Raw genomic sequence first — 62,403 nt, 5'->3', positions numbered from 1 at the left:
TAGTCTCAAGCTGACCACACTGACATAGTCCCTCCGGATGCTTGTCCATTTTATTTAAATAAGCAGCAAGCCCACAATTTCCCAGTCTTAAACTGGTTATTTTAACTTGATTTGATCAGCAGCTTGACCACAGGAGTTTACTGCCCTTCACAAGAGGTTGACAATTAAAATAGTGCCTTCCTCTAGTCTCATTCTCTCACTCCCTTTGCCATTGTTGATACATAGTAGTTTGAAAAAACACTCAGCCTTCCCAAAACAGACCATATATTCAGTTTCCGTCTCTAGAAGAGCCTCCTTAGCGAGCATATTAGCAGTTTAATTCCCCACAATACCTGAATGAGATGGGATCCAGGAAAAAACAATAATGGACCCCATCAACTCTATCCGGAGAAGGCAACACAAAATCTCCAGCACAATATCTGCCCTCGCCGCAGAAGGACCGTCAGAAATTGCCTGTAAGGCAGCCATAGCATCAGAACATATATATGACATCTCAGGTTTATTTTTGATCAATCCAATCTAAAGCCCATCAAATGGTTAACAGCTCAGTAGTGAACACAGATACATAATCAGATACTTGCATACTTTCCCCAATTTTATTATCCATAATGTAGACTTCAAAACCAGCTCGGATCCTTAGACCATCTATCTGTAATGCAGGAAAGGTCTCTGTGTGTGTCTGTGGAGCAAATATCTCCCAGACGCAGTGTCTGATTGACCTGAAATGTTGTCAATGGCTTCCAAATACCCAGAGTGTCTGCATCTGTAATTTTCGACTAATTGGTCATTCCAAAACCAATTTGAAATGACCAATCCACACTGTGGGACTCCTGTCAAACATTGTTTTAGTTCCAAGAATGTTCAAACTGATGATGTCATCAACAGTGACTTCATCATCAGTGTTCTAATCTATGCTAATGCTAAGCTAATGCAGTGGGACGCTGTCTGCCTGTACACAATAACTTGAAAAGTTATGGATTTTAATGAAATTTTCAGGAAATGTTGATAATAGGCCAATAACACGACTCTTATCCAGCCCCAGCCAGTCCAATTGGACTTCTGGTTCTGGCAAAAGCCAGAATGGAACAGGGGACCACACTGATGTAGCAACACTCCCATTCTTCAAGCCCACTTACTAGCCAACTGACAGATAGATCTTTAAAAAAATGTGCTTTTCCCTCCCATCTTTACAAACTCCCAATAGTTCTCCAAGAGGCATTTGGACACAGAATTATGCTGAAGTCCTGCTAGTCTGGCCCAATACTGGAGTCCCAGCGTCTGCCTTCTCATTTTTAAAGATGTTTCCCCCATTTCAGCCAATAGTGCAGGTATGGGTGTGGTTCTAAAAGTTCCACTGAAAGGTCTTATGGCTTTTGCTTGAACTCTGTCCAGCTTTTGTAATACAGTTTTAGCCACAGCACCATATACAAAACAACCATAATCCAATGTTGATCTCATCATTGCTCTATAAATCTGCTCCCCAGTCACTGCCAGCCAAACTTCGAAGTACATTAATAACTTTTTCACACTTACTAACAGTCTATTCAATATGCGTGTTCCATGTTAGCCTCCCATCCATCCACATTCCATGGAATTTGAACACTTTTACCTTTTCTAACTGGTTTCCATATAAGCACAAAGTCATTTGGGGGATTTTCTTTTAGATGCTAAATTCCTAAAACCCCACATATTTGCCCAATACTTGATCCAGGGCTACCTGAGTTTGCTTAATTAAATGTTCAATATTTTCACCCCTACGCCAAATAGGGATTTTCCAAAAACTGGACTAACACTGAAAAATACTATTCATCATTACATTAAACAAAATAGATCCTTGAGAAGTACCATTCAAAATACTAGCCGCTTTTGAGAGTTGATTTTCTATTCTTACCTGTATTGTTCTCCTGTTAAGGAAATCTTTAATCCATAGGAACAGTCTTCCCATAATGCCGGCATCAAAAAACTTAAACAGCAAACCTTACCGCCACATACCGTCAAAAGCTTTTTCTATGTCAAGGAAATCTGCCATCACAGCCTTCTTGTTAATCACTGCCCTTCGAAGATTCATGGTATTTCTACCAATCCTAGAACCATTTTGATAATTCACAAAAAAAAACCCCAGTAACTTCCAAAAAAAAAAAAAAAGTCTATTAGTGGCAATCCTCTCCATCACCTTACAACGCACTGAAGTCAATGCAAGAGGTCTGGCAATGACGCTTATTACCAATCTCCAAAATAAATAAACCATTATCATTAGAGCTGGGACAATATGCATTTATCCCGATACTTGGGTGCCAAATAGATTTATGCTGCGACTCTGATTTATTGCGATACTAGAAGTATTTGAATTTAAATTATTTAATCAATTCTAAATATATATCCACATCTCTCATTATTGGCAAAATTGAAAAAACATTTTTTTTTATCTTATTTTGTAATTGATCGAAGTTTATGAAATTTTACTCAGTTATGTTGGGTCTGTTTAATCGTGATTTTTCAATAAAGAAAAAGGGGGAGTTCATACAATTGAACCTACTGTATGGTTATCATTTGGGATATAAATTGCTTTCAAAGTGTAAATGATCAAGGTACCTTGATTAGGATCACGGATTCAGATAAGATTACATGTACATTAAAAAAAAAAAAAAAAAAATGAATTATGAAAATCTTCAATTATTTTTGTCACTCATTTCAGAAAGTCAAACCCATATATTGTATGTTATAGGCTCATGACATAGACTGAAATATTTCAAGCCTTTATTTCTTGAAATTTTGACAATTATATCTCACAGATAATGAAAACCCAAAATTCAGTGTCTTTGAAAATCAGATTACTTAAGATCAGTAAAAAAGGACATTTTAAACAAAAAAAGTAAGGCTTCTGTAAAGTACAATATATTCATTTCTATGCACTCAATACTTGGTTGGGCCTCCTTTTGCATGAATTACTGCATCAATGCGACGTGGCATGGAGGCGATCAAGCTGTGGCACTGCTCAGGTGTAATAGAAGCCCAGGTTGTTTTGATAGCAACCTTCAGGTCATCTGCATTGTTGAGTCTGGTGTCTCTCACCTTCCTCTTGACAATACCCCATAAATTCTCTATGGGGTTCAGGTCAGGCCAGTTTGCTGGTCAAACAAGCACAGTAACACCATCATTGAACCAGCTTTTGGTACCTTTGGCAGTGTGGGCAGGTGGCAAGTCCTGCTGGAAAATGAAATCAGCATCTCCATTAAGCTTGTCAGCAGAAGGAAGAATGAAGTTCTGGTAGTTGACTGTGGACTTCAGAAAATGCCCTCTCTTCTTACATTCTCCCTTTAATGAAGTTTTTCTTACCCTTCCTTTGGCAGGGCTGGTGATGGTCACAATTATGCAATAAAATATATTTATTTGCATTAATAAAACATGCATTGCTGTTGTGAAAAGACAGCACCACGTATAGTGTTGACCTTCGACAGCATGCGCAGACAAGGTGGGTAAAAAAGGCAAAAATCTGACAGAGGAGCCAAAGAAGCTGCTTCAGAAGCTCTTTGTCTAATTTACCAAAACTTTATTTATAAGACAATTGGTACATAATTTCTTTAACATTCAATGACAATGAGGAGTGATGAGTAACATGTTTATTTGATAAATCTCCAACAGTTTTTCAGCTATATTGTTTGCATTTAATTACCTGTAATTACAGACAAAGTTCACATAAACTGAAAGAACCTCAGCTAATTTACATTCAGATAGGATCAACAGGCAACAGATAAAGCGATAACTGAGGAAAGGACACAGAAAAAGGCAGTGGTGCGTTCAGGGTGCCAAGTCAAACAAACATGAACACAGGCACAAAATACAGAGAATGGCTACTTTTTTACAACAAGAGTAAATCCATCTCTAATACATATTCATACATGTTCTGCGGTAATGCAGACATCCACATTTACAACCAAAACATAGTTTGAGTATTTTAAAGCTCACCAAGTAATTGTGGTGGACACGAGGGAGGCAAACGCCCACCGACAGCGTCACATTTGTCCGCTCGTCATCTTCACATTAGGTCCAATGTGTCACAGCATGCACGTTTATATCAGAGGCTCCACAGGCGTCAGCATGGGGCTGAGTAAGAAGAATCGGAGGAAAATGACTGGGGATCCTGTATGAGCACACACCGTTGTGTGTGTGTGTGTGTGTGCTCTCAGAGGAAAGAAAGGAAAGTGCAAACAATGACACAAAAACACAGACCGCAAATGTGTAGTGCAGACAGACGAGAATCACACTGGCTTATACAAAGTTGTTTCTTCTTGATTGGACGGCCATTCATTAACTTTGACCTGATTGATCCAAACATTAAAATATGAGTATATGATAACACTGAATTTTAACTGGATGCAAAACTACTCCATAATGTCTCTGTGCTCCGCTGTCCGTCAAACTCCACCGCCTCCATCTGTGATGTGTAAGTCACGTGTAATCAAGACAAAAAGAAGCAAAAAGCCATACAAACAGTTCATTGTGACCTTCGAGAGTAGCAGAAAGAAATCCACTCGGTCCTGCCCTGTAGATTATTGTGATTCAACCACAGATAAGTGCAATATTTATATGTCAAATACAATCCACTGCCACTTTGTCCAGGGTGTAGCTCCGCCTTGCGCCTGAAGAAAGCTGGATATAGGCACCAGCAGACACGCGCCACACTGAAAAGGCGCAAGCGGGTCAGAAAATGAATGGAAATATGATCCGCCTTGAACACAGAGTATTTTGATTTGAAAATAAACCACGTTTTATTCTGTCTGTGCACTACTTACTGTCCCACACGCGATTATCTTTGTTGAATTTATATGTTGTTGCTCTGGCGTCCGGCAAAAATAGAGGGTCTGCGACTCTGCATAGCTGTTAGGCAAATGCATGCAGTAGAAACTGACTTTAATGAAAATGTATCAGCTCCGTTGCTGTTACGCAGCAGTTAAGCATTTCCGGTGGAAATTGGGGGTCAGAATCACATCATATTTGTATCTACTTGCTTGAAGACGCTTAAGGTGCAATAATTAACACACGTTCCCAGGCTGAGCCCTGAAAATGAAGCCCAACGGACACATGCGAGAATCAACAGTTTTAGAAGAATTTGTTTGTTTTCAGGGTCGTCTGACCTCCTCTATGGACATTGAGATGCTCTGTCTTACTTGGGATGGACAGTGTCTTACAATTAGAAATGATTTGTGGTTACATAACAAAAGTTTTAAGTTGCACTCGCTCATATTTTTGTACAATAATACTAACTGTTCATTGTGTTTTGTGACAGGATGAAAGACAAACAGTGGTTTCAACAAACCAGGAGGACATTAAAACATGGCTTCACCTCATTGGCCACAGTCACATGTTTGAGTCCATGCTTATGCTACTGTATACAGTCCATGACATGGATCTGCAGCGTGTCCATATCTGGAGCCGGGTACTGGCACTTGGGACAGCAGAGGTCCGGCAACTCCTCAGCACCAGCGGCGCCCTGATCCACGGGGACCGAACCCTGAATACGGAATGACGAAGCTGCTGGGACCGTGTTGAACACTCCTAAAGAACAGAGGGAACATCAAACGTATGATTTCACTGCTTTTTATCATCCAAGTTAACAGTGTTTACTTTATCCAACCATTAACATTGATTTGGATCTTTATCATCACCAGAGACATATCAAAACATTTTTAAAAGTGTATATTGTGTCTTTAGGTTTTTTTTTGATCTGACTATTGCTTTGTTTTTTACAGAGGAGTCAAACTCAAGGCCCACAGGCCAAATCAGGCTTGCCAATGCTTTCCATTTGGTCCACAGGAGGATTTGTTTAATATAAAACAAGAATGACAATCATTATCTCTACATAGTTCAGTTCCAAATACATCACTTTGTTTAAATTCCCCAAATTTATATGATATATGCAGAAGCTTGCAATCTTTCTATGCTCATTGTTAAGGATTTCAGTTTTTTTTAAATCACAAATTGCTCAGAATAATATTAATTTTAAAATAAAATAACATTAAATTGCTCAATTGATCCATGGCTTTTTCTCAATATGCTGCTGTAGGTTTAGGCTGCTAGGAGTTTTTTTTCTTGAGCAAACTGCAGTTCTGTCCCTCTCTGTCTTATCTTTCTCTCTCTGTGTCCTGGAGTTGGAGCTGACGGACCCTGATCTGTGATGTTTTCCCTCCTCAGATCTTCTAACTTTTCTACTAACTCCAAATGGTGGAGACACATGGGGCCTCATTTGTTCACCGTTCGTACGTTCAGATCTGAGCGTGCAACGTGCTTTCGACCAAATTACCGAAAGCTCCGGCATTAATCAATTCAGACATTATCGTACACTACGATCAGATCTCATGCCTGGTCTGACCTTATGTACCCAAAGTCACAAACCTGAGTGTATGGATCTGTGCTGCAGCCCAGCCTAATGTGACTGACTCTAAAAATTGAGTCATAAACAAGCCTCTGCCGTCATTTAAGCATTAGCAGACACACATTTAGAAAAGATCAAAATGAAATGAAATGAATTTTAAAAAGGCCACGTTATTACGGATATCTGCACATTTTGTTTTCCCTTAATAAACGCACTGATAAACTCTGCTACTGGGCAGCAGCGCATAGGTTCACGCTGTGCGCTGCTTTGGCTGTGTTAGACCAGCATGGGAACACTGCTGTATGTGTACAGAGGAAGTGTGTGACATTATTTTTACCTGTTTTGCATAACATTTCATTGGTGAATGGAGTAATGTTTGACGTACAAACACCCTAATTTTTCCAGATATTTATTGCAGTTCAAGTCGTGCAAGTCCAACGAATAGCTTGAAATGTTATTTAATTTCAGAGTGCAATGACACAATAAAAATAAACTGAATCATTTTCAGACTCAGACTCAAGTCAGTTCGGAAGAGTTTTTCACTGCCTCCATTATTTTCCTCCACAGAGCGTTTAAAACGAGCTACTTAAATTCCAGTTTTCACACTACCAAAAAGCACATCTTTGTTTTTCTTCACCTCAGCTTTGAGAATGTTGATTTTCATCTCGGAAACGTTTATTTCCTTGCAAATGTTTGTTTTACCTCAGTAGGCGGAGCCTCTGAAACCTGGAATATTTCAGGACGTAACGTGTTAAACTCATTCAGTGCCAGCCATTTTCAGAATTTCTCCCTCCCTCAGTGACAGCCATTTTAGAGCATTTTGACTGATTCTGAAAGACCCACAGAATTACATTGTGAATGATGTGTTAACAATTTTGTACGATGACAATCTGACATCTGACACCGGATTCTGAAAGATACAACTATTTAACTACTTTCATAAAAAAAAGCAGTTAAATAGAGCAAGTTTTACACAAATCGCCAGTTTCAGAGAAAAAAGCCGAGAAAACAGCCTTTTTCTAAAAAAAAACCTGTCAGTGAATTTGAAGCTTTTCTCTGCTTTAAGAACACCTCTACATTGTTTTCCTTCAATAAACTACAAAAACAACACTGAGACCGGGCTTTTGATGGCAAAATTATTATTATTTTGTTATCTGGGTCAGAACTGAATGGTTTTCTTACTGTATTTTGGCCTTTACTCAAGTCTCTCCCTCTGTGAGCCTCCACACACACACACACACAACACTTCCTCCTTGCCCCGGACGCCCTACGTTAACTCATTTGGCCCGTTTTTTAAATTTTTTTTATCGTTGTTCCACATGATCAACACACTCAATAGTCCACAAAAGTCCAGTTAGGTCCAGACATGGTCTGATTGTATGTGCGGTGCTATGAGCTGATGAGAACTTCAATATCAAGTCCTGTAGCACCATTTTCAGCCTCGTCTCTCGCCTTTCCTCTTCCTCTGCTATCAGCGCTAATCTTTCATCCAAAGGTGCGCTGCTGCCACCTACATGTCACCAGTTGGTCAACACTTCATAGTCCAATCTAGATATTCACGGGAGAGCTTCGTCATACTATGTCCTTGCAACAGCAGCCAAAAAACACAATTGACGTAACACAATGTGCACTCGGATCAGAACCCATTTTTACGGAAAGTTGGTCTCCCATGCTGGGTCTGGTTCTGTCGGAAGTTTGTTCTTAAGAGAGAGTTTTCCCTCTCTGTCGTCTCTTATGCTGCTAATGAGGAATTTTTTTTTTCTTTAAAAATTGGCAGCATTTCAATTCAACTGAATTTAATCCTGATCTTCTATCACTTTGACCTGCTGCACATCTCCTTCCATCTCATTGTTCCGTTGTCTGCCTTCTTCTATCCAAACCACCTCACCTGTACCATCTCAGTTATTGGTTATTGTACCTTGTGGAGGGGGAATGTGTGGAGCTCGAGTAGGAAAGTCATCCAGGTGTCTCAGCTTCATCTGCTCCATTCGTGCTCTACAAGAGACATACCGTGAAAGGGATGTTTGGACATCAAGATGAAAGAAATACTGACAGTATACTGATGTGTTAATGTGTCTACTGTGATACTCATAAAAATACCAACAGTTTCAGTATGGAGAAAAACACTGCTTGAACTGGATCTCACCGGGACATGGCTTCCTGTTTGAGCCTTTCGATCTCAGCCATGGCCTGAGTCAGCTGGTCCTGCAGCTCCTCCTTCTTCTGGTTTAGTTTCTCTCTCGCCTCACGCTCGGCCAGGAAATCAGCTTTGTAAATTTCTGCCTAAACAAACACAAAGTGGCTTCAGTTTTGGTAGAATCTTAGACCGTTTCCTAACTTTGTTTTGCTACTTAAACATGATCATAAATATACATTTAATTCATGGGTTTGTTAATCAGCAGCACGCCACAGCAGCTGGGAGATTATTCAGGTAAGATGAATTAGTTAAATGTCTTTATCTTTCAGATCAGACAAAACATCAATCATTGTGTAAATTAAATTACCAACTAAGTCCTTTCAACCACACAAATTCAATGAAACTCCAGAATATTTGAAGGGTCTTCCAGTGCTTATATCACATGATGGCAGCCATTATTAATGACAAATTGTTGAAAGAAATCAAATTCTTTTTCAAAATTCTGCAATTTTACACAAAATTTTGCCAAATTAAATAACGTAAGGAAAAGTGAGTGAATTTAAATTTAAACTCACTTATTGGTTGGATATTGTGGGTGCCTTAAATAATTTACATATCATTTATGTGTGGGAATCCAGGGCACAGGAATGTTGAAAGTGCAAATTTTCCCACCCCAAATATGTGGCCCACTCAAGAACAAACTGGCCCGTATTTAGCCATTTAACTATGAGTTTGATACACTGCGTTCAGCTGTATGCATTAATAAATTTAAAGAGTACCTGTAGTGAAAATGTGCATAACAAAAAAAAATAATAATATTAAAAGGACTTTTTAGAACGACTTTATGCCGTCGGGCAGTGGTGGCCTAGTGATTAAGGAAGTCCTTTTAATGTGTTTTTTTTAAATAAAAAAAGGTGCACATATTTGGTTTAGTGGTAATACATTAAACACATTTTTTTGTTATATACATTTTCATTACAGGTACCCTTTAACAATAGCAGCCTTTAAAAAAATAAGTTACTATGATATTCTATTTCATTTCCTTTTAAAATACCATAGTAAAGCTGTATTGAAAAAACAAAAAAGCATTTAAAGCATCACTAAATGACTTCTTTAAAAATGATGACGTGGTTACATGAGAGTGCGTCTCCAGCTTAAGCCAAGCCTGCTGCTTAAACCTGATCGGGAGAAGGTTTGACCAAAATACTGTGTTACTATAGTAACTAAGGTGTTTTCTCTTTGATAAAACCCCTTTTCCAGTTAGAACCTGGCTTAAGGGAGCCGGACTCTCAGGTTAAACCTGGACTTAACCCTGAGCAGGGTTTGATGAAATACTCCCCTAGTCAGTGTGTTTGGTTACCTGTGCCGTAAGGACAGGAACCGTCTCCAGAGAGCCCTTCTGCTGCTCTACCTCTTCCTTCAATTTATCGATCAGGTCCTGCTTCAGGGCAAGCGCCCGCTCCGCCTCGTCTAGTCGACTGCGCAGGTCTCCTTCCTGGACGAACACACAGTTTTGGCATGCTGAGTAAATAAATATAAAATGTATATTTGTTTTATTTGTACCTCACCTCATTCTTTAGTTTTGAATCATAATCTCTGAACAGGCACGTGTAGGCATGCTGTAGCTGAGTCAGCTTTTTTCTGGGAAAAAAAAAGGTCAGAACACATAACATCAAATGGCTCCCAAATAAGTACAAAATGACCCCATAAAATATACATATTTACACAAAACACAAAAAGACACAAAAAAGACAGAGAACAAACAAAATTATACAAAATGAATCCATAAGAAAAACAGAACTGGAGAAAAATATACAGAATTACTCCAAAAACACACACAATACAACATAAATATACAAAAAATGAGAAAAAACATACAAAAAACAAAAACACTCAAACCCTTAGTTTTTTCTTTGATGACCAATTTCTCCAATTGGTCATTATTCTAAATTATGCTTTACAAGATTTAATGGCACATAACTTATGAGAGAGTACTTCTTTTGACAGAAAACACTTGACAAATCCTACTTTCTTGCAACAGAAGCTGTGTGTGTGTGTGTGAGACCTACTTTTCTTCAGTGACCACATGCCTCTCCGTCTTCAGCGCCTGCTCCAGGCTCTGATTCTGTAGCAGCAGCTTGTCCATGGCCACATGATGCTGTTTCCTCTGCTGCTCCAGCTCACGCTCCACCCCCTGCAGGGCCTTATTCTTACTGCACAACCTGCACACGGGGAGGAAACGTGTCAGCCCGACTCAAAGTGAAAGCATGAGCTGCGGTCACCACATCCACCTACTTCTCTTCGAGGGCCTTGCGTTCAGTCTCACTTTTCTCCAAGCAGCTCTGCCTCTCCGTCAGCTCTCCAAGGAGGGAAGTGGCCTGAGCCTTCAGGGCCTCGCAGTCTTTAGCCAGCTGCAAAAAGCCCCAAAGATTAAAGGAATGTTCTTACTGGTGTTGTGTTGTGTTGTACCTGAGCACAGTTCTTGTCCTTCTGTTTGAGCAGCGCTTCACTTCGGTCCCGCTGAGCTGAACTTTTCTGCAGATAATCAAGCTTCTCCTCCAGCTCCCGATACCTACAGACATTACTCATCAGTAACTGACAAATATTCTAACTCACATTTGACTAATGCCACAACACCTACAACAGCCAATAAAGCTAATGCATGTCTCCGACACCAACCAAACCTTCCGCTAACCTAGAAATGGGAAATCACTACAATTACACAACCTTTCCTCACTTGGATCAGAACAGATCTACAACACACACTAAGGCTGAACGATTAACCTTAATCACATCGATATTAAAGTTTTCACTACTGCGATAACATAACCTCAGATGCTGGAGGTTTTTTCTTCAGTCTCCATCAGTTGAGTGATATATACAGTGGGGCAAAAAAGTATTTAGTCAGCAGCCAATTGTGCAATTATGGTGGAAAATATGTATTTACCAATAAATTCATTAAAAATCCTACAATGTGATTTTCTGGATTTTTTTTCTCATTTTGTCTCTCATAGTTGAGGTATACCTATGATTGAAATTACAGGCCTCTCATCTTTTTAAGTGGGAGTATTTGCACAAATGGCGGCTGACTAAATACTTTTTTGCCCCACTGTATGTTCACCAATCAGAAATTCAGAGAACCGCCTTCCTGGGCTGCGGGCCAATCAGAGATGGTTACAGGACACAAGCGTGTATGCGCTGCAGCAACTCTCTTTTTTTTTTTTTTACTACAGCGAGTCTCTCAGTGCATTACCAACTACACTAGGGCCCTATAAAATCCACGTGAATGGAATCACGAAATCAAACAAAGAAAAAGGAATCTACTGTTGAACGCTGAAATGGACAGAACCAGGTTTAAACGCCGTCACTGTGAGGAAAAGGAAGTTTTCTTTTATGCGGAAATGTCTTTCCCACTCTCATCCTGGCTGCTTCAAACACCACCTAAACATTGTCTAACCTGGCAAAAAACTACGCAAATCACTGACTCCCAAATCAGAGCAGACCAGTGCCTGCTTAACTTCATCGTGTCTGTAAAGCTCTGTCTGTTTCTCATGTAGCGCTGTTGTGCTCCGTGAGAACAGCAGCAGCTTTAATCAGTTTTACCTGCTCAGAGCGTTTAAACAACTCATCAGAGCTACAGAAGATCTGTGGAAAAAGTTGTTCTGGACTAGACCATCAATACCAGGGATTGTAGAGTCTGAAACATCGTAGATTAATGATAACTTCTGATACTTTAAAATATTATAGCCCCTAGTGGTGAAAAAACACTTCTTACACGTGATGTGTCTTGCACATTTATTTTTGTTTAATCATTATGGTTTGAAATGATGTCACCAGGATAATTTAAATTAGGTTAATTTAAATTAAGTTGATCAAAACTTAATGAATAAACCTGATCACATTCAGTAAATCATTGATCCCTGAGGATAAATTAATTAACAACACTGCTCTCATACATCTTTATATGACATGAATAATTAAAAAGGAGCAGTCAGAATAATCCATGTCAGTACAATTTATATCTACCTTTTAATTGTATCTTACTCATTATTTTAAATTACATTTTTTATTTTTGACAAATTTTTGTTTAATTATAGTTTTCTTTTTTATTAGTATTTATTTTGTTTCCTCACAGTGCAACTTATATCTTCCTTTAAATTGTATTTACTTTATTTTTGTTTAATTATGAGTTTTTTTTATTTATTAGTATTTTGTTTCCTCACAGGAGTTAAAAACTAATATTTTCTGAAAAATGATTAATATTTCTAAAAAAAAACTGAATCTTAAAAAATTGATGTGGAAAACACATATGCATTTAAATGTATAAAATATTTTTTTAAAATTGTAAATCGAATCAAAATCGCAATATCTGTCAGAAAAATCGCAATTAGGTTATTTGTCAAAATCGTGCAGCCCTAACACACACACTCAAACACTCCCTCCGGCCCCAATCTAATGACCATTACATTCACATATCACATAAGAAAGTCACTTCTAGTCCATTCAAGGAATCCACAAATGGAGTTAAAATAATGTCAAAACCACACAAACATGATCTACTTTCACCCAACGATTCACAAACAAACATCAGTCACAAAGTAATGTGTTTTTGTTTTGCAAATAAGAAATGTACCGATCAAACAAATCTTGCATGTTTTACACACACAAAAAACATATCTTCAAATACCTAAACTATCACTCAAGCAAAAAACAGGACAGTTTTTGAAGGAGCATAGGGCAGGATCAAGAAATAAGATTCCATCGTGACACAACGACCGTTAGGGTAACTGCAATAATCAACAGGAAATTTGTGCCCGGAATTGCAGAACAAAATGCCTCACACAGTCTGTTCAAGGCAATAAGGAGATGGGCTCATTCTTTTTGGTTTTGAACGCTTCATCACCCATTAGCATTAAAAGGCTCAAAACAAATGTTTATTTTTTCACAAATACTGCCCAATGCTCCTTTAAGTACAAAAACGACAACAAAATGTTTTCTACATGAAGGATTGAAGACATAATTAACACAACTAAAGACTTTTGTCCAACGGTTTTTAATGTTACACTTGATGATTGTTTAGGAAGTACATGATTATTGTTGTGATTACCGGTAATATTATTTTTTCTTATTCTTATATTCTTATATCAATAGGAAAAAAACATTTATAAAAATTATCCTCACCAAGTGAAGTAGGAGGTGGCTGTAGTCTTAAAAAACATGACACTGTCATGCTTTAAAGGAATATGACAACTAAACAAGTGGCAAAACAATGACACTGCCGGAACTCATCCAACGATGAAAGTGGAAACACTTTTGGTTTTGGAAGAGACTGTGGTAAAAGTTGAAGGCAAAACCAGTAAGAGCAAACTGTGCACGGTACTACATTAATAAAAATAATGGCTTGGATTTAAATAGCACTTTCTTCAAGGAGACTCAAAGCGCATTACAGAAACCATTATTCATTCACACCAGTCACTCACACAGTCATGCCAGTGGTGGTAAGCTACAATGTAGCCACAGCTGCCCTGGGGCAGACTGACAGAGGCGTGGCTGCCATTTCGCGCCAACATACATGCACAATTCATACTCACTTATACAAGGCAATTTGGGTAAAGTGCCTTGCCAAATGACACAACAACCAAGACTTGGTTAGAGCGGGATTTGAACCCCCAACCCTTCAGTCACTGGACAATCCACTGAGCCACGGTCGCCCCAATTAGCACTGTCCAACACTGAGCTGGACACACCTGCAGGGAATTTATCTTTGAACTCCTCACGCACAATTCGGTAAAACAAGAAGGAAAATGAACCAAAAGTGTTTACAGTAGCTCCAATAAAATGATTTCAAAGGCAAATCAAAAAGAATCAATTCTTAGATTAATTCAATTTGAGCAAATATGAACAACTGGCAGCCCTCACAACAAAACAACAAAAATACATAAAACTTTGGAACAACATACAAAATCACCAGTAAATACAAAAAGGACAATAATAAACAAATTTACACAAAATTACTCCATAAACACACAAGACTACAAATAAATAACACACAAAATGAGAAAATATACAAAATTACACAAAATTATAGAAAAACACACAATTACATACAAAAATGGTCAACAATAATAAACAAAAAGGAAAACAAAAATACGCAAAATGAAAACAAATATAAACACGCTAGACGACTACCAATAATAAATGAAAACTACGCACAACACGACAACAGAAATATACAAAAATGACAACAAAAATACACAAAGCCTTTGTCGTTTCCTGTGTTGATGCTCAGATTGATCATTATTCTAATGCTGACATGAATGTTGATAATCACATTTTTGTGGCCCCCGCTGTGACAAAAGTTGCCCAACTCTGAAATGGAGTCTAATGACAGACAGATGGATGAATAGATGTTGTTGACAGCTGACATGCAGACTAATGGAGAAAGAAAGCCACACAGAGCTGTGGGCTCACCTTCCCTGTGTGGCCTGAAGCTGCTCTGTGAGTTTAGCCAGGCTAGAGCTGCAGAAAGGAGCAGAAGGCAAAGAAAGCAGGTGGGAAAAAAAGAAGACATCTTAAACATTAGGCTCTTGTTAGGAAGAGGTGAAAGTCCAGAGGAACACCTGGTGCTTGTATGACACAGTTTAGATTAGTAGGCAGTCCACAGTCAGAACTTTAGTGCTGTTAGTCTGAAAGTCTTAAATAAACATGGATTACCAGTCAGAGGAGTGCTGCGCCTCAGACCGATGTGGAAGTGCCTCTTCAGAGGAAGTGTTTGCCTGGAAAACATCAACACAGAACAGATTAGGAAGCACATAGTTTGTGTCATCACTGGCCTTTCTGTCCACTCAGACTAAAACTTCACTGACTCTTCCATTGGTCTGACGACACACTGTAGAGCTGAAACAACACCACAACACAAACTGTGGAGGGCACACACTAATATACTGGTTTCACTAAATGCTTCATGAGTACTGAGCTACTGGGGATCACACTGCAAATAATCTTTAAAGTGTAACTAACCCCCCAGTTTTTTGCTGACCTGCCACTAGGGAGAAATTGAAAAAATGCCTCGATTAAGGGCGGTGCTTCTAGTGTAGCTAAGACACGCCCAGCAACAGTAGCAGGGGTGTCAATCTGGCACACTGGAGCCTCCCCCCGGCCCGCAGTAAAATTTTTATACATTATGTTTTTAAAAATGATTCATAATGTAAATAAATCACCATGAGGTTTAGTCCCAGATTTCTGTCTTTTCCAAATTACAATCTCTCTCTATCTTTCTGTCATTTTAAATCACTAATGATTCGCCACAACTTTATTATATATTTTTTAAACCCTGCAATTTCTCCTAAATATTTCCTTGAATTACAATTTTTTTTATTTATACGTGTCCAAGTTCTAGGACTTTTGATATACGAGATCCTGGAATTACCAACATCTGTGACTTCATGTTTTACACCAAGGGTATACAAAGTTTATTATAGACACCAAAATATAAACTGGAGTACAAAGATGGAGCAAAATTGCTCTTTTACACCCCAAAAACCCTGTATTTTTCTAGGTCATAAAATTCAACAGTCCAGGTTTTGAACCAACTGAACGCATCAAACTCTGCGGTCATCCTGCATTCTGAGCTCTTATTGTGAAAGGTAGAGTTAAGGAACCTGGTGGCAGGAAAATGCCATCAGGTCACTCCAATTACACTGAAAGTCTAAAAACTGCTTCTATTGCACAAATTAAGGCTCTAAGTATATAGAGTTTTTATTTTCTATTAATGACTTTACTGTTTACATTTAATCCCCGGTGCTGTTACCTGAGCCTGAGCCAGTTTGCCCCGGAGCTGTTCGATGTAGCTATGCATTCGCTCTCGCTCTTTTTCACCCTCGTCCTTTTCCCGTTCCAGCTCTTCGTTCTTCTTCCTCAACTCTCTCATCCCTTCCTCCATTTTTTCTTTATGGCTCTTGAGCAAAAGCAGGAACTCGTTGGCACCTTCCACAGGCTGCGGACAGAGGGTGCAACAGAGCGGCGTGAGTGAAGATGGACACAGAATTGTAGGTGTCAAAGTTTGGCTGAAGCAGTGAGTCCCAAAATCAGACCATGATTCAAATCAAGAAAAACGGCTCTGGCCGTCTGCTGGGCGTGGGCCTTGGCTCCTCTGCTGGGGTCTCGGGCGGGGGGCTCTCTGGGCCCTTCCCTCGGGGGGTTGGGTGCTTGGGTGTGGGTGGGTGGGGGGGCTGGATGCTGGCAGGGGGCCTTGGGGTTGGGGGTTGGGGTCGGTGGGGGGATGCGCTGGGTGCTTCCTCGGATGTGTGTGTGGGGTTGCTCGGCCGCGGGGGGGTTGCCTGGGGCTCCCTGGCCTCCGCTCTTTCTGCTGGCCTGGCTGCATCTGCGGGCCCAGGGCAGTTCCTGGGCTTGCAGTAGCGTTTTTTTTTTTTTTTTTTTCACATATGCTGGTATACGAAGAACAGTCTATTCTTCCCCACCTTTTCTATTTCCTGCCTTGAGTCTCTCCTCCATGCTGCCTTTCCCCTCCCCTTCCCCCTTCCCCTCCACTTAGGTGTAACACTGCTCTCCCTTTTTATATCCTCCATATAATAAAAGATTTCTTACCCTTCCTTAGGGAGGGCTGGTGATGGTCACAATTAAGCAATAAAATAAATCAATGTATTTTATTGCAATAACAAAATATGCATTGCTGTCTCATAATGATTGCACTTCCTGTGGTGTTGACCTTTGACAGCATGTGCAGACAAGAAGAAAAAAAAAAAAAAAAAAGAAAAACCTTTAGTTCCTAAACATTCACAATAAAAAGACAGAACAGGTAAGACAGAAAGAAACGTTAAAGCTGGTGGAGCTTAAACATTTGACATGGATAAAGACATAGTGTAGGCCTCTGGAACAAATTAGAACAAAAATGGAGTCAAGCCAATCACTAAGAAACACAAAAAAAAAGAACAGTAAAAATTAAGTAAAAACACTTCTTCGCATCCATCTACAGGACTCCATATCCCACAATACAATGCACCAAACTTTTTCAACAATGTCAATCAGAGAGTGTTTACAGTGGAGATCAGAAAAAACTTTCAAGTTGCAATTTCAACCTTTCCCATTTTTATCTGGAGCAAATTATCTCTGATTTATTGATCTCTGAGGCCTACTCTATGTCTTTATCTGATAAAAGATCATCATCTCCAACACCTTTAAAGGGATCCTCCACTGTTTTTACATATGTTTACTGTGTTCTCCCAAAATTTACAAAATCTTTTGGACAGTCCAGTTTCTCTTTTAATGGATCCAGCCTGTGGAACTCTCTGCCCACTGATTTAAAACAGGTTTTACAGAGGTCTGAAACAATGGCTGAAGTCAAGTCAAAGCTGCTCACATGGTAACGCTTTATGAAATGTATCCTGATGTGTATTGTTTACCTTTTAAATAGTGTAATGTGTATTGTATTGCATTGTGTATTGTGAAATGTGTTGCCTCCTATGGACAGGTGTTGCAAATTAGCAGTTTTGCTATAACACTGAAAACGATGTATCTGGTTTGTCCAATGCAGTTGTTATGTCCATATCAAATAAACGAATAAATAAATAAAATAACCAGGAAAAGTTAAAGATACCTATGTAACCCTCTTTTGTTTACCAAAAGAGGATAAAAACAGTTGTGACCCAAAAATAGTTCTTTGACCACAGGGGTCAACTCTGCGGTTTCTCAGTAGACAATGAAGCAGGTGTGCTAAAACACTGATGGCTGACATTAGCGAGTAAATCACGGACTGTTGAGGGACTTCTACCCAAAAGTCCTTCTATCCTCAGGGTCTGTGTGTCTTCAACAGTCCATGATTTCTTGATAACTTCAGCCATCAGAGCGTCAGCTGTGCACTGTTTAAGGACGAGTAAAGGTCCCTTAGGAGAACTCTTCTTCTCTACTGTTTCGTAGTACACAATGAAGCAGAGTTGGAAATGTCAACCCCTGTGGTCACAGATTTTTTTTCGGGTCACAACCGTTTTTATTATCTTTCAGTAAACTGAAGAGGGTTACATCAACATCTTTAACATTTACTGTTTTTTTAGAGCAACAAAAAGCAGCATTTTGACTAAAAAAAGCTACTAAATGATCTAAAAGCAGGCTAAATGTTTCACTCACACAATTGTAGCAAACAATTGGATGTTTTCAATTTCAAAGATTTTAGGCCACATTTGTAAAAACAGTGGAGGGATCCTTTTAAGATGGAAAATCACAATAGTACGACATTTAAGAAGATGGAGAAACAAGAAGGTAGTAATACAAGTTACTCATCAGATATAAATTAAAAAAATAAAACTTTTACTATTTTATCAGAAAGTAAAGGAAGGTTTAAAAAAAATAATCAAATCAAACATTACATTTAGGTAAATATCTGTGGCCCACGTGCTAAAAATAAAAGAGGGATTGGAAACATTTCTGTGAACTAACCTGTGTTCACCCACAGTGCTGCAATCACATTTAAAGCATCCAACCTTGACTGAATCCTTGCCCCCTGCTGCCAGTTCAAGGAAAACTCGTGTGTTTCATATTCTTAAAGCTCAGCTGCCATTTGCATCACTGTCATTTATCTCATTAGGATTTCCAGATACACAATCTGGCCTTGGCCTGAGAGTATTAAAAGGTTAGAAATCAAACTGGATGATTTGATTGGTGGGGCTCACCTGGCTACTTTTACTGCCCAACACTCCCCCCAGGTCCTCTGAAAATGAGGTCGGGAGTGAGGAGTTTGGGGAGCTCATGAAGCTACGTAATGAATCTCCCTGGACACACAGATGGACGTGTTAGATGAGAAACTCAAGTAAGACCACAACAACAAGAACAACAACAACAACAGGCTTAGTGATTTTACCAGACTGCGAGGGGGAGTGGTTTGCGTGTGTTGATTCGATTCTTCAACTCGATTCTTCTCCCACTGACCCAGAGTCTGAGGGCGAGAACTGGAGTTAGACTAATATTACAGTTGCACTCTCACCAGGCACACAGAGGACCAAAGAGGTATTTCATCAAACCCAGCTCAGAGTTAAGTCCAGGTTTAACCTGAGAGTCTGGCTCCTTTAAGCCGTGTTCTAACTGTAACAGCGGTTTTATCAAAGAGAAAACACCTTAGTCACCATAGTAACAGTCCGTGGCTCAAACCTGCTCCCGACCAGGTTTAAGCAGCAGGCTTGGCTTAAGCTGCAGATGCACTCTCATGAAACCACGTCATCATTTTGAAAGAAGTCATTTAGTGATGCTTTAAAACACTCAATAAAGAGCTACAAAAGAAAAAAGAAGTAAAAAGACTTTTTTTAATAATAATAATGAGCTTTTTTATACCGCTTTCATATGGTATTTTAAAAGGAAATTAAATAGAAAATAATTTCTAAATAATTAAATATGATTTAAAATCGATACAAATGACGATAGATCATTATCTTATGTGTTTAATGAGTCCTGTACGTTTTAATGAGATGATCACAGTCTCCATGTATCTAAACAATCAGTAATAATATGTTTATATAAAGATACATGCATATCCATCGCCTCCATTTACTGCATGGTATAAATGTCCATTCATTGATCAGAGATTAATAATGAGAACGCTCTGAATATACAGTCAGAGAAGAGTTTTAAGGCTCCCCAAAGATAAAAATACACTTTTGCTTTTCGGGATGTGCGTGCAGTGCACACACCTCCCGTACACGCTGCTCACCTGCAGCGTCGGATGTGACATCCAGCGGCTCACACAGCACCGCTGAGCTGCTCGCTGTGTTCATTTGTATTTAATGTTCAACAAACTATTTATCAAACACGAGTCTCATAAATTACATATGATTGTAATTGTGAGTTACAGCATCCTCTTATTAAACATTGACTGGTGTTATCAAACTCACATGCTCTGTGTGTGATCACATGCTTCCGTTGTTTTCAGTGATAAATTGAATAAATAACACCATCGTTAACTCTTTACTACTTTTAAAATGTTCAAACCACAGAAACTTCGTCAACGTGTCCATCCTTTATTCTCACTGCTCAGTAACAGATGACGTCACATCCTGTTAGTCTCAAAAAAAGCTGCAGAGCATGCGCCCTCACGTCTGTAATCATTAAATCTGTGATCAATCTTGTGGGTCTTATGAACACGTCCAATTAAGCTAAACACTGTCAGCTGGCTTGGCTCAACTGAAGAGCTCCAAGCTGAGAAGAGTTTGATGGAATGGGAAAAGCCAGCACGATCACGGACAACTTGGTTAAACCAGGTTTAAACTGTAGGCTTGGTTCTATTAAGAACACTTTGATGAAATACCCCCCAGGACTGACTGTGGTTTGAGCTTTGGTAAATAATCAAGGTGCAAAAACATCTTACAGGAGGGTTTTTTCAACCTTAGGATCATGACCCCATGTGGGGTCGCCTAAATGTTGAGTAATGAATAAAAAATTTCAAAAAATTAAAAGACCACACAATCTCAAACAACTGTGTTATGTACTTTCACTTCATCAAATATAAATCTAGTTCAAATAAAATGCAGTATAAAAAATATCTAAGCAGGTGCATCTTGTCACTTCGTGCATTGATCATTGCTACTCTGTAATAGTAACATAGTAGGGATGTAACGATTAATCGTAAGGCAGTTAAAAATTGATTCATAGGTATCACGGTTGATATTGATAACCTGAAAATTGAATCGCAGTACTTTTTTCAAACAGCAGAGGGTGCCATCTATTTATCCTTCTCTTGTCCAGAAGCGTAGGCGGAATCTCCTACTACTCTCTTTCTGGCCACCTACTACTCTTAAACATGTTCATAAATGATTCTTTACCACTTTAGTACAGAAAGAATATCTGTAATATTACGTGACTATCTGTAAAAGTCAGGTTTTTCTATTAGCTCTGTCTGCTAGCGCGTAGCATCTCTTCTTCACTACAAGAATATCTGCATGCCAACCGACCACTGGGTTACCAGCGCCCTCTGCTGGTCCAAACAAATATTTGATATAAATACAGTACAATGACTGTTTTTTTAAAGTCCAATTATTAAGGCACAAAATACATTTTCAGTTGCACATTTAAAAAGAAAAATAACTATTATGCAGTTTTTCATTGTTTACTATAGAACCAGAATTTAAATGAATAGGCTTCTTCTTCATTTGTATTATTCCTTTATATATTTCATTCAAGATTTATTTTAGTTCAATTGCATTGTTTTGTAGAAAATGACTGAAAAAACACTATTTAATTATCAATATTGTTTTATTATAGAATATATTAAGAATAAGTAAATATGGACAGTGATAAAGTTTTTAATCTCGATCCACCGTTTACTTTTTCTGCCGTAGCAAGTCCCTCTAGCAAACATCTTGAAGTGACATTTGGCTCGACTTTTCTTTTGCTTTCCCCGTGCTACCTGCTGATGTGGAGGGCGCTGACTTTCACTTCATACATTCTTGATAATCCACGACATGCTTGTGGCTAAGGTAATGGAGCAAATTTCTCGTGTTGCTGCCTCCGGTGACAACTTTAGCCCGACAACACTTGCATAAAATGGTTGTTTGGTTGACGTCTGATTTTGTTAAACCAAAAAACGTCCAAACAACAGACACGGCTCCTCTTTTTGGCACAAGTTCTTCTGTCATCATCACGTTCTACTAGTTCTGCAGCTACAAAGCTTTCAATGTCTTTCTTATTCATTTACACCGTAACTAACACCAGAGCGCTAATGTTTACCTTCCCCACATGCAACCTTGAAAAGTGTCCGGTCTGAAACGCGGCGTAGCGTTCCAAACATTGTGTAATCAAATACACCGGTACGGCGGGATATTAAAACATTCACATCTTAACGAAAATATACACCGGTATTTGGTATTAACGGTATACCCCCCAGCACTACAACTCTCTATATTGCGTGATTACACGTGAACAGTTACCCATCACAGACGGAGGTGGTGGGGATTGATATACTGCATCATTCATCCAGATCATATTCGGATAACACATTTAACTGAAAAATTTTTTAAATTTCTCCAAACCTTTTAAAATGAGAATCATCCTAGTAGCATGATAAGGATCACTGATCCAGATACCAAACAATATCAAGGAAAGAGCAGATTTGGAGCTTGGAAGATGTTTGCGCTCTCCGACTTATCTTGTTTATGGTATTTCAGTGCCAACTCGTGGTGGAAATAGTTTATTTATATCAGTATCGGTTAATATCGGGAATTTATTGTTGGACAATATCCGATTCGGCATATTGGATATCTCTACAATATTGTCATTATTTATGGCTTTTTTCTGAGTCAGTTAACTATTGCTAATCCTCAAATCTTGAGTCATAACACAGTCCTGGACATGACAACACAAGCCGTTAGATCAGAATTCTCAGCTAAAGTGTTTTTCTTCTTACCATAACACTAATAATAATCTACAAAGGTCGACTGAAACGTTTTGAAATAGGGAAACAATTGATTTAACACACAGTAGAATCAGAATGATAGGTTGAAGATCAGAACGGCATTTAGTGTAAAATTAGCTTTTCTGTGTGAACACGTGCGAGATTTCAGCTGGCTGACCTGTGGTCCTTCCACTGGTCCATTCCTCACAGGGCGTCCCAGGCCTTCTTCAGTCTGGCTGGAGCTGCAGCAGTGATTGGAGGTGGAGGAAGAGGAGGAGGTCGGTGCAGGTGAAGTTGCAGGTCCGTTGACAAGACCCTGTAATGAGTGGTTCTCCTTAGCCAGTCTCTCCACCAGAGCCCGAGCCTCCTGAAAGCGACAGCTGAGAAATTCTCGGTCCTCTCTTGTTCTCCGCTGCCATCCAGCCATTTCCTCGCAGCGCTGCCGCAAGGCCAGATTGCTGCGACGCAGAGCCTCTAGAGGACCAAACCGAATTATACTGAACAAAGATATTCTGCATGCGGTGAAATAACGGGCACAGCGACACTCCTACCTCTGAGCTGCTGATTGTCTCCCAATAGCCTGGTCACTACCTCGTTAGCAGCCAGCTCAGGTGGGACCCTGAGGGCTCCTCCATTGTCGTCTTCTGGCATGGCCAACTGCACTGGGCCGTCAGGCTGTGGCTGCACCATCCCTACACAAACAGACACACACACAGGGAGACCAGTGATAGATGAGACTAAAAATCACAGAGAAGATTGAATGTCATGTGACAGTTAAATAATCTTTGTAGCTGTGGTTGATGTAACAGTGTCTGCAGAGGTTATAAGAAAAAATCTAACTTTGAGGTTAAAAATAAAATTTCAAAAACTGAGATTTTATAGTATTTCTACTGTTATAAAGGCTTTCTCTGATATATTATGTAAAAAATACCTTTTTTCTACTCAAAGATGTAGCAGTGGTGAAGGGTGCAACACTTTTTTAAAAAAGCATTACAGTCTACCAATTATACACAATCATATATATTGTTCTGATATTTTTTCCAAAATTAATTTACGTGTGTTTATTTGTTTAAAGCCTGGAAATCCAGACGATAATCTACCTGTATTACAGCTAGATCTCAGTCACTGTACAAGAGAGGAGGAGTGTACAGCACAGCTATGCATGCTTATAAATAGTTGACTTAACTGGCGTACCGTTGTTTTGTATGAAGTAAAGATTAACAATGACTCGAGATATATTTGCTAAATGTTTTCAGGTTTCAGTGTCGATATTAAGTTTTTCTGCAACAAGCAGTGGCTGAAATAACAGGTGATTTATTTTATACAATTTTGAAATAAGACGGAACAAAAATGTTTCTTTCTATAAAGTTAAAGTTATATAGAATAATGTTTGATTTAATTTTATTAGATTTTTATTGATCATGTAAATGGAAACTTAAAAACAGTTTAAAATAAAATAAAATAAATTGACATCAAGAAATAAAACAGTATTTTGCATCTTCAAATTCTTACACATCTCAGTTTACATGAACACAATGTTATATAAAGAAGTAATACTTTTTAGTTAATGTATTTGAAAGGCTATAAAAAGTAACTTGAATTTGATAACGCATCATCATGTCGGTCAACACATGCTAATTGCTCATTTCTTGCCACACAAAGCATGCATATTTAACCGGCACATTGGCGGTTAAATGAACCTGTCCCCAGACTATTAAGATCTCTATTTTCTTCCAGAATAGTGTTTTCATTGGTTTAACCAACCTCAAGCAGTCACACAAGACCAAACAGCTGTCAAAGGACACCAGAAACAAAATTGTAGACCTGCACCAGGCTGGGAAGACTGAATCTGCAATAGGTGAGCAGCTTGGTGTGAATAAATCAAGTGTGGGAGCAATTATTAGAAAATGAAAAACATACAAATCCACTGACAATCTCCCTCGATCTGGGACTACACGCAAGATCTCACCCCGTAGGATCAAAATGATCACAAAACCGGTCAGGAAAAAATCCCAGAACTACACGGGGGACCTAGTGAATGACCTGTAGAGAGCTGGGACCAAAGTAACAAAGGCTACCATCAGTAACACACTATGCCGCCAGGGACTCAAATCCTGCAGTGCCAGCGTGTCCTTCTGCTTAAGTCAGTACATGTCCGGGCTCGTCTAAAGTTTGCTAGAGAGCATTTGGGCGATCCAGAAGAGGATTGGGCGAATGTTATATGGTCAGATGAAACCAAAATAAAACTTTTTGGTAAAAATTCAACTCGTCGTGTTTGGAGGAGAAAGAATGCCATACCTACTGTAAAGCATGGGGGTGGTAACATCATGCTTTGAGACTGTTTCTCTGCAATGGGACCAGGACGACTGATCTGTGTAAAGGAAAGAATTAATGGGACCATGTATCTTGAGATTTTGAGTGAAAACCTCCTTCCATCAGCAAGGGCATTGAAGACGAAACATGGCTGGGTCTTTCAGCACGACAATGATCACAAACACACCGCCCAGGGAAACGAAGGAGTAGCTTCGTAAGAAGCATTTCAAGGTCCTGGAATGGCCTAACCAGTCTCCAGATCTCAACTCCAAAGAAAATCTTTGGACAGAGTTGAAAGTCTGCTCGAGAGGAGATCTGCATAGAAAAATGGGCTAAAATACCAACAGTGTGTGAAAACCTTGTGAAGACTTACAGAAAACTTTTGACCTCGGTAATGTACCCTTTGTTGGCAATGACAAAGTATTGAGATGAACTTTTGTTATTGACCAAATACTTATTTTCCACCATAATTTGCAAATAAATTCATTAAAAATCCTACAATGTGATTTTCTGGATTTTTTTTTTGCTCACTATGTCTCTTATAGTTGAGGTATATCTATGATGAAAATTCCAGGCCTCTCTCAACTTTTTAAGTGGGAGAACTTGGTGGTTGACTAAATACTTTTTTACCCCACTGTACCACAATAAAGTCCCAGCCCTATAGTTTAAATAAAGGATTTTTTGTGGCATATCACACCGAGAACTTGCCTATGTATTAGAGAAAGTTGGGACAACTGGGTTTTTTTCACGTTTGAGGTATACTTTATGCCACAAGGTCAGATTTTGTGTGTTTTTAGTAAGACTGCTCATCTCCCATATTTTCTATATTCATGTCCGCTCCTTCTTTGCAGTTGTACCAGCTGTCACATGTTCATTATTTATTAGTCTTGTGCATTTAAGTGTGGATGTGATATGAGAGGGTTGTCGGTTTGCCACGGTGTTGCCTTGGATCACTGCATACCTAAATCTTTCTTGACTCTGGAAAATGCGGAATTAACATTCAGAAATTGAAAAAGCAATCTGAACCTATTTGTTAAATTCTTTTTTTTTTTTAAATCAGGCCCCAATATGACACAGAAATGCCTCACATGCATGTTTCGGGACAATATCACATCTCCACACTCTTTTTCACCAGAAAGCGGATGATTCAATGTCTATCAAGTGTCGCAAACGTAAAAATGTGTCAAATTTCGCTGTTTATCTCATTTACTTTCACACTAAATAATCACACAGATAAACTTCAAGGGGATTTGTCAAATGGTGTAATTTTGCTGATACTGAAATGAAAATCTCTCTATGATACAGACTAAACCCTCACGTGCATGTTTTAGGACCACGTCACATTTATATCTATTGTTGAATGTTTGGTACGATTTCAGGAAGTTTAACAGCCAGTGAAGTCATCTAAACAGGAGAAGACGATGAAACAGAAACCAAAAGGATTTGGATAAACTGACTTGTGGAGAGGACACGTCTAACAACCATTAAATAATAGTTTAATTCAAAGGATCATATTACGTCAGGCCTGTTATATTCATCTTAGTTCAGAGCCAAATACGGCGCAGTTTATCTCATGTGGGCTGCAAATTCTAGGTGGGAATAAAGATCAATTTCAACAATATTGTGCCCTAGTTTGCACTTCCACATATAATGAAGATATTAAGTACAGTATAGTACAGTCTTTTTAATAGCTTGGTCCTTGCTACAGGACTCATTACCATAATTACAGAGCACTGGTATCTGAATAAGCAGTTGAGCCTGATTTGTTTTCACAATTACAAACCATGTGTAAGCTACAATTCAAAGGTAGATATATTTTGGAGTGACAATGATTATTCTGACTGCTTCTTTTTAATTATTTATATGTCATATAAAGATGTAAAGATCTCCTGTAGTAATAAAGAGATGTGTTGTTCAAACACAAGTTCAGGGAGCACATAAGGGCGTCACAAGAAATGGGCCACACGTCAAAGTTATGTTAGAACTGGTGGGCTCTGTATTTTGGAGTGAGAGATGAGCTGGTAGCTCTTTGGCAGTGTTGGTTCTTTCCACAATTTGTGATAAAATATGACTCTGTTCGTGTAATAATAGATATAGGCAGGGGGAAAATGTGAGCCCCTGCAAATATTGTATAGTTTCATCAAAATTGTGAAGTTAGAGTGGTTAGAGATACCTAAAACTGAATCATTTGGTATTGTGCACATGTATTACTGTTTTCTTTGTTGCTTTTACTTTCTCCAGGTGAGCCACATTTGGCCTCCGGACCTTGAGTTTGACACACGTGTAATAAGTCTATCAAAATAAGTGTTATCTTCATTCCCTCCCTAGTCAATTATATTATTACGGTGTAATTATGACAGGGGATCAGGTGGTCAGCACTCACAACAAACCATGACGTCATCGTCAACAAGAAGGACCGGGGGTGAAAGATTGATCAGCAGTGAGAATGAAAGCATTAGTCATTGGGATTGAACGAACGGTATTTAGTACAATGTAAAAGACATTTAGCAACAAACAGCGCAGATATAGGGAGGGTTGTTTATTTTTCTTTTTAAATTAATCAATAGACATGTCCATTTGTTCATAACAAACACAGGACATTTATCTCACCTGTTCCTGTTTTTATCTGCCGCTGTCCACAGACGCAAACAGACGATCTGTCACATTCAGAGAGCAGTCTTTATCCAACCTGGGCGCTAGCACTTTAGCTAACGAGCTACTGCTAGGCTAACGCCGCGAGCTATATTTTCTCAGCACTTGTCGACTAAGCCAAACACAGCGTAGACACGAACAGTGGGTTAGTAACCTTCACTGTAACGGTGCTTTCAAAACTATGTCTGTCTATGTGTGTGTGTGTTAGAGAGCGCTGAGGTGAACGAGCAGCACTGCCTGTCACAGCCGAACCGAGCGTTGTTAGCGCAGGAAATGTTTGTGCATTTACACCCTGACTGTGACCTGTCAGGCTGCTTCACCACTAGGACTGGTTTGTTTTTCCGACAGAGAATTCAAATTCAATTAAATCACACAATATTTGCAGGACTCACATTTTTATAAACATTGATTCATTTTCGGGTTTGTTTTTAATTGTTTGAATCACTGATTGATTCTTGGATTGAATTCATTGTTTATTTGATTGAATTGTGGAGAATCTTGACGTTTCAAACTAGATCAACGACAGGAAGTCTATTGTAATTCCTGTGATAATTTATAAAAAAAGTTTTTTGTGTGTGTGTAGTTTTTTTTTTTTTTAACATTCATAATCAAATCCTAGTCTCACACAAATGAATGGTTTTAGATCTGTAGCGCAATCCTACCTGCGAAGCTAAAATGAGGGCTTACGAACACCAGTGTTCAAGAGTTTATTTCCTGGTTTCGCAGCGGAAATGACGTCAGCCGGTAGCCGCAGCCGTAGCATCAGCTTTGCACCGAGAGGCTCCATGATGCCCCGTTTCTCAACCGCTGCACTTGCTTTGTTACTAACTTGGATCTTTCCGAGTTCCGGCCTCTATTTCCACATCGGAGAAACTGAGAAGAAATGCTTCATTGAGGAAATCCCCGACGACACCATGGTGATCGGTAAGCTAGTGTTAGCAGCAGCGGCTAACACTCACTGAGGCAGATGGATCTGCTGAATCTGTTGAATCCCGAGAGAGACACTGGAGCCTCACTCCTCAAAGTGCTGCATATACATTCATTTATTCACTAATATACTTAAGTTAATGATACAGGCGTTACATTTGGTTCATATCGTCTTCATAGGACAATTTTTACAATTATTGGATGTCCATTCAAAATGTAATTACCAAGTTGAAATGTCTTTTCTTATTAGAGCCAATGTGTTTTTTTTTTTTTTTTTTTTTTTTTTTTGTCAGATGTGAGTCAAAATGTTTCAAAATAACCTGATTTCATTAAAAGATAAACTCCTGGGATATATGAAAATAATTAAAAGAAAAAAACAACAAATACCGATGTACTCCAAAAAAAAAAAAAAAAAAAAAAAACCCACACTAAACCACTACAAAAATAACAAGAAAATACACAAAACGACAACAATAATACTCAAACATATACTCCAAAAAACACACAAATCCTTTATTTGTTACCTGTATTAATGCTCTGATTGGTCATTATTCTAAATGCTGACATGATTGTTGATCATGTGACCCTCAGATCAGATTCAATCATATTTACCAGGTTGTGATAACAGCTTCCCACCATTTCTGGTGTATATAATGTTATTTTTTGTGTATATATTGTTTATGTTTAGGATTTTTGCAGAGTTTGCCACGATGGTCATTGTTCAAGTTGTTATTGTTGTTTTTATTTGTTCATCTGCAGGAAAGTACCGCACTCAGCTGTTTGACAAACAGACTAATTCCTTCCTGCCAGCCACTCCCGGCCTTGGGATGCATGTGGAGATCAAGGATCCTGACACAAAGGTGAACTATAAATGCTAATCTTTACGCTACTCTTATAAAGTCTAAACCTATTAAAGTGTTTGAGTGGAGACTTTTACGCCCCCCACAGATCATTCTTTCTCGTCAGTATGGGTCGGATGGACGCTTCACCTTCACCTCTCACACTCCTGGAGAGCATCAGATCTGTCTGCACTCCAACTCCTCCAAGCTTGCTCTGTTTGCAGGAGGCAAACTGGTATGAACACGATCACTGCTAACCAAAGCATTTTTGAATTTTCAATCACTTCAAGTTTAATTAGTAGCAGTAAAAAAAAACACACAAACACACGAGTCCCAAATCTCAAAACACAGCAGGATGCACAGAGTCTAGGTTTGAATGAAGCCATGTCATTGCCATTAATCAATGTGAGGGTCAGAAGAAACATGGAGCTATTGTTTCAGTGTAATCAACAGTTGTGTGATGGTGTGTACCAAATAGATCACACTGGCGTGTTGGTCACTTCTTAAGAAATTCTCAATATTCCTGGAATAATCCCCAGATGAGCAGCTCCGTCAACTGAAAAAGTGGAAACGTTGAAGGGTTGTGAGTTCTTTAGAAAACCACTGTAAGTAGAAAAGGCCAGACTAACAGGTTATATTATTTTGGACTCGTGGCTGTAAAACTGGTTTTTCTGGCTCAGCTTCACTGGGAACATTTTTGGCTCCAAATTCAGTTCACACTCCCTCAAAAGGAAAGAGTAGAAACTACATCTCAGAATGTACAAAGGTAGGAAATCAAACTGTTGGATTGTTTTAGGACCAAATGTAAAATATATATATATATATATATATATATATATATAATCGCAAACATTACTTGCATCTGGATCTAAGATTACGCTCTAAGATAGACTAAGTCTGACCATTTAACAGACATGGACCACTGGAACAGGGATGAGCAACTTTAATCACAGCTGGGCCACAAACATGTGATTGTGTCTGATCTGAGAGTCACATGATCAACATTGTTGTCAGTATTCAGAATAAAGCAAATCAGAGCTGCCCTTAATGAAGGAAAAAGTCAAACGTGGCACAAAATGTTGATATTGTGCTACTAGTGATTAATAAAGGGTCTTTGTGGCAAATAAATAAAAAAATCCAACTCGCCCGTTTGGAGCTCATATTTTACAAATTGTGAAATAGCAAGGGAGGGAGGAAACTCAACTTTTTCAACTTTGGCCCTCTGAATGAGGCTAAAGAAACATTACTGTAGCAAAACCTTTAGACAGTGAATTTTTCATAATGCTGCCACCTTAAATTATCTTTTATCCCTTTTTTCCATTTAGAATCAGAATCAGAATCAACTTTATTGGCCAGGGGTGAATGAATACACACGAGGAATTTCTTTTGGTGACCTGTGCTCTCAGGTAGTGTAACATTAAATAATAACAATCAACTAGAATAAAGAAAAATAAAGAAAATAAAGAAAAATAAATGAAAAAAGAAGTATAAACATAAATATAAGAGTAGTTAGACTAATATGTGCAAACTAAATAAAAATAACAAGATAATAATAATAGTAATAATAATAATAATAATAATAATAATAATAATGAAATAAAATAAGAATACAATAATAATAATAAGATAATAGTGCAGTAGTGCATTGATGAGTAGTGCAGTGCATTGATGAGTAGTGCAAATAGGTGAACATTTAAATGAAAAAATTATGTCCATGAACATTCACAGTGACAGGTTGTTCCAGGGTTGATATGTTTAGTTCCAGGTTATTTCACAGTAACAGAAACAGGTCCGACACTCTTTGACTGTTTAGTGTTGATCAGAGTGACAGCCTGAGGGAAGAAACTGTTTTTATGGCGGGAAGTTTTGGCGTACAGTGATCTGTAGCGTCTGCCGGAGGGGAGGAGTTTAAACAGATTGTGTGCAGGGTGGGAGGGGTCTGCAGTGATGCTACCTGCCCGTTTCCTGACCCTGGACAGGTATAAGTCTTGATGGAGGGCAGATCAACACCAATGATCTTTTCTGCAGTCCTGACTATCCTTTGTAGTCTGTGTCTGTCTAGTTTGGTTGTAGATCCAAACCAGACAGTGATGGAGGTGCACAGAACAGACTGAATGATGGAGGTGTAGAACATTATCAGCAGCTCCTGGGGCAGGTTGAACTTCCTCAGCTGTCGCAGAAAGTACATCCTCTGCTGTGCCTTTTTCCTGGTTGTGTCTATGTGGGAGGTCCACTTCAGGTCCTGTGAGATTGTGGATCCCAGGAACCTGAAGGAGTCCACGGTAGCCACTTTGCTATTCAGAATGGTAAGGGGGGTGAGTGGGGGGGGATTTCTTCTGAAGTCCACTGTCATCTCCACAGTCTTGAGTGGGTTCAGTTCCAGGTGGTTCTGACTGCACCAGAGAGCCAGCTGTTCCACCTCCCGTCTGAAGGCAGACTCGTCCCCATCCCGGATGAGACCGATGATGGTGGTGTCATCTGCAAACTTCAGGAGTTTCACAGAGGGTCCCCTGAGGTGCAGTCATTGGTGTAGAGGGAGAATAGCAGTGGGGAGAGAACACACCCCTGAGGGGCGCCAGTGCTGAGTGACCGGGTGCTGGATGTGATGCCTCCCAGCCTAACTTGCTGCTTCCTGTCAGTCAGGAAGTTGGTGATCCACTGACAGGTGGAGGCCGGCACTGTGAGCTGGGTGAGTTTCTGGTGAAGGATGTCCGGGATGATGGTGTTGAACGCAGAGCTGAAATCCACAAACAGGATCCTAGCGTAGGTCCCTGGGGAGTCGAGGTGATGCAGGATGTAGTTCAGTCCCATGTTGACTGCATCCTCGACAGACCTGTTTGCCCGATAGGCAAACTGCAGGGGGTCCAGCAGGGATCCTGTGATGTCCTTCAGGTGGCTCAATACCAGCCTCTCAAAGGACTTCATGACTATGGACGTCAGGGCAATGGGTCGATAGTCATTAAGTCCTGTGATGGCAGGTTTCTTTGGGACTGGGATGATGCTGGAGCTTTTGAAGCAGGAAGGTACTTCACACGGCTCCAGTGATGTATTGAAGATCCGTGTGAAGATGGGGGCCAGCTGCTCAGCACAGGCTTTCAGGCAGGAGGGAGATACTCTGTCTGGTCCTGGAGCCTTTTTGATCTTTTGTCTCTTGAATAGCTGGCACACATCTCTTTCATTGATCTTCAGGGTAGGTGGGGGGTCAGAGGGTGAGGTAGGGGGGGAAGTGGGGGGAGCAGGAAGGGCAGAGTCTAGGTGATGGGCTGATGCTAATGAGCTGGGGGGTGGGTGAGAAAACCTGCAGTAAAAGCTATTCAGGTCTTCAGCCAGTCTATTGTTACCTGCTGAGTGGGGGGAGGGTTTCCTGTAGTTGGTAACCTCACGCAGGCCTTTCCACACTTCTGAAGGGACTTTGTTTGAGAAGCTTTGTTTTAGCTTCTCAGTGTAGCACCTCTTGGCTACTTTGATCTCCCTAGATAGAGTGTACTTGGCCTGCCGGAACAGGTCCCTGTCCCCACTCCTGTAGGCTTCCTCCTTAGCCTGACGCAGCATCCTGAGTTGAGGTGTGAACCAGGGTTTGTTTTTGTTGTATGGGCGATGATTTTAAGTTGGTGAATTGGTTTGTTTTTCTGGTAAATAACTTAAAATTGTCAAAATGATCTGAAAGAAAAAAATTGCGAAAAAAAATGTGATTGGGATTTTACAAAGAACAAATCGTGATGTAAATTTTTTCCCATATTGCCCACCCTTATTTTTGTTCTTTTGTGTAATTTTATGTTGTTTTTGTGTGTTAGTAGTCATGTGTTTTTGGAATAATTCTGTGTATTTTCATTGTTATTTAGTGTATTTTTTAATGACATTTTGTATTTTTCTCTTATTTTTGTGTTTATTTGTAGTCGTCCTGTGTGTTTTTGGGATAATTCTGTGTATTTTTCTTGTCATTCAGTGTGTTTTTGTTGTCTTTTTGTGTAATTTTGTTGCCCTGTTGTGTAGTTTTTTGTACTCTTGTCCTATTGTATACTTCTTTTGTCCTGTTGTGTAGTGTTTTGCCCTCTTGCTGTCCTTTTGTGTGTTTCTCTTGTCTTTCTTTCTGTATCTTGGTGTGTTTTTGGAGTTTTTTTTCTGCATTCAAAATTAGACTGAGGGCCTCCAGTTGTTTGTCTGCAGTGGATGTTCAGTGTTTTTGTTACAAACACATCAGAGTTTGTATAATGAGCAATATTTAAAAAAAGATTCAATTCGACTCTTGATGTTTTGTAGAATATTATCTTCTTTACATGTGTCTGTATGTCTGTGCTGCTAAATTCTCAGTCGTGTTTGTTTGGTTCTAAAGGTCACATTAATGGGACATTGATGTGAATGTGTGTCTTCCTTTGCACACACTCACTACCAGCTAGGGCTGGGCGATATGGCCTTTTATAAATACCGCGATATTTTTAGGCCATGTCACGATACACGATATATATCTCGATATTTTGCATTACCCTTGAATTAACACTTTGATGCACAAAATCACACCAGTATGATGATTCTATATGTCTACATTAAAACATTCTTGATCATACTGCATTAATATATGCCAATTTTAAACTTTCATGCAAAAAAGGGGATATCACAACTAAGTCAAAGTTGACATAACTGTATTTATTAAACAGTGAGTGGCTCAAACATAAAATTGTCAACAGAAAGTGCACGTTCTGTGCAAAATTGTCACAGAGACATTTCAAAACAAGACATTAGTGCAGGATGCAACTCACATGGCATTTCAAAACACAAAATTAAAGTGCACTTTTTGTACATAATGCCACTACAATATTTTAAAACAAATAGTGCCCTTTTGTGCATGTTGTCATTAAGATGACATTTCAAAAAAAAAAAAAAAAGTCCGCGAGTTTAACGGTATGGTCATTTTCAACACCGCACAGACTACAAGCTGCGATATATCGAGTATATTCGATATATCGCCCAGCCCTACTACCAGCCACACAAATATGTCCTCCTTCAGTCCTTTTTGTTAGATTTCAGGAAAAACTTTGTACGGTTACAACATGAAAAGATCAAATTAAAGTATCTCTACACCAGACATGGGCAACTGGTGGCCCTCAGTTTAGTTTGGAGTGGCCCCCAAGGTAAAACAAACAAAAATGACCCCAAAAACACACCTGACAAGAAAAATATACAAAAGACTCTTAAAGGGGACATATCATGCTAAATCCACTTTTTTAGCCCTTAAATGCATTTTGTTGTATATTTAGAGTGTTTAGAAGTACAGAAAAAATCAAATTAGTCTCTTCGGGTGCTCCGTAGATATCTTTATATTCTGTTTTGGTCATATTTTTCAATCTGTTTCGATTTTTCTATTCTCTATTACGTTTCTTGAACTATTACATCACAGTATTTGCAGCGGAACTGCCAAATTAGTACATCGACTCACTTCGAGCAATCCGCCATTTTAATTTCTCGCTGCGATTTTGTAGTCCAAGCTCAAGGATGCCGAAGTTATGAGAGGAGAAATCAAAATGTTCGGTTGTTGGATGTAGTAACCCACACACTTCATTACGTCTCCCAGCATCAGAACCTTTTCAAAGTGCCTGGTTGAGTTTTATTTTTTATGGAAATGTACCCACATCTGTGGGTAAGGTCATTTTTGTGTGCGAAGCACTTCAAGGATGACTGCTTCTGCAACCTCCGCCAGTATAAAGAAGGATTTGCTGAAAGACTTTGTCTGATTGAGGGTTCAATTCCTTCTATCTTTGGAGACGACGAACAGAGCACTTCAGTAAGCTGTAAATAATGCTAAAAGTGTGATGATAAGACGTCCCTGTCATTGTTTTGTTAGCATTAGCAGTTGCTTAGCAGTTGCACCGTCTTCAGACTTCATATGTTAGCGCTGTGTGCTCGTTTTAGATCCTTGATGATATGGCCTACGTGATTTAATTTAAGTCTAAAGTTTTCATTAGTCATTTCATTTTGTCGTTTTTGTCTCCGAAAAGACTGTATTAAAATGCATTTCGTGACGTTAGCTTGGCGCTAGCTTTAGCTTGGTGCTTGTGTTAGCTCACTTGTTAGGGTTCTGCAGGTTCATCATCTTCATTTTCATCTCGCTCCGCCGGGTCCGACTCTGGCTCGAACATGTAAAGCTGGATGGACAAGTCTTCTGTTGTTGACATTTTGTAAATAACCTCTGAATAAAAAGTTTATGCGCCGCTACATAGCCGTATCTCTTCTATCAAACTACAAAAATGGCCGAGCAGGGTGGAGTTGAACCGAGTGTCACCTGAAGAGGGGGCGGGATATGGAGTGTCTCATTTGCATTTAAAGAGACCGCACCAAAATGAGTTGCTCTCAGAAGCAGATCAGAAAAGGGGTGGAGATATAAATAATGAGGAATTCAGACTCAAGCATTGCAGTTCTGCTTCATATAGACCACAACTGTATGATTTACGTGTAAAAAGGAAGGATTTAAAACCATATGTCCCCTTTAAAACTAAATACTGTAAATGACAACAACAAAAACCACACAAAGCCTTGTTTCCTGTGTTAATACTCAGATTGGTCATTATTCTAATGCTAACATGAATTTTGATCATGTCAGATTGATTGCATTTTTCTGGCCCTGCTGCGATAAAAAGTGGCCGAGCTCTGCACTACACACTCCCACTCTTCTACACAACTTCAGGATTGTAAATTAGATGCTGTTTCAGAGATTAAAAAAGATGGATATTTGGTTGCAGAGGAATAATAATACATACATCCATCATTAGTGTAAAGTTTGTTAAATAGTGAACGGAGGATCCACTTTAAATGTCCCATGTCATGCTATTTTCACCCACCTCCATTTGTTCTAAGAACCCCAAAACACATAGTATTTAAGGTTTATTTTCCCAAACGCACCTGTTTTCCAGAGTTTTAGCCTCTGAAAAGTACATTTCTGAGCAACTCTACACAAATAGGCTGATTTTCGGCCTACTTATGCATATTCATGAGTGGGCGTGTCTATAGACGGGACACTGACTTACTCCTCCCTGCACGGTGACATAGGGCCAGAGGACAGCCCGTCCTCCTGTTACCCGCTCTGTAGCCGAGCTCATGCTCAATGCTCACCTTTGTGGGCGTCTGTTTACATGTAAATCACGGCAGACAGCTTCTGCAGCTCAGTGCCACGTCAAATTCTTCATCAAAGTGGGAACGCGTCATCAAATTGGAGCGAGGTGTTTGTGCTCGCCCTGCAGTAAGAAAGGAGCAAATCACCCTCTAAATAACGATTGAAGTGATCAATAAAAAAACACTTTGGGCATGTGTATGAAGCCGATATAGGACTTTTATGATGTTTAAAGCACAGAAAAGTCCATTTAGCTTAACATCGGCCCTTTAAAAGTGGTTAATAAATTGTTTTTATTGTTGAGGGGATTATTTCCAAGTGACAGCTGTGATTAATAGTTGTTACTCTTCTTAGTATTTTACCTGAACCTACCAACATTAGTTAATTCTTTGACTCTCAGGGACGGATTCACAAAAGGTTTCGTGGTATTAAAATGTGTGCGAACGTCACTCCACGCGCTAATAAGGAGTACAAACGGCAGGAAATCAGGAGTGCACATGAGCTGCGCTTCCCAATGCGCCCTCAATTCATTTAGCGTGTTTTACCATGGAAAAATAGTACAACTGAAAAGGAGGAGCAAACACACACGCAGAGATCATTGGCAGTAAATGTGGACAGAAAACACAGCGGAGATTAACAAAAGGCTTTGTGTGCGTGAGAGAGAGAGTTTTGCAGTGCGCAGAGATGGATATGTGGATATGACCATAGATCGATATTGCTTCGGACTCACTGCTCTACTGATCTCCTTTCTCACCTTGTTTAGACCGTCAAAATCTCATGATGTGTTGATGTCAGGCCAGAATCAGCCGATCAGATGCGTAATTGATGCATCATTACTGATGGCACAACGGTGACATTTGAGTGTGCGTGACACAGCACTGCTGATACCTGCGCTGGATGATGGTCAGTAGTTCATCTTCAAAGAATGCAGACTGATTGACAGACTGTGTAGCTGTATTAACTCTGATCAATGGCAGATCAGTAGGATGGTTTCTGTCCTAATCTGCCTATTTTGCGTGCACTGATCAGAGCAAAGTTAAAGGACCGGACAGAGCACCCACATCAAGTGAAGGGGGAAAAATATCATTAGGTTTTAAAGTTGTTTAAAAAAACAAAAAAAAAACCTGTTTATTTAGTTTTCTATATTATTAAATGTTTGTGAAGCAGACGGAGAATCTATCTGCCTCAAATGTAACTTCCTCAAATGTCAGTGTGTTTGTGTGCACTAAACGAGCAAAACGCAATTTAAATAGGGGCGGTCTGCACCAGTTCTGCTAGTGCACTGATTGCTGCAATCTTAGTGATTTCTGCGCAGCAGGTGAGGAAACTGCATCACTAAAGGATTTAGGGAAGCAACTGAATTGCCACCCTTTATTTCAAATCTTTGGGAATCCACCTCTGTGTTTGGGCGACCTTAAAGCTTTGGGTGTGTATCTTTGTTTTTCAGAGAGTGCACTTAGACGTTCAGGTTGGAGAACACACCAACAACTATCCTGAGATCGCAGCAAAGGACAAACTTAGTGAACTGCAGCTGAGAGCTCGACAGCTCCTTGACCAGGTGGAGCAGATCCAGAAGGAGCAGAACTACCAGAGGGTGAGCACGAGCCGGGTGGTGTGTGTGAGACATTACTGTTCGCTAACCGCTCTATATCCATCCTCAGTACCGCGAGGAGCGTTTTCGTATGACCAGCGAGAGCACCAACCAGCGGGTCCTGTGGTGGTCCATCGCTCAGACTGTCATCCTCATCGTCACCGGTATTTGGCAGATGAAGCATTTGAAAAGCTTCTTCGAGGCCAAGAAGCTGGTGTGACACTTCGGTCGACGCAAACGCAGATGGGGCTCAAATCTGCAGAACTGGGTCATTCTTGCCACCACTTGCGCTACGAACCAATCGGACGCAGACGGTTTGTTTTTTGTTCCACACTTTTTAGGATCCAGACAAATCAACCTGACTTTTCTAACCATTCTTGTTAGCTTTTTATTTACTTTTTATGGACCACTTTGGAGCAGCTGCATGTACGCACAGCGACATGGATTTATGTTAGCATTAGCAATCAGAGGAGCTGACATGTTGTCAGAATTGTTGGTGCTTTTTTCTTTGCAGATTGTGTTACAGCTGTGTTACCTATATGGACAATACAACACTCATGTCAGCATCCACATAAACCTTTTTAAGTTTGTGAGGGACAAAGGAACCGAAGAATCACGTGTTCACAAATTTGAGCAACAAAGAGAAAATTGGAAACAAATTATTCTTTACTTTTCTTCACAGATTATTACTTTAATTTCAGTTTAACTGCAGAAGTGAAAGTACATTTGTTAGAGATGGAGTAGCAGTCTTTGCACGAGTTTGCATATTCTCCGAGTGTGCGAAAGTTTTTTTTTTTTTTTTTTTTTAAGAAAAAAGTACTAGCGTGTGAATCCAATAAGCTTCATCACTGGATTTATTAATATTTTCCACACTGTGTGAAATGCTCCAGGTTACAAAAAGTTACAATGTGGCTGATTTTTTGGTCTACATACAAAGTTCATATTGTTATGCTAAAATGTGGTATTGTTGGAGAAATCATGTTGCATGGGTTAATTTCCCATCTATAAACTTATGTTTCAATAAGTATTTCTAATTTTTCTGTAAATATTTGCCATTTTCAGGGAAAAGGTATCGACAGCGAGGTTTTTTTTACGGCTGTGGATTTTGTTGTGATTGTCATTTCTCAAAGTGACTCTTTCTTTGGTCCTGAGAACACACAAAGTAAATCACATGTGGTTTATTATTAACAACACATTTTATTCCTGGCCTTTGGCTTTCCTGAACCAAACAACGCTGCACAGCTGTTTAAAGCCAGTAATCATGAATCTGACCAACATTTATGGTAAACTACAATAAAAACACTAAACTGAGTGCTTTAAAAAAAGGAACACAAATGGTCGCTTTGTACAGGTTGTACACAACCCTCCTTAGTTTCGGTTTCACTTCTTTAACATCACAGAGAAAAAATAAAACAACCTCAAACACAATATTTAGTGTCTTTATTATAAAGGGTTGGAGATATTCTTCGATGGAGTCCATTTCAGCTGAAAGAGAACCTGCACCTTGCATCGTGTAGAAGTGTGTGTCGCAGGTTGGAATCCAAATGTCCTCTGGCGTTCTCTTCACAAACTGCTTCCCATGAGGATCTAAGGTTAGCAACACTTGTAAGACATGACGGTTAGAAAGGTTCAGCTAGAATGTCACATTTTAAAGTTTAAAAAGAGCAACAAAGGCTCACAGAGAGTGAAAGGGATTTAGCAGCTATTCGCCTGCATGTGCCGCGTTTTTTCTTCTTCTAGTGTTCGGACACGGTGAGGTGCTGCATCTTCTTGGCTGCTTCCTCCGACACGGCTTTGGAGGTTTTCTCTGGACTGGGAGCGGGACTTGGGAACGGGCTGGGGTTTGGAGTGTTGGTTGCACTGTTGGGATAGTCGCGGTATCCAAAGATGATGCTGCCCACACGCACGTTGGTGGCCCCCACCTCAATCTGCACATACAGAAAAACAGTGCCGAGTCCATCTATTAGAGTCCGTGTAACGCAAATTCAGCCATGTTCTTCTAAGCACATTATAAATAGGTCAGAAATGTATTTAAAACATGTAAAAAGCCATCCAACCATTTAGAATTCAATTGTGGAGCGAGGCTTCACAAACTGTTTCAAATTTCTGTGTTCAGGATTTAATAGGCGGGTCAGAAACTATAGCGGCGTTGCGTAACAGGGCCATCATTAGCATAAACCTGACCCTGCTGCTGAAGCGTAGAGAGAAAAAAAAAGGACTTGAGTGACACACAGAGAGATCCTCCAGCGTGTATTTTGTGGACTTCTCCCAAACAACGTGGTGCAGCTCACGGGGAGCGGAGTTTAGCAGACGGCAGGGCGATGGAAGCCAAATCCAAAAAGCAGCGCTTCAGGAAAGGTCTGAGTGCCACTTTCAACATCACCATAGGTAGAAAAGGTTGAGCGTGTTTGCATGCAAGAGTGTGTTTGTGTGTATGTGTGGAAGGGGTGTGCAGTGAAGTGGGTAACTGTAGGCTACTTCCTCATACAGTACACGTAGGCAGTGTCCATCCTGCACGTGGGTGTGGTTCCAGCACCTCTAAATGACATGCCCTCAGCTTTCCAGAGCAGAGAGAAGTGCTTGTTTTTCCATGATTTTGAAACCTAATTTTATATATTTAGTGATTTTTTTCATCTTTCTAATTTGGCTCAGTGGTCAATGTCATGTTTCTGTGGTGGAACAAACTCAACACAAATTTATTTCTGCTTTACACAGACTTTAAGGCAGCTGGGAGAAAAATGTTTTTTTATTAAAACACAGGTAAAAAATCTACATAGTTTCTTCTGTAAAATTAAAGAATTTACTCAACGGTTAAAATTACTGCAGGTAAGATTTATTCAGGAAACTTACTTTGATCTCCTGACAGGGGTGCAAAGATACACTGAACCAACGATTTGATTGCCAATGTTTTAAAAAAAAAAAATCAAATCAAATATTGGGACATAATGATGCACTCCCTTCAATTTGAATACATAGATGTCATATTTTAAAGAAAAAAACAGATTAGTAAAAACAGATTCTTATTCTTTTAAGTTGTCAAAAAAAATTTCAACTAATGTTTTCTTCTTATAACCTTCTTACAAACCGTTTGAACTTAAACCAAAATAAACTGCACATTTCTTTATTTCTCACCATGCAAAGTTAAACATTTTATTTAAAAAAACAAAAAAATAAAAATATAAAACGCTTTCAAATCAAAAATACAGTGCATGCATGTATGGCTCTGTATTTTCTTGCAATACATGCGTACAGTCTTTGTCCTCACCATTATCTTCTCACAATTTTAATTTTCCAACTTCAGGAAGCCAAAAAACTGCCACACCTGCCCTGACTTTAATGGGTCAGTATCAGTGACATGCAGTCAGGGTAGGCAGTGCCTACCCAAGGGTGAATTGATACTCTGACTAGTTGTTTTAATTATAATATAATTATGAATGATTTATTTTTCAATTTCTGATAGCCTACAGTACCTATAAGTTTGAAAGTGTCAGCATTTTGTGCTTTTCGTAGCCCAAATGACTAAACATCGCTATTTCCTGGTACGGCAGAGATGCCGCACAGTCTCACTCTAGCGAGTGGGCGGGATAACACTACAGACAGGATGACAGCGTTAGAGACGATAAAGAAACTTTCTCTTGAGGAAAAACGACAGCTTTTAAAAGATGGGAGACCAACACCTGAGCTACCAGACCTTCAGCAAAGATAAGGTCAGAAAATTGTATTTTCTACAGTGAATGGTAGGATTGACTTTGTGGATGCTCCTCACTGAGGCTGTTCTGAGTTGTTGTCATTTTCTCCGTGTTTCTGTGTTTCCAACACAAACAACAGATGTGCTGTCGTGTCATGAGATATCTTGTTGGGAGAGTATGGAGGCTACATTAATTAATTGTTTATGTTTCTTTAATGGTGTTTTACGATGTTGATTTTGTTAGATGCTTGTTCATGTGGATCTTGTTGGGTTTTTTCTTTCTTACTATGAATTTTATATTTTGATAGGTGCATTGAGATGACTTTGTTGTAAATTGCGCTATAGAAATAAAGTTGAATTGAATTAACACTTGCCAGCAGAAACATATGAAATTGTCATTGGTGTTGACATTAATAGTTTGATTTGCAACGCCCTGCCTACCCAACCCTAGTGCTCACGGCACATCATTCAGAGGGTCAAAGTTGAAAAAGTTCTGTTTCCTCCCTCCCTTATTATTACACATTTTGTAAAAAGTCAGCTCCAAACAGGCGAGTTGGATTTTTCTTGCTACTTGACGTCACCGCACGGAAACCCCTCCCCCTGACAGTCCTGGCTCCTCCTACCCTGTAAGAATGTGAGCTCCTCCCTCTCAAACTACCTCACAGCTAAAAAAAACACTGCGGTTTAATATTTATTTATTTAAGATATATTATACTTCATTGTCAGTAATATAAAGCTACATACAAAAAATGTGTTCACTGCATTTAGCCCTCCCTGAGAAGCAGTGGGCAGCAACGGTGTAGCACCCGGAGCAGTTCCAGTTTTAGTACCCGTTATATCTCCTCGTATCTCCTTTGACATGAGCTGACATGTTTGTGGCCCAATGCGTTGCAGCAGTTGGACAAAACAGTGGACTATCATCTTGAATGGACTATTCTTGTAATAAGTAGTGGAGAGAAGGAGAAGAAAGCGACGTATCAGCTCTGCTGAGTGTTTGAAGCAGCTGACTCAGTTGATTGATTCCGCTGCTGCTGCCGCACACACACCCTGAAACAGTGTTTGCCTGTCTCACAATCACAATAGCCGCTTAAATAGCCATGTGTTTTACTGTAATGTGCAGTTTTTTGGCTGAAAACAATAAAGAGTGTGTGGATAGCAAAAGAAAATAGCTAGTGACCAGATGTTGTGTGGAGTCAGCATCTACAGACACGCCTACTCATGAATATGCAAAAGTAGACCCCAAAACAGCCCGTTTTTAGAACTGCTCAGAAAGTAACTTATTAGGGAACTAAAACGCCGGAAAACAGGTGAGATTGGGAAAAAAAAAACCTCAAATACTATGTTGTTGGGGTTCTTAGAACAAAAGGAGACTGTGGAAAAAAAGCATAATACTGGACCTTTAAACTAATAGAGCTTTATTTCTTTGCCCGAACCCCACCTAGTCAGTCGGGTTTGGGCTTAATTTTGATCATTATACCACAGGCTCGGGGTGGGTTTGGAAGATATAAGGGTAAATCAGGTTATGTGTTTCGATTAGCACGAGAAAAACGCGCAAATGGATCCTGACAAGCCTCAGATCATTCTACATGCGGGCGCACAAATGTAAATAGTGTCAGGTTGAAACTGGTTTAGGCTTAAAGAGACATAAGCTTCCTTCAGGTCAGACAGTCAGGTCTGGTCTTCTTTATTTAGCCTGATTAAAGCTGGAGTATGTAGAATAGTCAGGCGCTCCAAGCTCCCCCTCCCCTCCTGAACAAAACTCTTGCGTGCACGCGCACACTGGATTTCTTTGCAACTGTTTTTTCCATAGAGACTAGTAACAAATGTAGGCACTTTATCTTGTGTTATTGAAAGTTTTCTGATGTTTTAGAGACATGAAAGCACGTATCACTCACTGCTGTGAGGACAGTAAGAGGGTCAGAGTCACAGCTGCTACTCAAACACAAGCAGCTGATCTCAGCGGATCACAGCAGACACACTCCGTCCACACTGCAGATGAATTGGGCCCGTTCTTTTCACCTTAGATAATTTTAATAAGCTATTTGTTCCGTCTGTTCTCACTCTCCCTCTCTGACTCGGGGCGGACTGTGCTAACTGAAAGTGGATCGCTCCCAGTTCGCTACACACACCGACTACGTGGACAGCGTTCCCCCTGAACACGTTTGTACCTTTATCCTGTTGCTTCTCCACCTTGGTCTTCCTTTTTCCTCTTGCTTTGTTGTGTAACTGCTGTGCCAAAAACCACATTAGAGACTTCAGCTGGTATATAGAGCTATGGGACTGTCCTATTCTCAGATCCAGAACGCACATCATCTTTTGACGAGCAGCTCGAAGGATATATCCCTACAACCCTACTGTCAACTGCAGTCTTCCTCAGAGGCATCTGCTGATTGCTTTGATATGTCCTTAAGAGCAGGATTACTATTGCAACAACACATCATCAGTAGGCTAAAATTAACCTGTCTCAAGACGGTCTAAACCCAGGTCACGTTCCCTATTAGCAGAATTCACCAAGAGTTGGATTGTTCACCCACGTCCAGAAATAACTCCCATCAAAGCAATCAGCAGACACCTCTGAGGAAGTCTGGCAGTTGACAGTCGAAACATGTCAAGAGATTAAAGTAAATTTCCTGAAAAAAGTTGTCTGAATAAGTGAAACCTTAAGATATTGGGTTGACTTGACCTTCAGAAAAGTTTAGCACATTGCATTGTGGGATTTGGAATCTGATAGAACAGAGGTGTCAAACTTATTTTAGTTCACGGGTCAAATATGGCATAGACTATAGGCGAAGAAAACAAGTAATTTCAACATTATCGTGCTCTAGTTTGCACGTTCACATATAAATAATATATAAAGTATGTAAGGCACCAACAATATTACATTCAAGCAATAAGTGATAGATATCAGTCCATGCAGGATCTCTGATTCTCTGAAACTCCGGATATCAGCTTTAACACACAGCGCAAGATTTAGAATGGGATCATTGGTGGAATTGGACACATTTGTCTGTTCGTTCCACTTTCTAAACATTCTGTCACCAGTTGTCCAGTAAAACATAGTGAGTAAATGTGTGATATTATCCTAAAACATGCACATGAGCCATTTCTGTGTCATGTTGGGGCTTGATTTAGTTAAAGAGAGGTAGAAAAAAAAATGTTTATTCCGTGATAATGACAATTTAGAAGTTGTGTTAGTGTGCTTTAACCCTTAAACAATTATCTAATACGAACCAAAATATTTATAAAAAATATTAAGAAATTGGTGAGATTATTATGTATTGTGTCAGGCTAAGCAAACAAGGAAAACAAAGACAACAAGAACAACTGGAAACTATTCGGCTAATTGATAACCAGCATTCACAGACTTAAGCTCCAAAGGGAATCTGATGTAATTTCCACCAACAAAGCAGAGCTACCTAAGACACACAAAAAGCACTTATGAACATGGTGACTGGGCCGGTCGGCTGTTGGCACTGACAATCAAACGACGAGCATCATATTGGCTTATTACACAAATTTGCAAAGATCCGTGTAAGGCTTTTAGCCATTATTATACCAACCTTGACAAGTCTGAAGTCCAATCACACCTTTTTGAATAATTTCAATTTTCCAAAACTCAACTATAGAACGAAAGAAAATCTTGACTTTCCTCTTTGATTAGATGAAGTAACAACCAGTCTTAAAGTATTTCAGAATTGCAAGGCACTGACACCTGACAGCTTTCCTGCTTCTTTTTTTAAAGAAATCAACGTGCCCCCCTTATGTTTGATATGTTTAATGACTCATTGGAACTTGGGGTCCTCCCTCCAACATTAACCCAAGCCTCAATATCACTCATCCCAAAACCCAATACCTTTAAGAATGTAGTAGCTGGAGACCAATCAGCCTGCTCAATGGCTCAACTTTGACGTTAAATTGTTAGCTAAGAATATTACCCTTTTGATTAGCCAATAAAAATGTTCAAAGAGGCAAAAGCACAGCTCTAACATTGGAAGACTCTCCCCTTGACCCCCCTGCAGAGGCGTTGCAACAGGGTAGGCAACACAGGCAATTGCCTAGGGCCCGAGCTGAAGGGGGCCCAGACGAACGGCTGACATTAGTCAATTTCAATGACAAAATAATGTAACTGCTTTGAGACGCTGTAACAACAGGGCATCGAAACCCCCCACACGGGGCCCTTTCTGAGTTGTCACTGGTTAGTTGCTATAAGGGGGCCCTGACAGACGGCAGATATCAGCGACACCACTTGAAACCCCCCGGACACGTTACAGTGATACGTCGGGAAACCCACTACTATCGGTCCCTGCATCAACGTGCTGCTGTGGTTATCAAACACACACTGATAAAATGAAGTGGACATATCCCTCAGGGCTCATGAAAAGAAGAAAAAAACAAGAAGAGGATGAAAAAAAGTGTGATAGTAGTAAGTGAGAATAAGTTACTTTATAAAAAAGTTTGTCCTAGTTAGTACCAGGCACTTTGTCCCAAACAAACTCAGTCTCCTTCATCCACCCAGAAAAGTTAACTGCACATTTAAGTCTGTGTAAAGTGAATTCAGCCATTTACTTCTAAACTCATTCATAGTGTGTTTATATGTATTTAATAATCATTCAAATTTGACAGTGTGGTTAACAACAAACTTCTGTGGTATGACATTTATTCTTACTTTATACCAATTTTTACAGTTTTATGTTAAGAAGTATATCAGCTTTGCTTACACAATATGTCAAGTCTTGTTGCCAATGGCTGTGTACATACTGTACATTCATAGCCACACAATAAGTTTGTCCTTTGCTGCCAATTATATTTTCTCCCAGAATAAAGTGTTTGTTGTCCAATGCTAAAACTGATGCGAGCATCAATCCTGTTGTTACTTTAGTCTTGACTGTGGCTAATTTGTATTTAGAATTGAAAGAGAATAAAGTAATATAATACTTCCATAAATGTTCTGCTATAGATTAAATATTACATTAAATAAAATGTTAACATGAAGTAGGGCTGGACGATTGCCTAAAAAAAAAAAATCTCAGATTGATTTTTGAATTTTTTTTTAATGCACTTAAAAATGACTGCAGACATCAGTTATATTGTCAAAGGTGCTACTTTACTGCTATGATTGTCCTCAAGAGTTAAAATGCATAGAACAATCCCAAAATAAAAAGTAAATGAGGCTCTGTCATTCAACTATTTCAAGCTTTAACCCAGGTTTAAGCAAAAGTGCAACAGCAACTTCATAGTAGCTTAAATTTTCTGATTAAGAAATCAGATAACTATATATTTTATAACATTACAATTAAAAAGATAATAAACTCTTCCTTAGCATCTCAGCATAGTGCGGATAAAAAACTGAACATGCACACATATAGCCTACTTTGTTTAAACAAATGTAAACAAAGAGGGGGCTGGCTCACATTGGAACACAAAAAAGTCAGAAAAACCAGCTCTAACATTAAGCATTAAAGTTGTTACTGCAAATTATTGTTCATTATTTATTCTCGACATATCTGAAATGTTTATTGTTTGTGTAGCATGCACATTTCTTTACTTTACTTAATGCAAGCCAACCAAATACATTGTGCTCTTTTCTTTTTTCTTCCCCGAGGTGCTTTGTTGAAGTTTTTCAGATCACCATGACAACACCAACATCAGCAGCAACAACAGACCTTTCTGAATGAAAGTAGGAACTTAAACTTAAGTTTAAAATATATCATGGGATCGATCTGATTTATTATGACCACACACATATTTGTCTGAAACAATTGCTTTTTAAACTATTTTTGTTCTAGCAACATCAATCTCAGATCATGAGGGGGGTCTTGAAGAAGAAGAGTAGGACATGATGGCACCTTCATGCAGCAGCAGCAGCAGCAGCATGGCAGCACAGCATTCCATCACCACCTCCTCACCAACCCAGCGACACCACATCACCAGAACAGAAGGTACTCAAATAATAGTAAATCACATAATATCAGATGATCCTCCGTTGTAGCCAAAAGCTATCGATGACAATGCTCTGTGTCAAATTGTGAGTAAAGAACCACTCCAAATAACAGACATGGACTTCCCCAAAGCTCAGAAAACCCACCTCGGGAGATTCACCAAAGAAAATTACAAAATGACAATGAGAAATGGTTAGAAAATCTAATGTTTATGGTTAGTGTACTCTTACTTTCCACTTCAATTCCTTGTTTTTTTACTTGGTGGCATTTTTATCAATTAAAATTTTGCACATTTCAGTTGTTTGTTTTTCTGGCATTTACTGTATATATTGTGTGTAAAGTTTACATTTAGTTTAGATAGTTATGTTTCATTTTATATGTCAATTATTTAATAAAGTATTTCTTCACTGATTCGTCGTCCTGGACTTCATTCATCATCATTCTGGGGCCGGGAGGCCCCATAGTCCTACTTGCCTAGGGCCCCCAGGGGGTCTAGAAACGCCCCTGTCCCCCTGGGCAGAAATAATAAAGAAAAAATTAACGTGGTCCCGAGATTTTCATTCCTTTTTCAGTCTGCCAATATTCCTCCCTAAATCTTTTTTTTTTAAACTTGATAGAAACATTCTAACTTTTATTTGGGCAAGCAAGACACCAAAGGCAAAATATTAAATCCTACAAAAAGCTAAAAAAGATGGAGGACTGGCACTACCAAATCTCTTGACGTATTATTGGGTGGCCAATATTCAAAAATCTACGTGGTTCAACTTCCCTAAACAGAATGGTGTAAGATGGAGGCACATTCGTGCTGCTCTAACTCTCTAGCAAATTGGATTTGTGCCCCTCTAAACTCATATCCTATTAACTACACCTCTAACCCAATCATTTGATCTACCGTAAATATCTGGAGTTTGTAGGGCTGGGTGATATGGACCAAAAGTTATATCTCGATATTTTTTCTCAAAATAGCGATTTAGGATAAACATCTTGATAATTTTGTTTCAAATTAAGTCTGACCAGAAAGACAATTCTGGGTTAAAATTGATGATCCAAATGCTACACAGGCTCATTTATTAAAAAAACAGCTGCAGAATAAATTCCACTTCAGTCTTTTTCTCCTCTAAGGGACAGCACATGTGAGTGAGTTCTGTAGAGTGACTTGTTTAAGGGAAGGTCTTTGTTAGAACACACTGTTATCCATCAAACTGTGCTTTTTATGCTGTTCTGAGAAGTAGTGAAACCAATGACTCCTAAAACAAGTATTTTAAAACGAAATAAGCTAAAAAACAAAAAAAACAAACATATATTGATATAGGCAGTATTGTAATTTTTCATATCCCCAAAATAGAAAACTTGATATATCTTGAATATTGATATATTGCCCAGCTCTACCTGTTTGATATACTTTTGTTTGTGTGTGTGTCTGTGTGTTGGGGGGTATATAATGTGTGATGTTTTTGTGTTTGAAAAATAACCAAAATTGGCTATATGTATCTTGAGAAGAATATATATGAAACCCATAAAAAACACTTGGGAAAAAAAGGTAAAGAAATGAAAGCTATGTCCGCCGACTTGCTGTCGATACAAACGGATAAAACGGGAAGTGAAACTCACCGCGTGTTCGAAGTCCGTGGACATGCCCATGCTGAGCTCCACGTCTTCCAGAGGCAGCTTCAGACTCCCACACACTTCCTGCCTCCGACTCAGCAGCATCTACAGTGACACACGAGCACCTTTACAGACTTGTGTCTATCACGTGTGTGCGGGTTAGCGGACGTTTGCGTACCTGAAAGTCGGGGTTGGGCCCCAGCGTGAGGTCGTAGCCATAGCGGCCGATGGTCATGAGTCCTGCGAAGTGCAAGGCTGAGCACTGTGACAGGATGTGTTTGACCGTGTTCACCGTCTCCTCTGGAGGCAGCCCATGTTTACCTGCAGTGACACACGGTGAACGATGTTGACGGTGCAGCACGTCGCCTGCGTTTGGGCTCACTGCTATAGCACTCACTCTGCTCGCCGCTGGTGTTGATCTGCACCATGATCTTTAACCTCTGCGTGCTGGCTCCTCGGATCCGCTGCCAGGAGCTGTTGACCTTGTCGGCGAGTTTGGGCGAGTCGACCGTCTCGACGAGAAACAGGTTGGGCACAGCTGGAGACAGTGGGAGGAGTTTGTCAGCATCAGGAGAAAAGAGGTGCATCGAGTAGCACTCACCTAAAAGTTTGTTGACGTTATTCTTCTGTAGATGACCAATAAAATGCCACTTGATTTCAGGACAGGATTCTAATATCTGAACAAAAAAAAAAAAAGTAGTCTTAGACTGCAGCGGCAAAAAGAAACGTGTTTCCTTCTCATGTTAGAGCAGAACATTCGGAAACCTACCAGAGGATCCGACGCCTTCTCCACCAGCTCATTGACCTGGAATGTAAGAGCGTGTTAATCTTTCACTGCTACGATTCTCATTTTGATCTTTGTTCCAAATACTTAGACTTTTACATATGAAGCACAAACAAAATAAACAGTACCTAAAAAACAGATTCTTTAAATGACTTCCTGTCAGGCAAGGACAAGGGCCCCCCAAAAAATTCTAATGCAAGAAGTTGGAAGGAACAACATAATGCACAAAATAATTCCAAAAACACACAAAACAGCAGCAAAAAGTGACCAGAAGAAACAAATTCAACAAAAAAAGACTTCAAAAACACACAAAACAACAACGAGTACAAAATGATTTCAAAGACACATAAAATGACAACATAATTACACAAAATAACTAAATAAAAACAAAAACAGACATTATGACTCAAAAAACACATGGCAACAAAAAATCCCAAAATGTACTGAAAAACTTCAAAAATACACAAAACAACAACACATAATAAAAATGATTTAAAGACACAAAATGTTAACAAAACACTCAAATACAACTAAAATACCGAAAAGACTGCACAAAAAATGTAAAACGATTCAGAAAATGACAGAAAAACACACAGAAAAACCTGCAACATGCCTAAGATGTCAACAAAAGTACACAAAGTGATGACAAAAATACACAAAACAACTACCAGTACTTCAACAGACCAAATGCCCGAAAATTACAGAAAAATTACACACAAAAATAAAAACACAGAAATTGACAATTCTCAAAATGACAAAATAAACAACAACAAACAAAATAACAACAAAAACACACAACGACTCAAAGAAGACACAAAATAACAAAAAAAACTTTGAAAGCAACAGAAAAATGCACAAAACGACAAGACCACACAAAATGATAATGAAAACAAACAATATGACCAAGAACTCAAAAAGACACTGGACAAGAGCAAAACACGTTGTACTTTCCTGTATTAATGCTCTGATTGGTCAATGTTCAATATATTTACAACTAAGGTCTCAGTTGTAGCTGGAAACATTTGATGGCTATAGTCTGAGCTGCTAATTCGGTACAGGTGTGTGTGATTGTCATACTTACATAGTTCTCTCCAAAGTATCGCTGTCCATGTCTGTAGGCCTCCACCACCATCTCTGGGGGTTTGGTCTTACTGACAGCCACGAGGCGCGGCGGTAACGCCGGGAGAGCCTGAGGAGACAACCAACACTGTACACTGTGACTGTACAGCAGTGTTATTACAGCAGGAACACAAAAATGTCAATGCGTCTTGTGTTTTTGTATATTTTCCTATCATTTTAATGTTGTTTTGGAGTCATTTGTGTATTTTAGTTGTTTGTATGATTTTCTGTAATTTTGTGCATCTTTGTTGTGTTTTTGAGCCATTTTGTGTATTTAGTAGTGTTTTGGAAGTCATTTTGTGTGTTTTTGTTGCCTTTTTGTGTATTTTTCTGTTATTTTGCCATTGTTTTATGTATTTTGTAATCATTTTGTACATTTTTGGCTGGAATTTTGTGTATTTTTGTTGTCACTTTATGTGCTTTTGGAATACTTTTGTCCATTTACTTTGGAGGCCACACAAATTAGGATTGAAGGCCGCATGTAGTTTCCCATGTCTGAAGATTTACTGAATAGATTTCCATTACAGTGAAGAAAACGTGCAGATCAATTTTACACGTATTCAAAATCACACATTTACACGGCAGCACCGAGCTGTTTCTGACCAGTCAACTCTGTTCATTAACATTAACAACTGGTGGCTCAGGGGCCCCAAAGTAAAATCACAGAAAAATGCACAAAAAGGACCACAAGATTGCATAAAAATATAAAAACTTTCAACTCAAATTATACCTAATGACTCCAAAATGACTTCCATGACAACAAAAACATAAAATAACATAATTACACAAAATAAAAAAGATAGACAAAATGATTCTAAAAACACACAAAAATCACAGAATATTTAAATAACAAAATGACAATAATGCATAGAATGACAACAAAAATGACTTACAAAACACAAATATACAAAGCGACAACAAAAAACAACTAAAAAAAAAACAAAAATACAATAATAAAAATAATACCAAAAATAAAATAAAAAATACACAATGACTATAAAATACACATAATGACGTCCAAAACACACATACAAAATGGCTTAAAAACGCAAATATAGGGGGAAAAAACACAACATGCAACAATATTAAATACACATAACGGCAATTTAAAACACCAAAGATCATTAATACATTAAAAAAAAAAAAAAAAAAAAACAGGAAAATGTACAAAACGAGAACAAATACACAAAGCTCTTGTTGTTTCCTGTGTTAATGCTCTGAAAGTTCATCACTATAAATGCTGACATGAAAGATGATGTGGCCCTAAGATCAGATCATATTTTGGGGCTCCTACTGACTGATAACAGTCAGGTAAGTCGCACGTGCCGGCCAGAGGGACAACACACACACACACCGTGTCATCAGTGTGTGTGTGTGTGTCCTAATGGACCCTGTCAGGTGTTATGAAAGTGCTTCCATCAGCAGCGTGTCTCCTATCTAAAGGTTGATGTTCGGGAGTCGAACATCCAAAGTCGCTGGTCCCGCGGCTTCCTGTGGGAGCTTCCCAGGATGTAGTTACCTTAGGCCGGCGTGTCGCCGCCAGGTTGACCCGCTCCACCACCGACAGCAGCGCCTTGCCAACCTCCTCCGACATTGCTACTTTCCACATACCGTCAAACGGCGACGACACGAAACGTGTGCAGTGACGACAGTGGCCCTTTCAAAATAAAAGTCCAGCAGCGGAGATGATCGGACAGTGCGCTCCCTGGCGACGTGACACACACAGTACAGTAAAAAGACAGAAAACACGAATCATTGTGAAAATTACAAACTAATTCACTTGTAGATATCTCAGTTATTCGAAATGCATAACTTCAATGAAACTCCACAATATTTGCTTCTCTGTGCTTATATCACGTGATGGCAGTCATTTTAAATCTTAAATTGTTAACAGAACACAAGATTGTCCCAAGAATCCAGTTTCCCCAAATTAAATAAAATATGGTCACAAAATAAAGGAAATTTACGTGAATTTAGGCCTAATGTTTTATTCCTTAGCTACTGTCATTACATACTTTACATATTGTTTTTACATGGAAATGCATATGCTAAAATGTATTGTTTTCCCACCTAAAACCTGCACCCAATTAAGATTTGACCGTTTCATGTTTGGCCTCTGAACTACATTAAATACATGACTAAATTAGCTTCCTGTGACATATCTTAATTTCATTAAAAAAACAAAACAAATGATTTATCCTTTAACATTTGTACAATTCTTACATCTTCCACCTATTATAAAAATTATAAATTATTTCATGCTAAATATGCTCAGTCACGTGCTTTTTATACGTTTTTAAAGCTTGTACACACTCATAACTGAGGCAGGTTTAAAGTGACTATGCCTGAATTTCAGTAAAAAAACAAAACAAAAAAGCACATCAGTCATTTGAACAGAAAATCTAATTTTGAAAGCAAAGAGAAATGAGTTATCACACAAAAGTACAAAGAACAAAATATCTTTATTAAGCAAAGTCCAACGTTAACATTTCCAACCAGGCTCCGCCTACACCTGACAGATAAAAAACCAAAACAAATAGACAGAATAGAAAACCCAGAGGAAAAAGAGGGCGACATGTTTTCTTCTCATACTCGCTCCAAAGCCTCCAACATGATGATGCTGTTTCCTCTGATGACCTACGACCAACGAGAGCACACAGTCAACACTACAATCACTACAGAGAGTGTTTTCACTCATGTAAAAGTAGGCTACACTTACAATTTGTCTTTAATATTTGGTTTCTGGGACACTTCATGAGCCTCCAACCACAACATGGCATCAGAGTTGCCATAAAACAAAACTAATGGATACATGAAGTTCTTAGAACTGGAATTATCTGTTACTTTAGGCTTGATTCATCCAAGCTGCAACCTAATAGATATCAAAATACAGAGTTATGTGTAGAAAACAACATAATCGCTGCGTTAGCTAAACCTGTATCTATTGTGGATGGCTCTGTATCCTTTTACTGTGATGTTTTTTGTGTGTGATATAGCTCCACACTATTACTATTATTACAGCTATTCTGTCTACGTTAACATTGTCACTTTTATTATTAACTAATATTTTGTTGTAATTTAATGTATTCTGCTTTTCATTTGGTGTGTTTTTGTTTCCATTTTGTATATTCTTGTCACATTGTGTACTGGTATGTGTTTTAGGCATCATTTTGGGCAAATACTATGAAGCTAGATTTAATCATATCGCACTGACTTCCGAGATTTAATCAGTGTGTGGTGACCTACGAAGATGGCTAACGTCTTACCGGGCCAAATCACCATGTAACTTATGCTGAACACCTAACCAGGTTTCGTTCTGGCTAGGATATGAGCGAGTTTAAAGCCCCACCTCCTGACCAATCAGTAGTCTTAGAAAATGACCTGCCCAATAAAAGGAGGATCACTGTGAACACGTCATTGTGTGGATCTGATGTGATGCTGACAGGAGAGAGAATATTTGAACATCGATGCAATCCTTTTATTTACCCATTAAATATATGAATATCTGATGAACTGACCTACATTAATAAGCTGATAAAGCCTGTGTTCATCTGGCACTTTCTGACCCATAAAATAATAAAAAAGCCAGCTAATGGAGATAAATCCAGGATATAATGATCGAGCTTCATAGTATAGAATATTAGCGTATTCTCGAATTGGGTGTTTTTCTTTTTCTTTTGTGTGTTCTGCTCTTATTTTGTTTGTCTTCACTTTGTGTAAGTTATTTTGTATGTGTTTCTCATTTTGTGCTTTGGTGTCATTTTGTATATCCTTCAATTTAGTTTTTTTGTGTCAATCAATCAATCAATATTTTATTTGTATAGCATCAAATCATAACCAATGGTATCTCAACTTGTGTCTCATCTACTTTTGTCGTTTGTGCTCTCTTGGTATTATTTAAATAATTTTTCTGTGCATTTTTGCTTCCATTTTGTGTACACTTCTGTCATTTTGTGTATTCTCGCCTTGGGTGTTTGTGTCATTTTGTGTATTCTTCTATTTAGTTTTTCTTTTGTCCTTTTGTGTATTGTCTAATTTTGTGTGTTTTCATGCTTTGTGTGTTCTTGGTATCATTTGGTTAAATTTTCTGATTTTGTATGGTTTTATGTTTTTATTTTGTGTATTCTTCTCTCATTGTGTGTAAGCTTTTTTGTGTGTAATTTTGTGTCTTCTCTCATTGTGTGCTTTGGTCTTGTTTTATGCATGTAGTTATTTGCATGTTCTTGGTATCACTTAGTTAATTTGTCTCTCATTATGAGAGTTTGTGTTGTCCTTTGTGTTAGTCATTTTGTAAATTTATATTGTCACTGTGCATTTACTCTGGGGGCTTTATAAAATTAGACCAACGTCATGTCGGATTTGAGCCCAATTTTTAAAGACTGGAATTTAATGGATTTTCCACAGACTGCGTGTGAGGGGAAATGATGCAGACTAGACTACTGACCACCATGCCAATGGTGTTCTGCTGTCCTCCGGGGCCCATCTCCAGACAGTCGTCCACCACCAAGTTCATGAAGGGGTCAAAGCCTCGCAGGATTCCCTGGACGTGTCGGCCTCCATTCAGCTTCACTGAAGGACAGATAAGAGTGTGCCTCATTAAGGACTTATGATCATTAAGGAACATGAGACTCCCCTGTTTAAATAGATATTAAAAAAAACAACACTACTGTTATTAGTTTTACATTTACAGTATATGCTTCAGATAACTTAGATTACGTCGCTTTCGCTACACTTTTAACCCTCAGCCACGTATTCAACAGGAATAATCCAATGGAAATGTATGATATGCTCCAAAACTATTATTTGTGAAACCTTTAATTACTGCCAACCCGACAAATCACCCTCAACTTTTGCATGAAATCCAACGCAGCCATAAGATTGGAGATTCATTTTCTGTGGTGTGTCACCAGGTAGACTCAACACCAGTTCAGCTATTACACCATCAGTTAAACCTGTCCTCGTACAAGAGGCTTTTCAAGGTTTGAATGCAGTCATAATAATCTGAACCAACACAACAAAAACACTCTTTAGATGAAACTCTGCAATATTTTCAATCATAGAAATACATGATCATTAGTTAAACCTTTGAATAATATTATGATTAAATTAGACATTAATCTGTTTTCTACTCTTGCTAGAGATTCGGTCAGCGGTTTTCTCAGGAAAAATAGTGTGCAACTCTATGATATTATCCCAAATTGTGCAATGGAGGTATTTCCGTGTCTTATAGGGGTTAGATTTTAAATAAAGACATCCATCCAATTTCTGACCCGCTTGTTCCTGTTTTCAGGGTTACGGGGTCTGCTGGTGCCCATCTCCAGCTCTCAATGGGTACACCTTGGACCGGGCGCCAATCCATCGCAGGGCAAGACACTCACTTTCGAGACTCCAATCAACCTAACAGTCATGTATTTGGATTGTGGGAGGAAGCCAGAGTACCCAGAGGAGAGAACATGCAAACTCCACACAGAAAGGACCCAAGTGACCCTTGAAACCAGGACCTTCTTGCTGTGAAGCGCACGCGTTAATCACTAATCCACCATGTGCTCCATATAAATGAAGACACAGAGAGAAACTTACAAGCCTTAAAAGTCAATTTAACGAAATAAAACATTAGGACAACAAATTTAATGCTTTATATTTTTCATTTTGGTGATTCCGATATTCTGACATAAGTGACGTGATTGTAGAATAAGCAAAATATAAGCCTTTGTCTTCTGACTATATTGTTTTCTCATTCATTATGTAACTTATGTATCATGTTTGCGTTTACTTTCACTGTTTGTCCCACATAAATTGAGACCAGCTCTTAAACCAGACATTTTAGTCACTTCATAGCAACACTCTTACACATACTTACAGGAAAGCTTCTTGTCCATAAACCTGAAACACAAACACAGCGTTAGCTTCGCTAGCAGCACGTTAGCACACGGAGGCGCGCTGCGGTTAGCCTATTGGTGCTATCAAATAACTACAATCATTGTTTTGTAAAAAAAAATAATAATTGCCAACTCACTTCTTTAGCTCGGGTGGATGTGCTTTGCTCATGTTGGTTTAACTTGGCTAAAGCCGGTTAAATCGTTGATCCTGCGTTTCAGTCTCTTGACTGAAGCAAAGCGTGTGGACAGACAGGAAGTTGATAAGGGCTCAGATTCTCCACAGCGCCACCAAGAGGCCGATAGGAGGAAGAGCTGAGCAGCTCAGAAACAACAGGTAACAGACCGTCAAAAAATACATAAAAATGTGTTAATTCACAATACATTACAGCAAGTATACGGTTAAAAAAACAGGTTAATTAGTGAAATAAGGTAAAATACAGACTCCAAAATGCATGGATTAGCACATGAAATCTGCAGGTAAATGTTATTTTTCATCCATTGTCCAAAGTGGATCTGAATACGTACAAATAAATATACATTTGTGTACTTTTCTGTTCTAGAAACCAGGCTGATGTAATAAAGCTTTGTTCACTGTTTGCATCCAATCGACTCACACCAAACATATTGAGAAAACAGTTTATTATTCTTTAGAAAAGAACAAAACAATTGTGTATACAAAGCATTTCAGATCTAACATTGGGGACTTTGTACGTTTCCACAGCAGCACTTTGATCAGTAGCTAAATATATTCTAGTTAAACACCAAAGAGTCTCTAAGATTCCAGTGAATTCATCAAAGAGCACTTACTGAGGAGGACAGCTGAACTGCAGGACAGTCTTTAGTTCATTTGCATAGTTAGGATCACGCCAGCTAAACCCGAGGCTTCAACCAAAGCTTTATTTGATACTTTCACGGCTGTGACATCCCTTTTGGAAATAATAAACCTAATTATATCATAGATCTAACAGAAACTAGTAGGAGTCAGATTAACCTGGAAATAAATGGAAACAAGACTCTGATCTGTTGTAAAAAAAATAATTTTGAAAGAAAAGCCACCCTGATAAGAAACTAAATTAGTGGTTTTTATGTAACCTTTTCCCTGGGCTTCAACTTTCAAGGCATGTGAGCGAAGACATTCAAAGTGAGCCGTCGGGCTTGTGGAGGCCTTCGGCGATGCCGTCCTCCTCCACTCGGACTCGCAGGTGCTCCTGGCAGTGCTGGAGGAAGGAGTCGAGCGCGGAAAAACCCTGCTGACACGGCACGCAGTGGTACAGCCGCTGCCTCTTGGAACCGGGCCACTTGCATGAGTCCATGTGCTGCGTGCACACGCTGCACTGGCCGCTCCGCGCCGATGACTGGTGGAGCTCCATGTGCTCCTTCAGCTGCCACTGCAGAGGGAAGACCTCAGGGCAGGATGGACAGGGGAACTCTGGGTCCACCTCCTGGGCTTCTTCTTCTTCACTGCTCTCCGGATCTTCTGGCGTGTCTTCTACCATGGAATCAATCCTTCGTGCACTTGCTTCAGCTGGGACTCTTGTTATATCGGACAGACAGACTCTGATCTCAGACAGCTTGAAGACTTTGGCGACGTGTTGGTCAGATGGGGGTTGGTCTGTGACGGCGTTCCCAGCAGTGTGCTGGTGTCTGTAATGAGCTCTCAGTGACAGATGATGAACAAACACTTTGCTGCAGAGCTCACAGGGATAGGAGAAAACTCTCCTGGTTTTAGCCACCACTAGCTTTGGCTTTGTCACAATCTTCTCTCTGCTATGCTTGTCTTTTCTGTGCACGTGCAACGAGGAGGTGGTCATGAAAACCATTTCACAGGAGCGACATTTTAGGATTTTCTTTTTGGTCTTCAGTATTTTATTTGAATATCTGGTTGTCCTGCTTCCTTTTTTCATCTGAGCTGTCCTAGACTTGTGTGTAGCATCTTTAGAGTGGTTCCTCATTTTGTGGTATCTGAGTGATGCTTCAGTGCAGAAGGTTTCTGAGCAGAATTGGCACATTTTGGAAGCTTGGCTGCTTCGATCCGACTCTGGGGTGTCAGAGGAATCAGTGAGGGTGGAGTCTTCATCTGAGACGGGAGAAGAATCATTGGGTAGGTTTCTGGAGTTGACTAAAATATCCTGCAGCGATGGAGTCTCTCTACATCGGGACTGTTGATGATGCAGCAAAGCCTGCTTCTGCTTGAAGGCCCGCCCACATGAAACACACTCATAAGGACTGCTGTCCAGAAGACGAGTCTGACCACGAGGTAGATTCTCAATAGCTCTGCTCCGAGCCCTGGTGCGAGTCCTGCATCGCAAACAGGAGGGGGCGAGCCCTGAGCCGCCGCGGTGACAGCGCTCACACTGGGAGGAGTCACAGTTGTGCAGCTGTAGGGACGACTTCAGGGAGAACGTCTGCCCACACGAGCGACAGCAATGAGGCTTCGGTAAAGTGTGGTTCTGCTCCTGATGTCTCAGCAGATCCGTCGCAAAGGGAAAGCGCTCGTCACACTCTGGACACGCGGACTGCTGCTGGTGTGTGTGTGTCGTTTCCCATCAGCCTGAGTGATAAAGTCAGCCAGTCTGGACAGAGTGTGAGCAGGCACGATGGAACCAGTGAAGGACTCCTGGGATCGGGAGGTACTATAGTGGACTCCATCCATCTTCCACAAAACCTCTCCCCTTCTGTGAAGGAATACAAGATTTAGGTCAAACTGTGCTTGAGTTGTCAATAAATTCACCAACTATTAACACACAATCACACAACACTTTATTAATCCCTTAAAATTAATAGTGTGACAATAATAGCTCAATTTATCCTGCACGATCATTGTTCTTCAACCCAAACTTTGACAGTTTGAACCTCAAAATAAATCTAAATATTTTAAGTACAATTTTATTTGAGTTGCGGCAGTAAACTATTCTTCTAGTAATTGATAAATCCATACATTTTTACCGATCAATTTTCATCAATTAATCATAAATTGTACAGTTTGCAGTCTATCTACTTCTTAATCTTATACCATAGCAAACAGATTCATGTGACACAGAAAAAAATAAACATAACAAAAGGGAACAAAATTATATCACCTTTTAAAAATGTATTACTTAAATTAAGGCCCAATAAATAACATTAAACTAAATCAACACAACCAACAGGGTAAACTGAGGTGGATATGGGTAAACTCTAAACAGAATTAGGGACATATTGAAACGTCTATGGAAGCAACACACAGATTTCTCTTTTGTTTAAATGCAAAGTAGAAAAAGAAAAACATGCATAGTTGTAGCAAAAGGATTCTATCATTCTACAACATGAGGTGTCAATCCAAGACGACAAAAGTAGGCACAGTAATAATACAAAATGTGATAAAATATATTGTATTTAAATGAATGGATTTCTAAGCTTCCTCTTCATTATATTTTTTAAGAGTGCAGTTAACCAAATGATGACACGAGACCTGTCAATATTCATTCTTAAAACACGTCATATTGTACAAATGCCATTATGTACACAGGTCACAGGACCTAATAAAGTTATCAGGTGAATGTATTTACATCATGATGTCATGAATTATTAGTAAAATATCACCTTCATCTGCAGCGATCAGAAGTTAGTCGTAGATCACAGGTTGGGTGAAAATATTTATGAAAAATCAAAAACCGCTAAAAGTGGAAGCAAAGCGGTACTTCCGGCCGATGCAGAGCTTGTGTACGTAATTTCTCTTCTTCTGATCGGCTGTTTTGGACTGCGCACATCATGGCTGTGTAAAATGTCGCCCCCTGCAGTCACACTGTTTCTGTGTAACACTCGGACCTTTGGATAACGGCGCAGGAGCAGACCGCTACAGGCTAGCCGCGGCTAGCTAAGGCTAAAGGCTCACCAGGCACTAGCGTGTGCAACAAGCTTACCGCGGGGCTCGGCCTCCGTTGCAGGTACACCGACCCTCGGCTAACCTCACGCACACACTTGGTCCGCTGTGCTGTGCACAAGCACTACCAGTGTCCGAAACCACCAGCTCATGTTCGCACTCCGCTAATATCAACGCAGAGTTAGTACTTTGTACAAACACGCTTACTTACTTCCGGCTCGTCACGTGTCCGCTTGTTGAGCCAATAGAAGACAATTAAGTTTGACACGGTCACACAGGGGTTTACAGCAACTGGCGGTCCGGGGGGCACATGGAGCCCTCGCTCTGATTTTAAAGCAAAGCAAAAGCACAAAATGACTCTAAAAACAAACAAAATGACAGAAAAATATACAAAAACACAAATTAATTTCAAACAACACAAAAAAAGAAAGAAAAATAGACTAAAGGACTTCTACGCAGACCAAATTACACAAAAGGACAACAGAAATGTAATTACTTAAACTCCTAAGACGTGTACAAAAACATACAAAACAACTAAAATGCACAAAACAAAACACCAAAAATAATTGAATCTGCAAGCAGTGAAAACGGGCCCTCGCACTGATCGAGGCACGAGACGATTCCTTCCTACCGGCCGCGTTCAAAGTCAAACTTAATTCCGTACAGCACGTGGTCTGGTTGCAGAGTGAGGCATCTGTCTCCCGTGATCGTCTGTGTGGTGCTGGTGAAATGATTATGTTTCATAAAATGAACTTGTGCTCTAGAACAGGGGTTGGCAAAGTGTGGGTCATGCCTCCGCTTCTTCTTCTTCTTTGGAGTTTTATGGCAGTTGGCTTTCTTATGTTGCATTACTGCCTTCCTCAGGTTTTAAACAGTCATTTCTTCTCCTCCTCTTGAATTATTGGAGGTAAAGTCTTTTATATGTCCAGTCTTTCTCAAAAATTGAAAGGTCACGTTCCTCCCTTTATCTTCACCTCCACATTGCAAAATGTCTTTGATATTGTTTTCTATTTCCTTGCATTCATCATTAGTGGCGTAACAATACATTGATCCACATCGATACATCGATTAATTAATTAACGATCCAATTACATCAATGCAAAATGGCAACATTGATCCTCAACGTCATCTTCAAGATATGCCTTTATTTTAGAAATTCACATAGCACGTGACGTCTGTACGTCCATGTCATCATTTCCTG

At 39.4% G+C, this 62,403-nt stretch overlaps 5 protein-coding genes across 10 annotated transcripts; 1 reads left to right on the top strand and 4 right to left on the bottom strand.

Annotated features, from left to right (window-relative positions):
* Window positions 1–3,605: 3,605 nt before the first annotated feature.
* On the bottom strand, window positions 3,606–28,148 carry ikbkg (inhibitor of nuclear factor kappa B kinase regulatory subunit gamma). 4 transcript variants are annotated; one of them, XM_028453919.1, is made up of 16 exons: window positions 27,826–28,148; window positions 23,454–23,594; window positions 23,081–23,376; window positions 19,384–19,458; window positions 19,196–19,294; window positions 16,321–16,506; window positions 15,225–15,286; window positions 14,982–15,029; window positions 10,980–11,082; window positions 10,806–10,921; window positions 10,580–10,732; window positions 10,079–10,151; window positions 9,871–10,005; window positions 8,520–8,656; window positions 8,292–8,368; window positions 3,606–5,556 (listed from the first exon to the last, which is right to left on the bottom strand). In XM_028453919.1, exons 2-16 carry the CDS (start codon window positions 23,590–23,592, stop codon window positions 5,384–5,386), a joined length of 1,872 nt encoding a protein of 623 aa, XP_028309720.1. In that variant the 5' UTR covers window positions 23,593–23,594; window positions 27,826–28,148; the 3' UTR covers window positions 3,606–5,383. The 4 variants fall into 4 exon arrangements, with proteins under 4 accessions (XP_028309720.1, XP_028309721.1, XP_028309722.1 ...); XM_028453920.1 differs by lacking the exon at window positions 14,982–15,029; XM_028453921.1 differs by lacking the exon at window positions 19,196–19,294.
* Window positions 28,149–28,559: 411 nt separating this feature from the next.
* tmed4 (transmembrane p24 trafficking protein 4) lies at window positions 28,560–39,754 on the top strand. The gene is made up of 5 exons (XM_028453928.1): window positions 28,560–28,791; window positions 29,554–29,654; window positions 29,743–29,868; window positions 38,183–38,329; window positions 38,397–39,754. The coding sequence occupies exons 1-5, from the start codon at window positions 28,599–28,601 to the stop codon at window positions 38,544–38,546; spliced, it is 717 nt and encodes a 238-aa protein (XP_028309729.1). The 5' UTR covers window positions 28,560–28,598; the 3' UTR covers window positions 38,547–39,754.
* plpbp (pyridoxal phosphate binding protein) lies at window positions 39,750–53,137 on the bottom strand. The gene is made up of 8 exons (XM_028453923.1): window positions 52,981–53,137; window positions 51,424–51,531; window positions 50,328–50,363; window positions 50,160–50,235; window positions 49,956–50,096; window positions 49,737–49,879; window positions 49,565–49,663; window positions 39,750–40,254 (listed from the first exon to the last, which is right to left on the bottom strand). The coding sequence occupies exons 1-8, from the start codon at window positions 53,068–53,070 to the stop codon at window positions 40,063–40,065; spliced, it is 885 nt and encodes a 294-aa protein (XP_028309724.1). The 5' UTR covers window positions 53,071–53,137; the 3' UTR covers window positions 39,750–40,062.
* A 767-nt stretch (window positions 53,138–53,904) lies between these two features.
* snrpg (small nuclear ribonucleoprotein polypeptide G) lies at window positions 53,905–57,622 on the bottom strand. The gene is made up of 4 exons (XM_028453929.1): window positions 57,478–57,622; window positions 57,322–57,344; window positions 55,906–56,030; window positions 53,905–54,098 (listed from the first exon to the last, which is right to left on the bottom strand). The coding sequence occupies exons 1-4, from the start codon at window positions 57,507–57,509 to the stop codon at window positions 54,048–54,050; spliced, it is 231 nt and encodes a 76-aa protein (XP_028309730.1). The 5' UTR covers window positions 57,510–57,622; the 3' UTR covers window positions 53,905–54,047.
* A 422-nt stretch (window positions 57,623–58,044) lies between these two features.
* Window positions 58,045–61,498, bottom strand: LOC114467539 (zinc finger protein 626). Of its 3 annotated transcripts, none has more exons than XM_028453926.1 (2): window positions 61,414–61,498; window positions 58,045–60,015 (listed from the first exon to the last, which is right to left on the bottom strand). In XM_028453926.1, the coding sequence occupies exon 2, from the start codon at window positions 59,347–59,349 to the stop codon at window positions 58,477–58,479; it is 873 nt and encodes a 290-aa protein (XP_028309727.1). In that variant the 5' UTR covers window positions 59,350–60,015; window positions 61,414–61,498; the 3' UTR covers window positions 58,045–58,476. The 3 variants fall into 3 exon arrangements, with proteins under 3 accessions (XP_028309727.1, XP_028309725.1, XP_028309726.1); XM_028453924.1 differs by lacking the exon at window positions 61,414–61,498 and adding an exon at window positions 60,923–61,407; XM_028453925.1 differs by lacking the exon at window positions 61,414–61,498 and adding an exon at window positions 61,243–61,407.
* Window positions 61,499–62,403: the final 905 nt, after the last annotated feature.

Source organism: Gouania willdenowi, chromosome 7 (genome assembly GCF_900634775.1).
Source record: "Gouania willdenowi chromosome 7, fGouWil2.1, whole genome shotgun sequence".
Taxonomy (NCBI): Eukaryota; Metazoa; Chordata; class Actinopteri; order Blenniiformes; family Gobiesocidae; genus Gouania; species Gouania willdenowi.
The sequence above is the reverse complement of the archived record's forward strand: the minus strand, read 5'-3'. Positions and strand labels throughout refer to the sequence as shown.

Excerpts from the sequence above, each read along its gene's own strand:
- snrpg (XM_028453929.1), bottom strand. The coding sequence starts at position 57,509 with ATGAGCAAAGCACATCCACCCGAGCTAAAGAA. Across the intron at positions 57,345-57,477 it reads CATCCACCCGAGCTAAAGAA|GTTTATGGACAAGAAGCTTT; the intron begins GTGAGTTGGCAA and ends TTTGTGTTTCAG. Across the intron at positions 54,099-55,905 it reads AGAACACCATTGGCATGGTG|GTCATCAGAGGAAACAGCAT; the intron begins GTCAGTAGTCTA and ends CGTTGGTCGTAG.
- LOC114467539 (XM_028453926.1), bottom strand. The coding sequence starts at position 59,349 with ATGTGCCAATTCTGCTCAGAAACCTTCTGCACTGAAGCATCACTCAGA.
- plpbp (XM_028453923.1), bottom strand. The coding sequence starts at position 53,070 with ATGTGGAAAGTAGCAATGTCGGAGGAGGTTGGCAAGGCGCTGCTGTCG. Across the intron at positions 50,364-51,423 it reads GATACTTTGGAGAGAACTAT|GTCAATGAGCTGGTGGAGAA; the intron begins GTAAGTATGACA and ends CTTACATTCCAG. Across the intron at positions 49,880-49,955 it reads CAACACCAGCGGCGAGCAGA|GTAAACATGGGCTGCCTCCA; the intron begins GTGAGTGCTATA and ends GTGTCACTGCAG.
- tmed4 (XM_028453928.1), top strand. The coding sequence starts at position 28,599 with ATGACGTCAGCCGGTAGCCGCAGCCGTAGCATCAGCTTTGCACCGAGA. Across the intron at positions 28,792-29,553 it reads CGACGACACCATGGTGATCG|GAAAGTACCGCACTCAGCTG; the intron begins GTAAGCTAGTGT and ends GTTCATCTGCAG. Across the intron at positions 29,655-29,742 it reads TCAAGGATCCTGACACAAAG|ATCATTCTTTCTCGTCAGTA; the intron begins GTGAACTATAAA and ends CGCCCCCCACAG.
- ikbkg (XM_028453919.1), bottom strand. The coding sequence starts at position 23,592 with ATGGTGCAGCCACAGCCTGACGGCCCAGTGCAGTTGGCCATGCCAGAA. Across the intron at positions 16,507-19,195 it reads TGGGCAGTAAAAGTAGCCAG|CCTGTGGAAGGTGCCAACGA; the intron begins GTGAGCCCCACC and ends CTCTGTCCGCAG. Across the intron at positions 10,152-10,579 it reads CATGTGGTCACTGAAGAAAA|AAAAAAGCTGACTCAGCTAC; the intron begins GTAGGTCTCACA and ends TTTTTTTCCCAG.